General features: G+C 39.6%; 2 protein-coding genes across 2 annotated transcripts; one reads left to right on the forward strand and one right to left on the reverse strand.

Annotated features, from left to right (window-relative positions):
• Window positions 1-2,107: 2,107 nt before the first annotated feature.
• On the reverse strand, window positions 2,108-20,337 carry LOC139732679 (FIGNL1-interacting regulator of recombination and mitosis-like). Its single transcript, XM_071643538.1, has 18 exons — window positions 20,223-20,337; window positions 17,851-17,978; window positions 16,878-16,979; window positions 16,270-16,413; window positions 14,465-14,615; window positions 13,619-13,746; window positions 12,203-12,465; window positions 11,129-11,277; window positions 10,466-10,636; window positions 9,342-9,570; window positions 7,967-8,111; window positions 7,171-7,356; window positions 6,577-6,777; window positions 6,061-6,174; window positions 5,413-5,520; window positions 4,219-4,299; window positions 3,454-3,633; window positions 2,108-2,639 (listed from the first exon to the last, which is right to left on the reverse strand). The coding sequence occupies exons 1-18, from the start codon at window positions 20,335-20,337 to the stop codon at window positions 2,436-2,438; spliced, it is 2,799 nt and encodes a 932-aa protein (XP_071499639.1). The 3' UTR covers window positions 2,108-2,435.
• A 755-nt stretch (window positions 20,338-21,092) lies between these two features.
• LOC139733184 (DNA (cytosine-5)-methyltransferase PliMCI-like) lies at window positions 21,093-53,329 on the forward strand. The gene is made up of 32 exons (XM_071644030.1): window positions 21,093-21,224; window positions 26,185-26,233; window positions 27,704-27,765; window positions 28,452-28,497; window positions 28,780-29,309; window positions 29,588-29,788; window positions 30,153-30,210; window positions 30,789-30,872; window positions 31,366-31,475; window positions 31,757-31,968; window positions 32,632-32,783; window positions 34,445-34,626; window positions 36,221-36,389; window positions 37,228-37,325; window positions 37,784-37,922; window positions 38,206-38,289; window positions 40,441-40,565; window positions 41,045-41,375; window positions 41,941-41,999; window positions 43,000-43,123; window positions 43,534-43,765; window positions 44,287-44,405; window positions 45,078-45,149; window positions 45,755-45,878; window positions 46,494-46,645; window positions 47,132-47,263; window positions 47,750-47,896; window positions 48,579-48,896; window positions 50,130-50,296; window positions 50,712-50,952; window positions 51,522-51,638; window positions 53,192-53,329. The coding sequence occupies exons 1-32, from the start codon at window positions 21,178-21,180 to the stop codon at window positions 53,327-53,329; spliced, it is 4,821 nt and encodes a 1,606-aa protein (XP_071500131.1). The 5' UTR covers window positions 21,093-21,177.
• Window positions 53,330-72,089: the final 18,760 nt, after the last annotated feature.

The following is a 72,089-nucleotide window of genomic DNA, read 5'->3' on the forward strand; positions in this document are numbered from 1 at the left end:
ACATTTGGTCTTTCCTCATACTCAGTCATACTGCGCATTCCAGGAATACCCAATCATAGCAAGTGAGATGTCATTTTAAAGATAAGTAATCAGGCTTTATTATGATGTCACATTTGAATGAAATGACATAGTTTTGAGAAAAATATGTTACGTCAAATTGGACTTGCAGAACTTTTTTTGAGGAGTTTAGTTTAGGACTGAATCTGAAAGAGCTGACTTTAAGCTTTAAAGTGATGTATAGCTCAAAACAAATTGACTTTTCTAACCTATCAAAATATTGAACAGAAAACACTTACTCTGGAAATGTGTAAATCAACTGGCAAAAGAGGCTCTAAACTATAGGGTCTATTCATGCGCTTAATCTTACCAAGCCTTGCTAGCTGTGCAATAAATGGGGGGGGGGGGGGGGGGACATGAAACTCTGTGCCATAAATAATGAAGGGATCATCAGATTCAGCTGAAATTGATCATGCTGCATCAACACATTCTATCCATGACTAACACCAACTGTCACAGCACAGTAGCATTTTCCTTTAAAAAGTTATCAGAGTTGAAAGTAAAGAGTGTGTAAAGGGTTTTTCACCCGTTTACGGACGAGTCCCGAGTATACTCGAGGTGTCAATGGGAAATGCGTGTTGTAGCAAAATCAGTCTGTCCTCAACTGGTTAAGAAATAAAAAGGGGACTCAATGAGACACCTAATCACACTATTCTACCAAAAAAAGAGAGAAAAAGATAATTAGGGAGATATAAGATTGGGAGGACCACAGGGAAAGGGAAGATGGCTACGGACAGGGTTCAAAAAGGGTAAATGAGGCAGGTTCGTCAGTTATATAATGTATAAGAGTAGGCTCTGAGGGCATTCTGAGAATTCACTCAATCAATTACTTACCTGTGCAAAGTTCAGATTTTGTTCTCTAGATATGAATACACTTGTAAATATACTACAACTAAGTTCTTCCTGTTACATAGACTCATTACAGACACAGTCCCTATGAATAGAATTTCTCATTTTTGACTTCCAGTAGTACATATTTTCTCATTCTATTTACAATTAAGTCCAATTTCAGTTTTCTTACTATTTGTTTTCATTTGACCTAATTTCAAGTTAGATTATAGTCTGTGCAGTAGCACCAGCTTTTACACTACCATGTCCAGCATTCACATTCAGTAGGTGACCAGTGGTCAAATGGACTCTACACTGTCGCTGGCGACCCAGCCTCAGTAGATTAGAATAGTTCTATAGATCAGTATACTTGTTTGCTCATATGTACTTTAGTTGTGTAGTATAATGTAGTTTTATGAATTTCAATGATTTACATAATTTAGAATATTTATCTGTATATATTGCAAATGTAGAAAACCAGTTTCAAAGATGTCTTTACTCCAGCTCCAGGCTTCCATCACTTGCAGTGAAATGTTTTGTGAGTGGCTGAGAGTATTTTCGTGATAAACCTAATTAACACCAACAAAAGTCGTTGCTATGTGACATGTAATCGATGTAAAGCAAATAGGATGAAAATAGTATAATTTTCAGATATTAACAGTCAAATAAGTTGACTTCTGTGTGCCGCTGGTCATTGGAATATGACGATAATGATGGGGAGATTGCATGTATTGTACCTGAATTCTGACGTCTTTTTATTTCCATCGTTACCTTAAAATCTTGTTATTCAATTATTTTGGTTACACATTCAAATCATAGACCTACAATTCTTGTCAGATTGACTTGACAGTTGGAATGAATCATGTTGAAATGTTGCTGAATGGGGTATCTGAATGTTTTCCTTGTCATTTGATAGAAGATTTAATAATCAAATGAATACATAATTGGCTGATCTTGTGTGTGATTGGCCAACGTAAATAATTATTCAAAATAAAATGAATGTTATGTAACAAAATGATAAATCATAAACAATGGACTGATTTGAAATCCAAGTTTAACTCAAGCTTTCAAATAATATTACATGTATATATTTCTACCTTATTTTCTTTGTATAAAAATCAGGTCGTGTAGTGTCAGATTATGTAATTACACATTCAAAACCTATATGACAATATGCCTTGTTTGTCAACATTTAAAAATGTAACACTCACCTCCTACAACATATTTGTCACAATACTGTAGTGAGCACCTAATTTTAAAAAAATGCATGCAGTATAAGAGACAAAAGTCATGTGATCAAAACTGCCACCTGATTTGCCCGCGAGATAGTCTGCATACCCATAAGTAGTTAGATTTCACATCAGTTATCTGATTTCTTTCACAGATTTCCTCTTTCTTTCCTGCTCAGTTGCTGTGATGTCCTTGCACTTCCAAACATCCATCTGGTCCCTTTCTCCTTAGGTGATGACGTCCTTTCCAATCCGTGTCACACCAGGTTCATTGCACTGATGGGTTTTTGTCACTCCAAGGTGGTTTCACCACAGGAACTATTATCTCGAAGTCACTGTGTCTCCCATCAATTCATCCAGATGCTGTCTTGCGTCAGACAAATCTGCCCTCACCCAATCTGGGCAGTCTGTGGAGGCATCCTTCCTCAGTTCGCTCAGTCTCCTCAAAGCCTCCCTCAAGTTAGCACACGCCTCCGTGTAGGCTTCTGCTGCATCACCGCGACGACGCTTGGATTGCGGGGTGGTCTGGAGAAAGCAAATGACAGCAGGTTGGTCAACTGACAAGGTACAAGAATTTAGTGACATCTGGTTGTTTGCACAAGTACTTTGCCTTAACCAACATCATTGACAGAATGAGGAGATGATTTTCTCATGGCAATTGCATCACAGACGTCTAGTGAAATCACTCATACTACCCAATCAGTGTAACGGCTTGATTTCATTCACATGTAAAAGAGCAATCATCAGTGTTGGGATATCGTGCATTACGTTGACAAACATTGGCTGAGTGTCTTAGGAGTGCTACATTCTGAACAAAACTTTGATGAGCAGTCTTAAATTGAATATCTTTGTAGTACATAGCCTTTAAGATATCTTGAAGTAAAGATTATTTGGGAGCAATCTAATGCAGGGCCGGCGCAGTGTTTTCAAAAGTGTGGGGGCCCACTTCCTGGTTTCCTGAGCTAACAAGCAAAGAAAGAAAGAAAAAAAAAAAAGGTCCTCAGCTCATCTCTCCCCGTCCCCGTCCCACTTCTGGGTTTCTTCAGCTGACAGGCAAAAAAAAAAAAAAAAAAAAAAAAAAAAGGTCCTCAGCCTCTTCCCTCCCATTTCCGAGTGTTATAAAAAAAGGTCTTCAGAGAAAACACTTAACCTTACTGCCGCCATACTTCAGGATCTCTATCTATTTCTATTTTTGTCCCACTTACGTACTTCCAGGTTGAAAAAAGTGTGGGGGCCCAAAGTGATGACACCTTATGTATTCCTTTGTATGGTACACAAAAAGTGTGGGGGCCCCGAGCCCCCACGGCCCCCACGGCTGCGCCGCCCCTGTAATGTGTACCTCATCAACGTCCACAGCATTCTCTCCCGGTGCACATGTCTGCTCTGTTCTGCTTGTAGCTTGGTCCTCAGTTAATGTCTGCCCTGTGAGCCTCTCGCAGACCTCTCCGAGGTGTTTCCCCTGAGCTGACAGCAAGTTGACCTCTGACATCTCCAACAGGAGGTCAGCGTGTGCCGGAATCTTAGTAAACCAAAGGAAAAAGGTTTTACTGATGATAATGATTGGGAAACTTTTTGACAGAGATCTGAAGTTTAATATTTTTTTCCTGAAACATTGCTAGGGTACAGAGCTATGTTTACTTGAAAGAGCATTTGTCCCTTGAACTTAGTTTCTCTTTGCATTACTTGGTAAATACCTGGTATCAGACAATTGTGTCTATACACCCACATATACCCAGCCAAGACAGAAAAAATAAATAAATAAAAGGAAGACAACAAACTTAGGGTCCCTTGTAGTGGATTTAGCACTTGCTGTCAAGAGTCATAAGTCACAAAGAACACATCAATGCATCACTTTTGTACACAGAAAACATGCAAATGCAACTGAAAGATTCAAGCCTGTGCATTACTACAGAATAAAGTCCATCATGAATTTCGACATTGATACACACCTAAAACATCCTCCACAATTACGTTAACTTCTGAAGCTATCAGTACATTTAAGATGACTGAAGTGATTACCAAATCTATGACAATTTCTCCTCTAGAATATTTGACACTGTTCCCACAGCTATCATTTCTAGAGAGAGAAAGACTCTGTCCTCACCTGATTGAGGTAATCCACCACTTTGGTCTGCACCTCTTCCTCTCTGATGCATTCTGGGACAACAGCCTCATGGCAGGTTTCCTTTCAAAGATTAAAAGCAGCAACACAACAAAAGAAAGAACAGCCATCAATTACACATACACATGAGTCACTGATTAATATACACAATTCACATCATGCTAAACCTGCTGTTATCCAAAGAATATCACTATTTCATTGCTCATAAAGTCATCACAGATTGATAAACTGGAAAGAATGATATCATCCAACATATCATCCTTCTTTTATTCATTTATTCTATTATTTTGTGTGTGTGTATGTGTGGCTACAGCCACTTCTTTTATCTTTTGCAGCTACAGCATCATAACCCTCCAGTATCTGTTCTGTTCTGGTTCCACAGTTGTATATTTTATTTCACAAATGTTGGGACTGCACACAAGACAGAAGGTCCTGCCACAGGAGATTTCAGCTGAACCATTTTCTTCTGCTGTCATATAGCACAATTTGGAACAGTGTAATTAAGCATTGCAGACGGATGATGGCAGGAAAGTTAAAAAAGTAATCAATTTAAGCCATTACATAATAGACATGTACAGCTGTACACTGTGGAGATGGGGTAGCCTGTAAGCCTGAATTCTGATTGAAAGTATGATTTTCATTCCCTGCTAATGCCTTTAACATTTTAAGGGATGGTTTTATTTTGGATGAGATGGGAGATTCAGATTTTAACTTTTTTTGAGATAATTAGAAACCACTAATGAAATATTAAAGAGCACACACATCCAAGAGGAAGTCAAAGTTTATTTGATCGAAATCGGTTGTGAAATGGCTGAGATATCAAAAACAAGGTAAAACAAAGAGGTCCTAATAAAAGGTGGGTCCCTTTTGCTACAACACGCATTTCCCATCGACACCTGCCAGAGCATACTTGGGACTCATCCTCAACGGGTTAAGGAAATTCTTGTCAGACAACAATCTAAACAGTGCATTATTATGAATATCAGTACTATTATTGTTAAAATTGCTATGAAGTTGTATTAGTACTAAGTAACAGCAGTAGTATCATTAATACTACTTCTGCTGCTGCTACTTCTACAATGACTACTACTGTGATTGTAGGCATTTGCCAGATCACAAGTGCCCAGGAGTGTCTGGAACCCACACTAGGATGCATTGTCACTCCACTCTTCTCACCTCAGCAAAGAGACTGAAGGCTTCCAGTGCTTGCTGGTGGATAACGAAGCAGGGATCGGAGAGGGCCTTTGCAAACAGGACTGGAATATTAGCCAGGATCGCTGCTTGCTGCAAGGAAGAGGAAGAGAGAAAAGAAATCAAATGTGAAAAGAAACATTTCTGGGAATTGATGGGTGCAGAATGGGTGTCAGAAAGTGGAATCAAATCAAGTGCTACTGGAAATTCTGTTGAGTGAAAAGCCGACTGCCATCACTTGGAGGAAACAAATTGCCATTTCCATGACTTTTACATTACAACCATGATTAAATCACATAGGTGTATGCAAAGATTAGAATGTCAATAAATCAAAAAGCATTAAAAAAAAAGCATATCGATCAGCTTTTACTCTTGACACACCTGAACTATCAGACAGGCACTTGCATTAAATCTGACCATGAGCAACTTGGCTTCTGTCTCATAAACACCACTTAAATTTTACAGTATAACACACATTAAAGCAAGAAATGACACAAAATACATATCTATGATTATACATGAAACAACTACCTATGAGATGTACAAAACATAGACATCTATGCCATATTAGATGAAATAAGAATCTATACAAAATTTTAAACGGAAACTATTCATGAGACAAATTTGCGCAACCTCTGGACATGCTGAAGGTGTTCCTTTCCCAAGTTTACGAAGGAAGTTGATGCATGCCAATCGCAGGGTCAAAGGTGAATCTTTTCCCATGGCAGCACAAGCTGTGTGTAGGAGCTGGCAATCAAAAGTTAAAGCAAAACATGACTTTAAATACACAATCTCCTTTTAAAAAAAAGCTTGCTCTTAGCAAATGCAATGTAAATTTCTAACTGTGAGAATGATTTTGATGCTATCAAGAATCATACTGACGTCAAACATTTGCAAAAAAAGAAGTGAAGGTTGCACCAAAGATTCCAGATACATGTAGCTATTTGGATAACTTTGCTACGATGTAGCTGTATGAGACATGAAATAGGCCTCATTGCATTTGGCAGGGATCATTGAATCTTTCAGTGAAAGTTCAGCCAGCCTCTTAAGACAGGGTAACTTAGGATTAGCATTTATAACGGGGGCATATTTTTTATGTTGAATCAATTGGTCATAATTACACTATTAAAAGAAAAAGCACTGGCCTACCTCTGCAATGTGGCCTGGTTTAAGGTGCTGTAAGAGGTGTGCTGAGACCTCCAGGAGACTACCAAGGACGTCTTGGGACAGCTTGTCCAATGACAGGACAGAATAGAGCCTCGAGAGGGCTTCAGCTAACCGCTGTGAAAGACCCGCTGCAATTGGATGATTTGTAGCAAAGAATGTGCGCAAACACCAAATGCTTTCAATCTACGAGAATGAGGGGGAAAGAAAGATGTCAAAATTACAATCATTACTTGTTGTAGGTGTAAACGGCATTACAGAGAGAGTGAGTCTTATATCAATAAAGTGAGTGCTTTTATTGCCCCTTTGAATAACTTGTTTTGAGCATCAAATTAATACAGAATCGAGAACCAGCAAGTAATCAAAAAGACAATGTCTTCAGTAAATACATGTATATTTAGGAACTCATCACAGGGTGGCAGAAGGATTAGTGCTGCTCATAGTTCTGCAAATAAATCAGTTTTCAAGACAAGCAAATCTGGGCTACAAATAAAGCAGAAAAGGGCAAGAAACACCTGCTCATTGAAATATATTGGTCATACAAGTCCTCTAAAAATATGGGAGGAGATGTGCACATACCAAATGTTCAGCAAAAGCAGCTTCCTTTCTCTTGCTAGAATCTTCCCAGTCACTTAGAGCCTTAACGCAGGTTGTGATGACTTTGTCACACAACAGATCCCTTGATGAGTCTGGTAAAGAGGCTGGTGGAAGGCTCGCCCACAAAGCCAGGTGCTTCTCGATAGCAAAGGCTGAAATCAGCTCCAACTTGAAAGATGGAATGAGAAAAAAGTCAAACTTCAATGATAATTATTGCACTAGGTTTATTTCATTCACAGAAGGAGAATTTGTTTGATCACTTGGCTGAACAAGGACCACAGACAGCAAAGTCAGGTGAGCTTTGAAAATGCAATGGAACCAACTGTTTGCATGCAAGTGGATCACTAGATTTATCAGTAGACTAGATAATTCACAAAGGCCTGTGGATCTGTCAGTTTTGGTGTGAAAGGATGTAGTACAGAAATGATCCACTTATGATGTGCTTTCTGTATGAGCTGGGTTTAACAAATTGAACTTGTCAACGAGGTTTTGGACTTAATGCTCAATATACATGACAAATAATCGTCAGTACACGGCTGCACACTTATCATTATTTTCCACTTTAACTATCATGACACTTCCACTAGAACCAAGTCATCCACAGTGCCACTTATACATGCTTTGTCTCAATACCTGCTGATCAAAATCTCTCGACAGTAACGACAAACAAGTGAGGTATTATCCTGAACACAAGACGTTGACGTCATAAAGCTATATATGAACCGCTTTACAGATTGCTGGCAATTTAAGAGTACCACAACACAGCTCTTGGCAGTACCTGGTGCTCACTGGCCATGAGTGGAATCAATCTACGAAGCAGCAAACTGACATGAAGGTACGCTGGACTTTGATTGCTTGGTATGGAGGTCAGAAGGTCGAAAAGAAATCTCACATGCTGGTAACAGAGCTCTGCTGAACTATACCTGCAGCACAAAGAGAGCAGAGTTTGCAGTAAGAAAAGATGGACAATTGCTGAAAATAGTCGATTTTCATTTTCCCTCTGGCTAAACATGTCTTTAAAACAGCTCCTTTTCTCATCCTAGAGTTTACAGCTGCATGGGACAACATTAAGAAAATATTAATCCCAACAATTGCTATAAGTGCAAAATCCTCTATGTCGTTAGTTTGCTTACCCTGTTCTACATTAGCTCTTTATGTGGTGCCCAGGTACTTAGCTTAAATTGCCAAGATTTTTTTTATCAGCATCCAGTAATCCCTCCAAATTTTACTACATAGATTTAGCATGCCCACTGCAATAGGGACAGCACTGTGCCTTAGTCCAACATGAAGGCCACAATTTTGGGTCTACTATGGGTCATAGGGGGATTAAGTAATTTCCATTCATTAACAATTAGATTCCATACATCTGTGCCAATCAGCAAAGAAAGTACTCTAGTATGAGTGCCAATCAGTGAGCGAAGCACAGTAGGGGTTTTAAAAATCTATACATCCTCATCACAAGAAATCTATTGTATGTTTTGTTCGAAGTTAAAATACAGTCACTACACCCATTCAAACAGTATGCCAAACACTAGCCTTTAATACAGTTTCATAATCCAGTTGCTTTGTTGCCTCTTCCAGGGGAGGAGATTATGCTTTTATTGGCATTTGTTTCATTGTTTGTTTGTTTGTCTGTGCGCGCAAAACAGCTCAAAAAGTTGTAAATGGATTTCGATGAAACTTACAAAAAGGGTTGAAAATAACACACGGAACAGACAATTAAATTTTGGTAGTGATCCAGGAATTTTTATGGATTGTATAAAGGATTTTCAATATTTTGACAGGTAGGGTCAATGAACTTGGGAGTTCAAGCTGCACATTTCTTGAGGTTTGCATACGTGCACTAAAGAACTCTAGTGTCTGCTATGGCAAGGCGCCCCACACAGCTGTAAGTTGAAGACATAAGAAAAGCCTTCTATATTGGAATATCGGGCGATTTTCAACATGCACACATACTTGTTGAAATCGGTGATCTCTATGAAAGAAAAAGATCAGTGGTGGAAATGAGTTGCTTAGCGGAAGTCTGCACTCTCAGAGTGCTTCTCTAGTTAATACTGCTTTCATTCATGTGACTCAAACAAAATTAGATCTGAGACTTATTTAAGAATGATGCATTGGAATCAAATCTTGGGTGTTTGCTGAATCCCACAAACCTTGCTAGGAAGCACCAGACATCTGTAGCAATCATCACACAGGACCAGCAGCTACCCAGGGTGTTCTTCAAGAGGCACTCCTCAAAGGCGTGGAAATATTTGGCTGGTAGGGCAGCCAGGAAGCCACAGAGGTGTGTGACAACGTGCTCGTGGAGACTGACATCGACCAATGGCTTGCCTTGACACATGACCCCTGGCAGGGTCACAGGGAGGTGGAGTTCTACATAGCCTGGGGAGAAACACAATGAGTTTTATACAGTTTGAAATACATGCAGCATGTACTAAACTTAACTGAGCAAAATGTCAGGATCTCTCCAGTGCCATCCAAGAGCTCAGGTTTCAGGGACAAAACATTAATGACAAGAGTCCATTACATCGGGGAATACACACATCATTTGATAGTGAAGAATCTTACAAAAATAACCAGGGTCAGGATGAAATTACATATTACCATGAAGTCTTCTTGACTGCTACTTAATCCATAATATGCAAACTTTCTGTGAAGTTTTGTCAATATCTGGTGAAAACTTTAGGTCATGCTTACTGACAAACCAATCAACAGTACTCTGGCAAATTCCATCTCTGTATAGCAACCAAAAGTCAACAAACAAGTTTCTTTATACTGCAGTGCACATATTCAGCTGCCAATTGAATTCATTAGCTGTCTCTGACCAATAAGGTCTAATACTTCACTTTTTGTCTGAAGAAGTGTGCTGCAAAGGGAATCCCAAGGAAATAAACTTATTTAACTTTTCTAGTTGCAAAAGGTCTACTATCAAATCTTTACAGTGCACTCCTGTTAAAACAAACACGGTTATAGCGAAATTCCAGTTAAAACAAAGTAAAAATTAGGGCCGCAAAATTATCCGCTCTTTGTTCTTTACCTCTTGTTTGTAAGGTTATAAAAAAATTTGATGTAACAAAAGAAAATTGCCGGTCCAGAGGACTTCATTATAACAGGTGTCTACCGTATAGTGTCTGCAAAATCTTTAATAAAAGCTCAATCGGGAGAGAAGTAATACAAAGGAAACACAAGTACAGAGTCATTTCACACTACAAGCAAAACATGCATTAAAAAAAAAACCCCAAAAAACATAAAGTCATCTTGATCTGCATTTACGCACATTTTGTGACAGCAGAGAATACACCCGATATTACATCCTCGTGTGGCTCATCCTCCGGAAACAAAACCGGATCCAGCCATGCTGCCTGGGCATCTTCGGTTGCCAATGGCAACAGCTTCAAGATGAGGAGGACGGTGAGTAGTCTAGGTAGGTTCTGGTGTGATGGGTGTTCTTAATGAAATGAACAAATCAAAATACAAACAGTTCTAGCGACTGGATGAAATACAACAACTTGTTCAATTCAAGAGGAATATACATGTATGCATGCAAAGAATGGTTCTGTGATTCTTGGGGGAAGTATCAAGTCTGCAAAGACATAAATACATAGCCAGGCAATAGACATAGTTTCAAAACAATACTAAGGACAACTCTATACTTTAACTCAATTTATTTTTTTCCTAATAGTAACGAATTGACAAAAAAGATATATTTAGAATTAATTACATACCACCAGTATCCTCTCTCAGTTTGAGAAAAAATAGAATTCAATTTGCAGCTGTACCAAATGGCATTCATAAGTTCTGTTTTTTTTTTTTTTTCTGATGATGTCACTGCATAATGACCTTCACAGATTCTGTATGCTTCATAACCCAGTTCAGTGGGATGTTGAAGTGAAAATTGTAAAAAATGATCTAAAGGCACTGTGCCTGCCTATACAAATACCTTTATTGGTTGCCAGCAAAGATGCACACAAGTCCCTGCTGGGAAGGAAAAGTTGCAAAAGTGGCTCAATCCCAACCAACACAGATCTCTGGACATCTGAGAGGGCTCCCTCGTTGATGGGTTGTGCCCCAGGGTTTGGCGGAATGAGGCTGAGGAGGGGCAAAAAAAAAACAGGTTTGAAACTCAATGAGATAATGTCACACTCTGCACTTACAATGATAGACAGCAGGGGAATTTCAAAGCATGTAAATACATTATGTCCGATCTAGATTGTATTCAGAGTGAGTTTCCTTTGTTTTCAGTCCGGCATAACTTTTACTGACGAAGAGACCTAAGACTTTCTTGTTTTTTAACCAGCTATGAGGTCTTCTCTTCAGCAACATCTTTACTTCAATTATGATTATGATCGTCTTCACCATCATGATAATCATAGCCACAATCACTCTTATCATCATCATTACAATCTTGTAATTGATATAAAAAATGGAATGTAAACACCAACCCATTATTCATTGAACTATTACAATCATATCATTTCTACCTCCGCCAAAGGAGGAGGTTATGTTTTCATTACTGTTGGTTTATTTTCTGTGTGCAAAATAACTCAAAAAGTCATGAACAGATTTGGATGAAACTTGCAGGAAAGGTTGAAAATGACACAAGGAACAGATGATTAAATTTTGGTAGTGATCCAGGAATTTCTATGGATTCTATGAAGGATTTTCAATATTTTGGCAGGTAGGGTCAACAAACTTCATGAACTTGGGAGTTCAAGCTGCGCATTTTTTAGGTTTTCATATGTGCACTTTAAGTGTTTCTGCAGGGCGAGGTGCGCGTTGCCCAGGTGGAAATTGATGACATAACAAAGGGCTTCTATAGTGGGAAATCGGGTGATTTCCAGCATGCATAATCTGGGTGGAAATCACTGATCTCTATGGAAGAACAAGATCATTGGTGGAAATTAGCTGCTTAGTGGAGGTTTAGGCTCTCAGAGTGCTCCTCTAGTTTACACATTGATTTTATCATAAGAAATACACACAACATGTCCTCAAGCAGTCACATGTTGCCTAGTACCTCTGGAGAAGGAGGAGAAGCTCCAAGACCTTGGGGGCGCTTTGCTCCAAGCACTCGTCAACAAACTCCTTCAGGACATGATTCAGCATCTTGAAGCACAGACTGCACACCTTCAGGGTGCGGGCAAAGGCCTTCTCATCCCCGCCTTGGGATCCACCGCCCTGGGATCCACCACCCTCTGGGGGAGGGCGGGGCGCCAGCTGGAGGGCATGTCTGTAGTGTGATTCCACTTCCGAACACAGCGAGGTAACCAGTGGGGCAGCCTACAAGGGTATAGAATGATTTTATTCCTCCATAGAAACACTTTTCTCTATCATGCACTATTGGTACGTTACAATTTTAGTTTACAAGTGTCGTCATGTGACGTAATAGCGTCACGTCATTATTGGTTTATTTACTTTCCATTTGACTTCTCAATTATTTCCTCTTGAAATGAAATCTTACTAGTCATGGTCAATCAATCTGTCCAGAATAATGCTGCATGTGGAAATTTGGCTCTGGTGCAATTTGAACACACCTTTACAAATGAATTGCCTCATAGTCCTTCTCAGGATTCTCACACGGTCTTCAACAAACCATCTACATCTAGTAAAACTGCTTTCTTGAAGAGGAGTTACATGCTATAAACCTGTCAGATCAAATAAGCACTGTAGGTGAAGGGAAAACAGACCCAAGATTCTTCAAGAGGGTGCTTTTGCATAGACCATGCTTTCGCATCTACCATGTTCCTAATGTCTGAATAAAACCCATTTCTATGGTAAGCAAATGAAAAATGGTTGAAATAATATACATCTCTGTTCGTCTCGTGATTTAGCTGTTGTTCTTGACTGGTTCTGCCTTGACATACAGATCCTTCAAAGGCCAAGTTTGCTTGCTAGCTAGCCACGGAAACTTATGTGTATTAACTATGTGTGGTACATCATAGTCGACAGATTACTATGTATGTGTTATTGACTAGATTTGGATGTACACAAGATTGACATGATCGAACCAGCCCAACTTGCACATTGTTGTACCATTAGGGTATGTACAGCCAATCTGAAAGACAATTGAATCTGTGCAAAAGAGAGCACATACATAATGCACCAAAGATCTACTGTGCTTGACAGTTAACTAGCTTTACATTGTTATTCTTTATAATCAAGATGGTGGCAATCACAACACTATCTAAAAGCAACCTCCTGAATCCTGGCTTGTGTACCAGTTAAGAAAATAAATTTCTGTTAAACACCAAGGTTCCAAAGAAACCTCAATTGCAGCCATGTGCATTCAAACAATAACGTGAATGACAAAAAAAAAAGAGAGGAAAACTTGGTGTTGTAGGACTGCGGATGTGGAGCACTGGTGATTAAGAAAAGGACATTACTGCGTTCAAATTGACAAAAAGGTGATTGTTCCTGGAAAGGCATGACATACCTGGAATGAGGAGTGGATCGTGTCTCTGTGCCTACTGACCAGCTTGACCAGAAACCTCCAAGTACTGACCAGGAGAGTGGTGTCCATTCCACTTATGATGCTGCACAGGTCATGAAAGCCACTGCACACTGTGGAAGGTTTATAAGTAAGAAACAGAAGATGCCTCACAGTTTAAAAGAACATATCAATGAACACGACCAGGTTCCTTAGCTTCCATCATCTTTTCACAAGAGGTTTAAAGTTACAACAACAGAAACTTTTAAGATTACACATCATAAAGTAAAGAGCAGGTTACAAATGAAATGGATTTTACAGATAATGAAATGATATTAACATCATACCTAAGTCTGTCTTGAATATATTGCTACCATATTCTGGGGTCTCTATTCATGCTCAATCTAACTCTCTCATTAGCTAAGATAATTATTTTGTCTCATAGTAGAACATTACACATTTTGGAAATTGTCATCAACAGAAAACCATCAACACAAAAAACATGAGATACATGTATTTGATTGGTATTGCAATCCAGCAATATCATTAAAATGTAATGCTGTATCCATTGTAGGTGAGACATTACTTGAAAATATTCTTGCCAAGTAAGCATTTACATGTATTCTATACAAATAAGATAGGAAAATCGATTGCTGTTTAATACGTAGCTTGCTCCTTAGCATGTGATCATTGCTCAAAAGATCCAGGGAAGATGGCTAGAAGTACATTTTACAAACAATCATCAAAGAAGGACTGGGAAATTCATTCTTATCTCTCAAGCAACTTCTCTGACAGAATTCTTGAGTGTTGCAAATCCTGCCATGATTATTGAGGAGCTCAACACTTACATACCTTGTGAAAGATGGTCACCATGGCAACCAGAGTCTGAGATGGATTCTAGAAGAGCCATTAACGCTTTCTGCAAACTGTAAGCACGCTTGAAGAGAGTTGAAAGCTGCTCTGCAGCGGCTGAAAAGTGCTCGCCATACACACTGTGGCTTTCCTGCAGAGGGGTTTAGGGGAGATAAAATGCAGTGTCCTATAGATACATGTGGAGAATGTTCTGTTAAAAATTCAACACCTCTTAGAGTTCTTGCTTGAATATCAATTTATCCCATCCCATGATGCCCCAAAGAAGCAATATGTGGCTGATGAATGACAACCACTTTTGTGACAAACACTTACTGCAGTTTACACAAAGCTTCACTTCCTGCACATACAAGCTGTACACCATGTATGAAACATAGTCAATCATCAGTACAGAAAACCAATGTGAATCTTTTGGTTCCGTAACATTTGCTCCTGCGTCAACTGCTCCCATCAAATATCTGCATGCCAAACCAAACAAATTCTACCCACAAACATAACCCTAACACTAATCCTAATCAAAATCCTCACATCAAATTAAACCTAAAACCCTATCACAACCCTAACCATAACCTTAAAGGGATGCTACAGTATTGGTGGAGATGAAAATTGAGCATTTAACTTTTTGCGAGATACCAAGAAAACACTGATGAAATAGTACAAAGCATATCATTTGTGACCCTGCACCTCAAAACAAACAAAAAGTCGCCAGACATGAATTTTTAGTTAAGACCATATTCTGAAAGAGCAGACTTTAAGCTTTAAAATGATGTATAACTCAAATCAAATGGACTCTCCTAACCTATCTAAATATTGGAAAGAAAGCACAAACTCAGGAAAAGTGTGAACTGAGAAAAGAGGCTTTGAAGTACAATGTATATTCAAGCGCTTAATCTTTACCAAACCGTGCTGGCTGTGCGATGATGGGACAAAAAACAGGAAGTAAACCACCAGAGTAACAACAATGAAGGGATTATCAGATTAAACTTAAATTACGCATGCCTCATTAACACATTCTGTCCATAGTCAATGCTAACTTTCAAAGCAGTAGCACTATCCTTTCAAAAGTTATTAGAGTTGAAAGTGAAGAGTGTGGACAAGGTTTTTCAGAAATGAAAAAGGGATTCTAAAGACACACCTAATCACACTATTCTACCAAAAATGTTCGAGATAAACTGCTTAAAAAACACTTTTCTGCCCGTTTTATGATACCAAATTTTAGCATAATGTAACAGAAGACCCGCTCTTTCAGAAAATATGGAAAAGTCAAATTCGGCTAGATTGACCCATTTTACTTATTTTCAGTCCTCACGCAAAATCAGTGTGTGCGACTTTATGTTCGTTTTGAGATGCACTGTCACATTTTAAGAGGAATACAAAATTTAATTGATAAAAGAATCGGGTTTGGAATGACTGAAACATCCAAAAACAAAGTAAAACAAAGCGATAGCAATAAAGTGTGGGTCCCACACTTATTAGAATTGCTCTGTTTTGGATATCTCAGCCATTTCAAAACCAATTTTCATCAAATAAACGTTAAACTCCTCATGGAATTACGAGCTCTTTCACATTTCATAAGAGGTTTCTCATTATCTCACCAAAAATTTTTAGAAACCTGAAATTACAATAGGTCTCAACCAAAACAATATGATTCCTTCAAGTCATTGGAGAAATTAACACTGGAGCAATATTCTCACAGGAGCAAATGTCATGTCATGGAATCACAAGATACATGTATGTGTGTGTAAACGTTTAAATCCACGCATGATCACTGAAAAGTTTCATCTCACCTTGCAGTGACTGAATGACTGCTTGATCACTGCCAGTATGTTGCAGGGAAGTGAGTCTATGGTATCCATGTTAACCATTTGACCTCTAGGGGGCATCAGTTGCTGAATGCAGGACTCCAGACTGTTGATGATCTCCACTAGAAGCTGTCAGATTAATAGATAGAAATGAAATATAATGAATATACTGTGCTCATCTGAGCTTTATCCTGGGCTATTTTCCCAGAGCTAAAAAAGAGAAGAAAAATTGAACAATTCTGTTTTTGTAGGGCTCTCCAATGTTCTAGAAATCTTAAGACCAATGAAAATTCAGATTACATTATGGTTGCTCAATTGTCAATATATTGCAGACCTCATATTCTAGTATTTTAAATCAAATATATAATACGCCTCTTATTTCCAGTGTATCTGCTGCAATTTCATACATGCACATATGTTTCATGCAATGCAAGTACACAGTATCAAGAATATTTTGGAAAGCTCAGTGACGAGCAGGGTACGCTTGAACAAATTAATATCTTTTGTTTTTTAAAGGAAATCATATTTGTCATTGTTTCTTTTGTTGCAATTTTAATGAATTTTAGTTTGGAAAGCCGGCTTGGCTGACTTACAGCAAGATTCTGGTTCAGTGAGTGGTGAAGATCTTGAGAAGAGGATGACTGCTGCAGTGCATCCAGGATGGCGCTGCAAACATTTTCAAACAACCCCTTGGTCTGCGGGGAAAACAGGGATGCCGATGATAAGGTTTTTTAGAAAAAAAAAATGGAAATCAGAATTTTCAGATAATTTTAATACACGGAAACAGCAAATGTGTACAGACTTGGGGAGAGAGAGAGAGAGAGAAAAAAAATCAGATGTAAATCTGCAGAATATCATACCTGGGAAAAAAGAAATTGTAAAGACATAAAGGGACAAAAGCTTGGAATTTGTTACAGGGTTAGGAAAAATCAAATTTGAATATTGTCCCTCCCTAAGGTGCTGTATAAAATTGGGTAAAGCGCACAGACTACAATACACTGTAGGTAAACATTGTGCTTGCCTCCCCACAAAAACCAAACCATAAAAAGCAATGTTTACAAATCAAAAACCGCTACCTGGCAGCAATGCATTGCAACACTTTAACACAATACACTCACAGAAAACAATTTCACTTATATTTTCTTTTGAAGATACACTTTGACAGCTCCTCAGACCTTTTTTTTAAGCTACATTTTATCAGTGAGCTTACAAAATGTGCACTTTAAGCCATTACAATTCAGTCGCAATTCTGTAAGGGACATGCAGTTACTGTGGACTGCTTGAATGATCACATAAAGAACGAACTCCCCTGAAACTGTGTGCACCAACTATTGGGTCAGTTAGCATGACCTCCATTACCCCAGAATGAGATGATGTGAGCTTCAAATTAACACTTCACCATTTACTCATCTCTTGTTAGCTTTGTGGACTCACTGGATCATGTACATGTACATGTATCATTTTACCTATTTGGGTCTTCTGTTTTTAAGTTTGTTTTGATTTCTCTGACCATGTACCCTGTTGTTGTGTCGTTTCTACAAGCCTTCTAATCTATCTCTGATTTACCTGCGGCATGACAGGACACAGGAAGTCTACCTCCCTACGGTCAACTTCAATGATGGGAAGTAGTGACTCCACCACTGTCCTCAGAATGTCCACTTTCACTGCCGACGAGGTCCCATTACAATACTGAGCTTAAGAGCATTCAGTCAAGGATATTTAACAAATGTATCATGCACAAAAGAGCTGTCATGAATTGTTTGATATGCACACACACAAACACACACACAAACACATTTCAAATGAATTAGACATACATCATGTCTACTATTCGAATTCATTTACTGTACAATCAGCGAATACTTGTCTAAACACTTTTTTTTAAAGTCTCCCTTTTTTCTTTTATTTCTTTTAAATGCACATCTTCCCCAAGCATATTATGGGTCACAGTAGCCCGACCAGACGCTGTGCAGAGCACTGCGTTTTTACAGCGACTGGGCATGTGTATAGTTAGGGTCACAGTCACTTTTTAGTTACTTGTTGCAAAAGGAAGCTAAACAAAAGGATATCAATAGCTTAGGAAGGGTTTCATCCAGCTTTTGCTTGCGGGTTTCTCGGCTCCATGTGGAGACATCATTGATGAGTGATTCCTGTGACATCTTGATGAGTCTTTAGTGATCAACCTACAATTTCAAAGCTGTAGAATCTTCATCTTTCTGAGGCAGCACCCAATCCGCCATGGCATCAGTTTTATCTTCCACTGTATATGGAAAGTGTTACAATTTGATAATTGTGCAATGCTGTTACGTTGACAATAAAATGTCGTTTAATAGTCATGGATGGTTCCATTCAGTACTGATGAGTGTGTGTACTTGCCAAACTAATCACTAATCATGATCACTTGTGCGAGATACTTTCTACTAGTATAGCCAGGTGCCCGCACCTCGTCAGGGGCCCGAATACCGTCACCCCGCTTAAAATCGTTTTGAGCGCACTGAACAAAAATGTATGCCCGAGACTGTGTTCTGTACGCTTGAAACTTGGCAGGACTACCACAACCAAGCAAATTGGGGTGAAAACCGAACAGTTTTTCGCAAAAATCTGAAATTTTAATAGGGCTATAGGAATACGTGTTTCATGTCACCCGCACGCATCTTTTACGTGTATGTCTATGGGAACATCACGGTCATCGCACACGTCTTTTACGTGCTAAGTCTATGGGAGAGCGGGTGACGAGTTGCGGGCCCCTTCCTTAGCGCGCAACTTTTTCGCATCGTTCGCCTTTGACGACGATAGCTGCATATTTTCAATATCGATCAGTGAACTTGTGATTCCATTTGAATTTTCAGCATTTTTCCTGTATGTGAGTTGGATTTCAAAGAATTTCAGTGGCCAAATGTGATTCAATTATGGGCAAACATTAACTATGACGAGGTGCGGGTCACCCAAGTATACTAGTAGTACGATATAGCCTAGGCTCTATTAAAATACACTGTGATCTGTCAAGTGTCATCTTCACCTCGACATTAAAGGACATGTTCACCTTCATCAAAATACTTTTTTTTTTTCTTCTTTTCATTTTTTTTTCTTTTTTATCCTTTTTTTTTCCTTTTTCTTTTTCTTTTCTTTTCTTTCTTCTTCTTTGTTACTGTTAACGCTGACTTTGTCAATGTTATTGTGTATGAGTAGCAAAGTGCGCTTAGAAACGTCAGTATGAAGCGCCGTATAAATGCAATTATTATTATAATTATTATGTGGATTGATCGAGTGAAGGCAACAATGTTAGTACTATTAGTAAAACATCAGTGAAAGTTTGGGGAAAATCCGACAATCCGTTCAAAAGTTATGAATTTTTTAAATATCTGTGCAATCACTGCTGGAGGAGAAGACGACCACAGTGTATACTATGATGTCACATGCGTACAACGATATTAGGAAAATAAAAAGAGAATTTCACAAAACCTGACTTTTTGAATAAAGTGCACATTTCCTCGACTTGTTACTGACTTATATTAGGGGTAATATTATCCCCTCTAACTTCTGAAAGAGAGAAGTCAATCAAGTGTTCTTTTATTATGTGAGAAAATTAAGTGAGGATACCAGAGAGGCCGTGCGAATACAGAGACTGAGCTGGGCTGTGTATGAACATGATGAATATATCGGTCCAGACTAACTTTCTACAATCAATGCAATGCAAGGTTAGCCAGCAGCGTAGAAATTGGCTGTCATCAGTGGTCATCCATATAGTCCCTCATGACACCATGTACATGATGTAATAGTAAATACTTTGTTGTTTGTAGGCTGACCCTGAATTGATGCCTGACGGTAGATTTTCGGTTTCAGCCGGCCACACAGACTAACTCTTTAACGTTAACGTAAGAGTACTAAGACATGTAAATTTACAGTTGTATTTCAACGTCAACTTAAAAACTGATCACCTTCTATAAATGTTGAATCTGTGCCTGCGCCTGCGGCTGTATTAGTCGTCCATCGTCGCGTCGTGGTCACGCACGACACGTCCAGCCAGTCATGACTACGACTACACCGTACCATTGTCAAATTTCGCGCTGTGTGTGCAATGTGTATGTAGTACAGTGCGCATCAGCAGCTGTAGCTAGCTGTGGCAGGAGCCACACGCACCACCGTGCTTGGGTTTTGGTGGTCTGTATTTTACAGACCTTGATTACAAGTAGAAGAGAAAGTCCAGAACAGGGAAGCTGTCAGACGTTTTACGTTTTCGTTAACAGTTATTGTATGATTCCCATTAAAGCAAATATTTATATGATGTCCATTGGTCTGACTTTTAAATAAAGTGGTTTTATGTATTTTTTGTGTTCTCATTGCTCTGGTGGAATAAAAGAAATAAGCAGGTTTAGAAATAAGAATAAGATTATTTGAACTTTTTTGTTTAGGCCTATTACAAGCAGAGGCAATAAATTATTGGAAACTATCATTAAAAAGTACTTGATATTTTTAATTTTTGAAACAAAATTTTTCATGAAGACCTATACTAACTATGTTTTCCTAGTAACAATCTTGTAGACCAAAGCTTAATTTCATGAATAAAAAGTCCGATGGATTCTCCAAGCCCCTATTTGATAATGCACTCGTCCATTTCGCGCCAAAAATACCGCGCGACTTTCATTATGATTGCTGATCGTAAACACCACACACTGCATTCGCATTTGTGCGTGTACACTATAACTATTCCATTGACAGCTGCACCTCACCTGTACCGAGATCGAGACGTGTATACCAATACTGTACATACAGTACCGTACCGTCGCGTAACAACTACTGAGTACTGTACATCGACACACGTGTGTGATGCGCTGTTATAATTAACATTTCTGTCATAATTCTACCACCTGTGTCCTTGGCTCCATTGAAGAGATGCCGTCGAGGGTCATATCTATCATTCCAGCAGATGTGAAAGCCAGGTAAGACTGAAAAATCTGAAGACTGAACATCTGATTCATTTTGTTGTGGTTGTACTTGTATAGGAATCTAGTGTAGTAACATTTACCAACAGTGCATATGCAGCAGTGCAGTAGTTATCCGATTGCCGATCTCTTCTAGACTAGATGATGAACAATTAACATTACAAGTACAAATTACAAGTTGTACATTGTGCGTCATGTTGATGTTGATGTTTGTGATGTTACGATGAAAATTGAAATCAAAGTTTACTTTCTAGAATGGTCAAGCTAAGCTTGTGCTTTCGAATAACAAGTTCAGTTCGGGAAACCCACTCACAAGGGGGGCCCCTCCTTATAAGTAACCCGTCCCCCTTATAAGTAACCCCGTCCCCCTTATAAGTAACCCCCGGGGCACCCCTTATAAGGAGTCTCCACGCTTTTTTGCAATGCAACGCGAAAATGAAAGGACTGCGGCAATTCGCTTGATTATGTCCATAAAGCTTCACAAGTTTCCTAGTTACTCACGAAATTTGAGCAAAATCGGTTTGAGGCATCATATCTAAAACCATGGATTTAAATGCGATGTCAAACGACCCATGCGAATGCTGAAATGCGAGCGATTACTGGCGTGAGTGTCGCCAGGGGCGGCGGCGCGGCAATGCAGACGTGGCGACTGAGTACGAAACTAATCGAAAGTCTCCGTACTCAGTCGCCACGTCTGCACTCAAGCATTGCCGCGCCGCCGCGCCTGGCGACACTCACGCCAGTAATCGCTCGCATTTCAGCATTCGCATGGGTCGTTTGACATCGCATTTAAATCCATGATTTTAGATATGATGCCTCAAACCGATTTTGCTCAAATTTCGTGAGTAACTAGGAAACTTGTGAAGCTTTATGGACATAATCAAGCGAATTGCCGCAGTCCTTTCATTTTCGCGTTGCATTGCAAAAAAGCGTGGAGACTCCTTATAAGGGGTGCCCCGGGGGTTACTTATAAGGGGGACGGGGTTACTTATAAGGGGGACGGGTTACTTATAAGGAGGGGCCCCCCTTGTGAGTGGGTTTCCCGAACTGAGTTGTAGCCAGTGCAGTGCATGAGTGGCAAATGGCAGTAACCGTATGTTAATCAAACCTGTTTGCATGCAGCAGAATGCCTACAGAATGTATTATATAACGCCTGAAGAGATCCTTGTCATTTGATTCGTTGTTTGACATTGATCATTTGGCCCATTTCACTATGACGTCATCATGGTGCAATTGTAGATCCATTTACCGTGCAATTTTGGATCCATACGATTTGGTCCATTGCACGCTCGCTGAGAGCCTGACACACACGGGTGTAAAACGCTCGCTTTTGTAGTGTGTGTATGCGACAGCGCGCTAGCGTAAAGTGCTCAGGGAGCACTCTCGCGATCTCAGATTCTCTCTTTGTTTCTAAATTAATAAAACATCAAATGACAAGGATCTGTGATAGGCGTTGGCATACTGTACAACAAATAATAAATGTTTTCATTCGTGCGATGGACAGAATATTTCATTCGGTAAAAGTAAAAGATGAAATATGATCCATTCAACTCGGCTGCGCCTTGTTGAATGGATCATTTCATCTTTCACCTCATGAAATATTCTGTCCATGGCATTGCACTCATAAACATTCATTATGCACTTGTCAATGTAATGACTCACCCCACTACCCCCGGACATGGGTGCGTCATTTCCTCGTTTGGTCCGTCAAATTTGTGACCCAGGTGTGCATCATTTTACCAGCTATGTCCGTCAAATTTTTGACCGAGAGGTGCGTCAAAATCCCATCATTGTCGTCAAATTTTTGACCGAGGGGTGCGTCATGGTACGTCACTTGGCTATGGAAAATAACACGCATTTATTCTGAACCGAGGGGTGCGTCATGGTGTGCACTTGGCTATGGAAAACTGCACGCATTTTTGCACGCTACCAGTACCGGATACACGTACGTACCGCGAGTGAATTTACAGTGAGCGCTTTCCCGCGGCAAGTGAAAATCAAAGTCGGGAAGTGTTTTGGAGTAGGCCTAAGAGGGAAAAATGCTTGCCCGAATCTGGCAAGCAAATGATTTAAAAGCCACCCTTTCTCCTCACATTTTCTTTCCAACAAATTCATGAAATCACGCATACTCAATCTCAAGCCAGACGGACTGTTTAGCGATATAACGATTTCAACCTCACAGTACTATAGTAAAATCAAAGATCGTATACGGAATTCCGTATACGATCTTTGGTATACCGTTGCGTGGTGGTGCGTACTGCGCGTACCTGCAGTATAGTAGCAGGCAAGTCGAGTGTTAGTGGTGCGCGACTCGCTCGCTAACGCTGAGCAGCGTGCTCGTTATTCCTCATCGAACGTACATCGTCCATGTGTTGCATTCAACCGGACTAGAAATGGCCGCGCACATACAGCGCATCTGCAGACAAGTCATGGCCAGGTGACTATGGATTGCATGCACATACATTCGGAATATATCTCGTAGCAGCAGAGTGATGTACGGTGAATGACGGTACGGTGCTTACAGGGCTAGGGTAAGGGAAACTTGCCGAAACTTTGACAAATTGTGTTTACGAACCGAAAGAAAATGAAATTGCGTGAATAAAGCGTATGCAAAAATCCTTTCAGTATTTACAGGGTGCGTCAAATGTACCGAGGATGTCCGTCAAGAAAGTGACCTAGGTGTTCGTCAAAAACCCCGTGTTGTCCGTCAAAAAAGTGACTGTGGTGTTCGTCAAAAACCCCGTGTGGTCCGTCAAAAAGTGACTGTGGGGGTGCGTCAAAAACCCCGTGTGGTCAGTCAAAAAATGACCATGACGCACCCATGTCCGGGGGTAGTGGGGTGCGTCATTACATTGACAAGTGCATTATTTGTAGTCTATAATGTATTTCGGTGTGGCAGGTGTAGTTTCAGATTTATTGACAGTGGTAAAAGTGAAACAGCCACTGTAGTAAAATTGTCAGGTCTTGGCTGTAAATCTAAAAAAAGAGCATGAACCTCAAGTGTGCTTAATCCAAATTTAAAGTTACAGTACTCATTAACCCTGGGACGCTGTGACCAGTAACTAAACAGTGCCCTTGCTACTCAAAGTAGTGTACTGTGATGCATGCATATTCCATCAGTCACTCATCGTTCAAAACAAGACTTGGACTTGCAACAAAAAGCAGCATGTTGTGATACCATATTGTTGAAGATTTTACATGTAAATGGATGTGTGTCCCTCACCATTACTGCTCCGAAAACAAGATTAATTGCCATCATCTTTGAGACCATCTCTCGACAACCACCACTCGAGCTGCGGTTTGTCATTTTGGCCATCTCATGAGAAGTGCAGTAAACTGTGCATGCACAAATGAATTACGTCATCAGCCACAAACATGTACAATGTTGCTCATAGTCCTCATGGACAAGATGAGTTAGTGTTTTGCATTGTACTGTATACGGCATATATTTCGCGAGTCTAATTTGCATACGTCACATCCACATCGGGATCAGAGTCAATATTTTTGTGTGTCTTTAATTTCGTGAATAGCATGTACCTGACTCGCGAAATTCGCGGAAATAAAAACCTTGCAAAATATTTGGCGTATACAGTATCATGAAGTTACAAGGGAGATAGAGGAGGAGGCATGAATTTCTTTTAAAGTAGAAATTGGATAAGAATTAAGGAAGTTATGACATTTTGAAATTTCGTTCAAAAAAAATTGCAAATATGGCGAGGAGTCACAACTTGCTATTTAAGTAAAATGCAAGCTAAAGTTTTTAGCTCACCTGAGCCGAAGGCTCAAGTGAGCTAATGCGATCGCCCTTTGTGCGTCATCCGTCGTGCGTCGTCCGTCGTGCGTAAACTTATTACATTTTCATCTTCTCAATAACCCCAAGACTGATTTTCCCCAAACTTGGCAGGTAGCATCCCTAGGGGGTTAGAAACTCAATTTGCTAAAATGGGCACCATGCCCCACCCAGGGGGCCCCCAGGGGGCCCAAACTTCCCAAAATTAAGGAATCTTTAAAAATCTTCTTCTCTAGAACCAGAAGTGATAGAGCTAAGTTAATACTATGAGCTAGTACATTGATGACTGTAGTTTCAAGTTTGTTCATGGTGGAATCAGGGGTGCCCCCCTTGGGATCCAGGGGAGGGGAGGGGGGTGGGGAGGGGTTCTAATGGGGCCTTAATTGTACATTTTCATCTTCTTGAGAACCCTATGACCGATTTTCACCAAACTTGGCAGGTACACTGTAGTATCCTTTATGGGAATCAAAATGAAGGAATCTTTAAAAATCTTCCCTGGAATCAGGAGTGATAGAGCTAAGTTAATACTATTTATGACTGTAGTATCAAGTTTGTTCATAGCAGATCCAGGGGTGCCCCTCTTGGGGGCGGGGGGGGGGGGGGGGGGGGGAGTGATGGGGAGGTCCAAATGGGGGCCTAAATTGTACATTTTTATCTTCTTCCTGAAAACCTCATGATGGATTTATCAAATTTGGCAGGTAGTATCCGTAGGGGGTTAGGATCTCAATTTATCAACATGGGCATCATGCCCTACCTAGAGGGCTCCAGGGGGCCCCCAATCCCCTCAAAATTAAGGAATCTTTAAAAATTTGGGCCCTTATTGTACATTTTGATCTTCTATAAGAATGCCTGGTCAAATTTTGGTAGAGCTGTGAATAATTTAGATTAGTGACTGCGTGAAAGGTGAACTTGCGATATTCAGGTGAGCGCTAGACCCGCGGGTCTCTTGTTGTCCTACCCAGTGAATTTTAAAAATTTTCTCACTTTCTCAGATCAGTTATCTCATTAATTTGTTGACTACTAAATTTTCTTCAATGTCCTGTAGAGAACATATTGAAAACCGTGACAAGCAAATTTATCTGCATTGATCACCAGATTTTGTATGTACACATCAGAAGAGTTGTACAGTACCGATACAAGGTGTGTCATGTTTTTAATCCTTTTTAGGGTTGAGGAGCTGGATGTTGATCTTCAAGATGGCCTGCTCACAGAAAAGGTAAACCCTTGTCTAAATCATCTCCTGCATTTAAATTTTTGTGTTTTTTTTTGTTGTTGAAAATCACAAGGATCATTTTTTTTTTTTCAATAACAAGTCATATTGTGTACTAGTACAAAATGTATACTAATATTAACTTCGGTATCAGGGCAAGTACCCCCCCCCCCCCCCAGGATAATTAACCCCAGGTGGCTAAATGCTGGTTAGTGATAGGGTGAGAGTAAAAAGATTAGGGTTAGGATTAGGATTAGATTTAGGATTAGGGTTGGGGTCAGTGTTAATTGTCCAGGGGGTACCTGCCCTATAACCATTAACTTCTGGTTCCAACTTGAATTTTTTTAAATTTTTGAGTAGCTGTTGCTACATTATAATATGTTACATTGGGGTAATATACGTATGATATTCCAACTTCTGATGCAGGTGGCTAGCACAAAAAAAAAAAAAAGAAGAAGAAGAAACCTCTTCATACATACAATGTTTTTAAGTGTGTCTGTGTACACAGTACATGTACTGTAGGTCATTGACTGATTCTTTTATAAAGAGCCAGTCAAATGGAAGCCAGTGGAAAGCATGCTTGAAATAGATCATTTCATGTGAAATTTCATCAAATGATGATAACCTCATCATCTCATCCATTGAGTGAGTAAAGAAGAGTAACAAAAAGTTACACTTTTTTCATGTTTTTGGATTGTCGTCTAGCTGTCAGTGCTAGCTGTTACAATGTACAGTTGTAATGCAAAAATTGTGCAAGATATCATACACATTTGGCCTTGGTTACTGTAAACACCTTATATTTAGTGAGTCTAAATTTTTGTGAATCAGGACTTTCCGATGATTTCGCGAGTGGTTAAATTTGCGCTCGTGAAGTAGGGCCTACTGTACTGACTGGATCCGAGAAATGTGTAGGCCTACGTGTGGGTCACATTCATATCGGGATCAGAGTCAATATTTCCGTGTGTCTTTAATTTTGCGAATACCACCTGACTCGCAAAATTCGCAAAAATAAAAACCTTGCAAAATATATAATTATTTGGCATTTGATATTTGATATCTGGCTTGATATTTTGTGACCAACAGCTTAGGAATGATTTAATATGTTTGATAGTCATTTTCTAGTCGTTCTGAATGCTTGACTGTCAGCCTACATAAAATGTCAGGTAGAAATGAAGAGGGCTCAAGACCTCACTGAATTTTAGATAATGGGTGTGTGGCATTTAAAAGCCTTATAATTCTTTTTACATTGTTTCAGGCCTTGTTCTATTTCCTGCATTTCCTGCAAGCAGTTTGCCTGTACTGACATCATTGTCTGTGTCTTACTTTTTGATGTGATTATATATTCAGGATTTGATGCTTCCTTGATAATATGCATGATATATCATCTTTATTATGAACTTTAGTTTCAGTCATTAGTGTAAACTCTGTTTTACCTGAGATCTCCTTTATTTTTCTGGATTATTTTGATGTTTGCAGGGCTATCTCAAGAAGAAGAGTAAACTCCTGTTTGAACACATGCCAGATGGCATGCAAAAAAGGTAAGTCCAACCTATCAAATCAAAAGCACAACAACATTTTTGTAAGTTGCAATGAGAAACCTTACTTTGCCACTCAAAATTCATAGGGCTTGTACATAGGAGGAAGATGTCTGAATTTTTACTGCTGCAGTTAGCTTTTTGTAATCAAGTGCAGAGAATGATTTTCCTGTTATCACATAGCAATTGGCTGCAGTTGTGAGTTCATTTTGGATATGACTGTTCTACAAGATGTCATTTGTGTAGCAAGTGCTTAAAGTTCCTATTCAGTTGCAAGAAAGGAATTATTCTCTGAAGTGCTGTTCTGCAAAATATGTTGCTAAATATCTATCAAAAGATATGTCAAACAGACATAGTAATAGTAATTTGCCTGTTAAAGTTAACAGCCTCAATTTCTCTGTTATTGGCAGTGTTGCAACGACAATTATGATGTGTTTTCACAAGATGGCAGCGGAGATGTGCTACTCAGTACAGCAGGTCTTTCTCCCGACATCATCAAACCAAGAGGATTCTGATAGTAACATGCTTGCAAAAAAAAAAAATGAATGTGAAAAGCTGCATATTTCAGATGAAAGTATTTCTATACCACGTACATATTAACAATAAGGAGGATAATGATGGAACTTCAATTTGATTCCTTTTTTTTTTTCAAATTTACTCTTCTTTTTTTTTTCAATGTCCATTACCAGGTTGAAGTCCTTTGAGGATGAACTGAAAGATGAAGTACTCACAGAGGTAAGTCTGCATTGCTGATGCATGGTCATGAGTAATTTACAAGAAAAGGTGTTTTCCTTTGAGGCCTTCAGGTGAAATGACATAATTATCTTTACATATCTTAACATATCTTTAATCTTTATCATAACATATCTTTTTACATATCTTTACATTACATAAAGTATCTATAGTTTGTATGCCTCCGCCACAAATACAGAAAATATAACATGGAGTGACAAAAATGTATTACTCCTTGGAAGATTACTTGTATAAAAACATTTTTGTGCTGTGTGTCATTTGCAGAAGGGCTACTTTGCTAGAGTGACAACTCTCCTCGCCAAGTTTCTGGACTCCTCCCCTCAGAGTAATGGAAGTGCCCAAGATCATTCTGGTCCACCAGGCATGGGTAATGGAGTTGCCAAGAATGGTATATCCACTCCATCATCCAATGGGGAAGGGAATCATCATCCTGAGTCTGGTAAGGCCAATGGGCACTCCAATGGTGAGAGCAGTGTATCACCCACCAGAGATGAAACAACCAGCCAATCAGAGGAAGACATGGATGCAGACTCTTCCACTACGGAAAAGGAGGGGTCCAAAATGAGAAAGAAGAAGCAGAAGAGGGACAGTGGCGGTAGCGGTGAGGGGAAGGGGCGGAAGAGGAAAGTTCTAGGAGATGATGATGAAAAAGATGAAGAGAAGAGAGAGAAAGGGGAGGAGAACAAAGAAGAAAAGACCACGCCCGATTCAAACTCTACCAGGTCTGCCAAGAGGAAGCGGTCTCCGAAAGTTGATGCCAAACAGCCCAGCATTCTCTCCATGTTTTCCAAAGTGTATGTACACAGATATCACAACAAAGCACTTGAATTGTAGATTTATGCAAGGATTTCACTTACAAAAAGCTAGTTCTGTGTTCATGCCCGTGTGGTTAATCTTTGAACTTGGTGTGTAGTCCTGACTTACAAATGTATAGGGTGGGACTTTGCATGTGTAAACATGTGGTGTTAGAACACAAATCAAAGCTATGATAAGGCACATTTTACTCAAAAATAAAATTTGGTGCTGCAGAATTATTAAAAAGTCAACTTCCTCTTCATTGCATCCATTCCAGACCTGTCAAAAAAGAAGAAGACAAGGAAGTTTGTGCCGAGACCTTGAAAGAAGAACCTGAAGAAGTTGAGGAGGGCAGTAAAAAGGATGATGATGCTGAGATGAAGGAAGATGAAGAATCAGAACTCAGTGGACCAGGTGGAAAGAGAATCAAGAAGGAAGAAGATGAAGAGAGCAAAGATGCTGAACCTCTCTCGCCCACGTGAGTAAAGTAATTTTCTTTTTTGTAAGTGTTTGTTTGTTTGTTTGTTTTTTGCACACACCACCATTCAATTTTGTTTCCTTTTGTTGTTGTTTTTTGTGAATCATCTACCAGGAATTTGGAATACTACCCATCACTGCAATGTAGAATGTGCCATCAATACCTTTGTGCTGTTTGCAGTATTTGTAGCATGATTTGTTTCTCTGAACTTATTAATCAGGGCAGATAATGTGTATCAGTGTGCATCTGCAGGGCTTCTTTCAAGTGTTAATAGTGGATCACAAGATGGCATTCTTTGATATATAGGCCTATCTTTTTATAGTAGTCTAGTCTTATGTTGTTTTCCAACCTTGATACTATACAGGAGGGATTTGAGGCAGAAACCCAAGACGGCTGCTCCAAGTTCAGAACCTGTGGCAAAGGTAAGGCATGCCATGTATCAGTTTCAGATTACCAAACTTGATTATCCATTTTGTATAGTAAAGAGGAAGAGAAATCAATCAGCATTTTTTTTTTTTTTTTTTTTGCCTGTGAGGCAAACAATACAGTCTAGCCTTGTGGCATGACTTTCATTTAATAGATGAACCATCTTGATGAATATTATGATAGGTGAAGGTGGGTATGCACATGAACACATAACTTACAAAGTATAATTTTGCTCGTGATGGTGGGGGATTCAATTAAAAAGTTTTTTTTTTTCTCTGTTTTTGCAACTGAATTAGTGATACCCTGATTTACTGTTATCCTGAACACTTAGGCTTTGTCTTTGTGACATGCGTAATCAAAGATACATTTTGAAATTTAGGAGGCAGAGTTCCTCTCGGTATTGAATTTGAAGACCACTTAGTTTTTTATTTCTCACAGTGATGTCATGATATCATCCTTGATTTGTTTGTGCAGTTCTATAAAAATGAATAGATATTCAGAATACGTTTTAAACTTAATAGCGCAATTCATTGGACGTCGAAAAAATATGCATGTTGTAACTCTGTTTCCATAGCAACCTCCTCTTCGCTGTAAGGAGTGTAGACAGCTGCTTGATGACCCAGACTTGAAGCTCTTCCCTGGAGATCCAGATGATGCTGTGAGTATCATCATTTTTTTTTCCTTCATATGTTGTCATTTGTGTGCGTGTCTTTGTGTGTGCACACAGGATGTGGCCTTTCAGATCAATGTCCAGAAACAAACCATGCATTGATTTTATTCATTTGATTGTCATGATACCTTGGTTTCATTGACATTTAGAATCTGTGTCAGTTACAGGTGAACTCTATTCATTCATATCTATTTGGGTAGGATAACAACTTGGCCATTTGAAAAGATAATCACATTCCCGAAGAGTGTGTACACTACTTACTACGGTGTACTAGTACACCGTACGTGTATTTCTATGTACAAGTTCATAGTCAAAAGTTGTATAGACCATCACTTTCTGATTTTGCTGAAACTTGCTGGAATTTCAAAGACTGTGTTATGCAAATAGGCATTATCAATGTTTAGAGTGACATCTATTTTTCAATTTGCATTTTCATTATTCCTTACATCACTACCCCACCATCCCCCCCCCCCCACCCCAGCGTGAGGAGTACATCACCCTTACTGACCCTAGACTGTCTCTTCTGACGGGAGATGAGGAGGAGACAATGAGTTACGACGAGAGGCTGCAGTACAAGATCACCAATTTCAGGTACTGTAGGTGTTACCTCATCCTCTAGAGAAATGTCGGTCAGCTTGTACCCAACGATTACAATGGCTGAGGACAAATGGTAGGGATATATGCCCTTATGGCCTAAAGGAAATATTCAGACAGCATGGGTTTGTTCTTTGAGGGTAAATGTATCTTTTTGTGCATTATGCAGATTAAGGGAGAGAAAGGTTTGAATTAAAGCTGTTTAATTATTTTGTGTGATATATGAATCGACCAGTGTGCATTCATAATATTCGTACGATACCAAATTTCTTATACAGTGTCTATGACAAGAGCACCCATTTGTGTGCGTTCGACGGAGGCTTGATTGAGAAGAACAAGGAGCTCTACTTCAGTGGCTACGTGAAGCCAATCTATGATGAGAACCCGAGCAACGAAGGAGGCATTCCCACCAAGAAGATGGGGCCCATCAATGAGTGGTATACAACGGGATTTGACGGAGGAGAGAAGGCCCTCATTGGCTTCAGCACAGGTCAGTTGAGTGGAGATGCTTACAGTAGGTACAGTAGTTACAGGAGAGTAGAACTTAAATGTATCTGAATACTCAATGTTGTGTATCATCTATTTGATAAAATTTGTGGAATTCTTATAATGCAAAGGAACAAAAAAAAGTCTTGCAATGTGTAATCATCAGATGGGGGGGGGAGGGTATTTAACAATTGACTTTTGATATAGAATTAACTGTTGAATGGATTTTTTTTGGATTTTTTTTTAAGGGGGTATTGGGTATTCAGAAACTCCAACCTTAAACATCCCATACACTGGAGATTCTCCTGGCTGAACCCCATAGTAAAAGGGAGACTCTGACCACGCAAGCATGCACACAATATTATGTGCACAGTATGCGCACAATATTATGTGCACAGTATGCACGCAAAGTGTAACTGGTGGGAAAAAAAATGCAGAAAGTACAGTATGAGCTAGAGACACACAGCTAAAGTGGAAGAAATTCGAACTCAAGGGGGAATAGCGAGACATTTTGTTGAAATAGCCTCAATGTTAGAGATCTCCCGCCAAAAAAACAAGAGAATTGAGGTGTCTTACTATTCAACAAATTGAGAATATGCTGAAGATTTTAATAAGGATAGCATGATTACAACTGCCAAATAACACAATGTCATATAATCATCCCCAGCCTTTGCCGAGTACATCGTGATGAGCCCCAGTGAGGAATACAAACCATTCTGGACAGCTGTACAGGAGAAGATCTACATGAGCAAGATAATGATTGAATTTCTCCAGAACAACCCAGAGTCTGTGTACGAGGACCTTCTGAACAAGATTCAGGTAAAAGACTGATCCTAAATGTCTATGATGTTTTGATCTCAACTTGCATTCATGCAGTCTTTGCTGTAGGGTTTCACTTTGCCCTTGTGTAGGCGCTCAGGTGTGCCTATGCTGCTATTGAATGATGCAGAGTTACATATATCTGGTATCCAGTGGATTGAATTATGACTTGTCGCACTAGGGTGCTAAAAAGCCTGTGAATGTTGATGTTCGATATAGCTCAGTTCACCTAAGAGTGATTACTGAAAAGCAATAATCTGGTCATGATTTGTTCATTTAAAGATAATAAAAAGTTTTGGTACCTCAAAAGCTTCCCTGAATTTCCTTGTCTTGGTTTGTGTTTTGGGTTAAAGTACGTTGTCTGTGAGAATTACTCGCCCCAAAGTGCTCTCATGTCTTAGTAATCGTGCAATAATGGTTTCGTACCAGAGCAGACGCTGTACAGCGTCGATAAATATTGTACGAAACCACTGACTGCGACCAGCAGCGTGCAGCCCATTGTACGCATAGCTAACTGCGACCAGCAGCCCCATACGCAGAGCGTAATGGGGCTTCGCATTGTAGCATTCAGGATCATGACAGAATTAGTATCGCGGGTAAATGTCAACTTAAAATCCAAAAATTTCTTCGATTTGAAGACTTACCAATTAAGTTGAAGTATTGAAAACAGGCTTCGAACAACGTTTGGTTCTGCCAATAGTCCCTTTCTGTTCGAATTGATGACTGAATGTGACTCGGTCGAGAGGACCTTGGGAGAGCTACATACACTGGATACTATGGCCAGCACATGCGCACACAAACATCTTATCCGTTCTGGATTTGAAATTTGTGCGCATGTGATGACAGTGTTCGCAGGCACTGGCTGTAGTATTCAGTGTACATTGTACTGTATGTAGCTCTCCTAAGGTCCTGTCGACCGAGTCACATTCAGTCATCAATTCGAACAGAAAGGGACTATAGGCAGAACCAAACGTTGCCCGAAGCCTGTTTTCAATACTTCAAGTTAATTGGTAAGTCTTCAAATTGAAGAATTTATGGGATTTTAAGTTGACATTTACCCTGCGATACTAAATCTGTCATGATCCTGAATGCTACAATGCGAAGCCCGATTACGCTATGCGTATGGGACTGCTGGTCGCTATGCGTATGGGGCTGCTGGTCGCAGTTAATTGCATGATTACTAAGACATGAGAGCACTTTGGGGCGAGTAAGTCTCACAGTGTTAGTTATATGAAAGGTACTTTAACCTGAAACACAAACTAAGACAAGGAAATTCAAGGACACTTTTGAGGTACCAAAACTTTTTATTATCTTTAAAAGCATTGCATGTATCTGAATTTTGTCACACTGTTAAGCTGCTGTAAAGATGATTAGATCATCTTAAAGTAGATCGTACAAGCTACATTGCCTGCTTGCTAAGAGTCCCATTTCATGCAAACTTTGGTCATGGCTTTACACTTGTCAATCAATAGATCCTAGTGATATGTTTGGCCCTGGACAAATGGCTGAGTTACAAGTTAGATTAGATCCACAAAATTTTGGCATTATCTGCATCTTAGGAAGTCTTTTACATAACCTATCTTTCTACAGTTTTGACCAACTACACATGTACACGTCTCTTCACAGGAAGTATATGTTAATGTTTATTGATTAACCACCAGACCACCGTGCCTCCAGATGACTGTGGGCGCTTCACGGAGGACTCCCTCCTCCGCCACGCCCAGTTTGTTGTGGAACAGGTGGAGAGCTACGACGAAGCGGCCGACTCAGACGAGGTATTACTCATCACCACTCCCTGCATGCGTGACCTCATCAAGCTGGCTGGAGTGACCCTAGGCAAGAGGTCAGTCAAATGTCCATTGTGTCAGCAAACACAGTAATTGTTGTTAAGAGTGTGAAATTTACCATGTGCATGTCTTATGGAAGGTTTTGTTGGTTAATCTCCCTTGATGGACTGTGTGTAGAGAGTGCAGGGATTTCAGGGTCCCACAGAGAATGGGTTAGAGGAACTGAACTCTGCACTTGTATGTTTCATGTGTTGGACAGGTTGATTGGCCATCATCACAAGTGAAGATTGACAAGTGGAAAGTGACAGGTGGTTTGCGGTGTTATGGAAGAGAGGTCAAAAGGGCCTTGTTGTTCTGAAAGTCATGTGGGAAGATATGGGATCCTTTGCAGAATGTTGAGCAGATTGCAGTCCTCACTCTTAACCCTAACTAGGCCGGGCTATTTAGGTGGATCATTTTGGCCGTCGACCGCGCGATCGCGATGAAAATTTCGCACACACATTGCCTATGACGTAATCGAAAGTACCACGAAGTTAATTTTAAAAAAAAATTATCATTTAAGCTTAATTATGCTAATTTATGCATAATGACACATGAAATCAGACAATTTGGTATAAATCACCAAATAAAGCTCGAAATGGGCACATTTTTTGTGTAAATATTGTTTTTAGTGTCCTGGGGAAATATATGAGAAAAAAATTGTGCCATCTGAAAAAATTTCTTATGTATTTTATTGTTTTTTGAATTTCTTATGTATTTCCATTGTTTTTTCGACTTTATGTTTTTCATTATTTTTTCGATGAAACTTGTCCGCGACATTGTTCCGAACAAGAAAATATGTTATTGATTGATTTTAATCAATAAAACCCCCAAATAATCATGCTTTTATGAAATTTGCCTGTAAGCACAGTTTGCATTGAAATTGTACACGAATTCACGTTTTTGAGCAATTTTTGGTCTGACATGCACGTAGATATTCATGCGCAACTTCGGAATCGCGCGCCTGGGCATCGCAAATTTGGTGTCAAAAGATGCGGGAGACATGAAAGAAAAAAGTCATGAAACGGCGCGGCGTTAGCTTTTCGCGTTAGCGATACATCGCGCGAAATGTCGAGGGGGGGGGGCCTCGGAGGCCCCCCCGGCCTAGTTAAGGTTAAAAGGAATGTCTTATTTTTTTTTCAGGTTTCAGAGTATTTTAGATTCATGTTAGTCAAATAGCTCTCTTTATTTAATCTTTTGGGCTTTGTTCCACAATATGAAGAAAATGAGAATCACAATAATATGATTTGAGCAAATGTCATTTGATGAAATGTACACTCATGTACATGAATGAAGGTGAGATTAGATTATTTTTACACAACAATGTCAATTATTTTCATATGTATCTGGGATACTAAAGTGAATGATCATGTTAATTGCCACTTGAGGTAGCATTAGATGATATTAGCTTTTGGAATATTGAGAAGTTTTGCTTCTTACCTGTTGATCTGTTGTTTCTGCAGCATTATTTTTGTTAAAGGAACCCTCTTTGATGTGTCCGACTGTACATTTGCTCATTAAACTTCATATGCAGTAACTATCTTACTGACTACATTTGCTCAGGAAATGTAAAATAATTCATTGATGATAACCTTGAAATGTTTGTCACAGACGTGCAGTCCGCAAGGCAGCCACCGTCAAGAAGGAGAAGAAGCCTACCCACACCATGGCAACCGTGACCCCCCTGGTCAGTCACATCTTCGATGCCATTTTCCAGGACCAGATCGCTGATGAGATGAAGGCATCAATGGGGAGAAAACAGCGATGTGGGGTCTGCGAAGTAAGTGCTTATTAACATATAAACCTGCAGGGTAGGCAAATGGACTTTGCCACACTTCTACAAAAATACTCCCATTGTAGGTGTTTATCCATCAAGAAAGAACTCAAATCACATGCCCATACTCATTACCTCTGTCAAGGAAGGAGTAGGTAATTTTATCAGCATAGGTGTGTTTGTTTACAAAATAACTCAAAAAGTTGTGAACTGATTGGAATGAAACTTGAAAGAAAAGTTGATGATAACATACGGAACAGAAGATACAATTTTTGTAGTGATCAAGGGATTTTTATGAGTTTTTGAAGGATTTCTTAATATTTTAGCAGATAGGGTCAATGAACTTGGGAGGGCAAGCTGCGCATATTTAAATGGTTTGCATACTTTAAAGTGCATGCTCTGCTCAGGTGAGGCACCGCGTAGCTGGAAGCTGATGGCGTAAACAAAAGGCTTCTACGTTCTATACTGGGATGTTGGTTGATCTTTCAGCATGCGTGTATAATGGGTGGAAATGAGCTGCTTGGCAGAGTTCTGCGCTCTACGGGTGCTTTCCTCCCTTTTACTATGTTTTGTTTTGTTTTACTCAAACATTTGATTCTGGTTTGTTTGATGTTACCATTTGCCTCTTCTTAGGTAATCATTGTGGCATATTGTAGTAGTAGTTTAAATGGCTGAATGCTAGAATGTTCAAGATGGTTAGAATGATAGTGCATGGGTCATTGATAGATAAACTGAAAACTCATTCTTGAATTTTCAGTTTGATTTAACAATTCTCGACATTTCTCTTTGTTTATTCACTTGGTTTTGTTTTCCTATGTTTATTTTATTTTTTTCAACTCTTCAGATTTGTCAAGCCCCTGATTGTGGGAAGTGTGTGGCATGTAAGGACATGGTGAAGTTTGGTGGGTCAGGGAAAGCCAAGCAAGCCTGCAGCCAGAGAAGGTATGTAAGCAAAATTTGGATGAGCTCCAGTGGGTCATGAGGAAAATATGGGAGTAAAAATATTGATATGCCTATGATTAACATCTTCTTGCCAAGTAATTCAAAATTCTACAAGAACACAATGCATTTGCATTTTAAACAAATGCTTCAAAAAAGATATCCTCAATTTTGTACCATGTTTCATTACGGTTACAGGAGCACAGCTGCAAATGTTACAACATGTACTGTAATCTGCATGCTTTAGTATTAAAAAGGCGAAATCAAAATAAATCTCAGATTTTGTCTGAGGAATATGTGCTGTGTTTAAATAAATGATAGAATTAGATATGAAACCTGTATTAATCCAACAGAGAGCTCCATGAGACGATCCAGACTTAGGGTGTATTCTCAGAAAAATAAAACGTTAACCCAAAGATTCCTATCTTGCTATGCAATCTCCCTTGCTGTCTTTCACACAGGTGTCCCAACATGGCAGTAAAGGAGGCAGATGAGAATGATCTGGATGATTTGGAAGACTCAGACAACAAGGAAAACATTGATGAGAGGAAATCTAAGAAAGGCAGAAAGTTGGGCTCACCTCTCAAAAAGAAGAAAAGGGTAAGGAATATACACATACTTTAAGTAGCTGATAACTAGACTTTCTGACCTCTACCCATGCCTTTGTAAGTTTTGTTATTGTTTTTTTTTTGTCATGTAAATAGAGTAAGTGACCATGCTAATGCTCTTTTTCTTGCAGTACGTAAGAGGCACTTCAGTACATTGTTCTTGTAAGAAGCAATAATACGGATTTGCAGTTCAGAAGGAACATGTTTAGTTCTGAGAAGAGTATGTGATATGGAGTGAGTAATTTTCTAATACATACCACCTTCCCCATCCCCAGGCAAAGGTGACATGGATTGGAGAGCCATCAGAAGTGACAGAGACCAGAGCGTACTACACAGCAGCAATGATTGGAGATGAAAGGGTAGGTTGCAGCGTTAATATCTATTGCATTCGGGACGACAGACAAACTATTAACCCTAACCAGTCGGCTTTTTTGGGTGTTCTGTGGCCGGGGAGGGGTTGATTCAACCCTCCCCCCCCCCCGAGATCTCAGCCGTCGATCGCGCAATCGCCATGAAATTTGGCACGTGCATTAACTGTGGCGTAATCTACCAAGCTATACAAAAAGAAATGGAAATTTTCGTCATAATAATCAATTATGCTAATATATGCATAAAATCATACATTTTGCTCTAAAAATCTGAAATTAAAGCTCCTAGAATCCTAATTTTTGGTGAAAACATTCCTTGTAGCATTCCTAACAATGTACTTGAAAAAAAAAAATTGGTATCGAAATCAATTTCTTATGTATTTTATTGTTTTAGGAATTTCTCTGTTTTTTGGACCTTTTGTTTTGTCATTTTTTTCCACAAATTTATGACAGGACCTATTTCGAGCATAATTGTGCTAAAATTGATTAGTTTCAGCCTATGAAAGTGAAAATAATTATATCTTTATGAATAAGAAGAGAAAACTCCATTTGCATAGACTTTATACACAAAATCACGTTTTTAAGCCATTTTCAGTCTGACAGGCATGTATAAAATGTTATGCAGTGTCGTAGCGGTATGCACAATTTTCGCGAAAATGGTATCAAAAGATGCGCGAGACTTGAAAGTAAAAAGTCGGTGAACGGCGCCGTCAAAAAATTTCGCGCGGAGGAGTAGTCGCGCAAAATGTCGGGGGGGGGGGTTGATTCAACCCCCTCCCGGCCTTTTTAGGGTTAAGGTTTATGTTGGGGTGTGTTCGAGCGCTCTCCTAAAGCAAACTGAACTATACTGTACCCGCAGCAGAGGAGTGCTGGAAGGCTCCTAAAGTCTACCATACTGAACTGAACCTAAGCAAAAGTGGACCACTTTCCAATGTGCTCCGAAAATGTTGAGAATACCAAAAGTCTGCATGTGAAAATGTGCGTAACATGCACATACGTACATCATAATGCAAAGAGTTCATTCTCTTCGTTATGGACATCTGTAAGTACTGTAATTTAAGCAAGCCAGGTGAATGACCCTCTTGCTACAAAATGCGTGACCCCCTCTACAAATAACTTATTAGGTACACTTTCTCAACAGAGCTCTCGGATGCTCCAGATCTGGCACAGGTGTTCTTGTGGTCTGGTACACACCACTTTCAGTAGCTTGAGTGAAAACAAACAGCTGTGAATTGCCTGTACATGTGCTGAGCTTGAGCATGAATGCAGTGCACACAAGCAGTGTACGAATCTATATGATGAAACAGACGACACGGTAGTGTGTTCACAAACTTGGACTGTTGGCATGCAGAATTCTTGATCCACTGTTCTTTTTCATAAATCGTAAAATTTCTTGCAGCTATCAGAAATGTTAAGATGGACCATATCTGATAATTTGATGGAATTTTGAAGGCAATTTCGGAAGAAAAGTAGGTAATTGTGTGATGCTGATCATAGGTTTGTTTTCACTCCAGTCACTTGTCTCATAAATGCCTGGATGTCCGACTGTATGAATACTGAAATGATCCGAATCCAATATGTAATATGGCCATATCCCTGAAGACAGAAAACAGCTGTAGGAACACAATGAATCTCTGGAAATTTATGCAGTTCAGAATAATTATCAATTTCAGCAGTGTCTAGTGACTCCTGTTATGAGCATTTTGATTTAGTTTGATTTTATCTCGGTGTTCAAGATGTTCTGGATGAATTCACAGTAGATAGATCCCAACCAGGGTCCAATTTTGATTGACGACTGACATATGCTCTGTGCTATGTAAAGATATTCTCTTTGACTGACAAAGCGGTAAGGCAATTTAGGGATAATCAACTCAAAAGCATTTTCATACTCGTACCTTTACTTTAGAAGAATAATCTCTCTGCAGTAATGATTCATATAATCTCAGCTGCTTTCAGCATTTGGATGAGGTAGATGGAAGACTTCGCTTTGAAGGAGGAGCCAGGGCTTTTGGTCTTTGTCTTATTTATATGTTGTTGTTTTTTTCATTATAGTGAGAGTAGCACTCGCACTTTTGTAAGAACTTTTCAACACTTTTTACACTGCATGGTACATCTTTTCTGGTGTCTGTCCCAATCTGCCAGGTTGAAAATGGTGACTGCGTTCACATCCATCCAGATGATCCGACCAAGCCTCTTTTCATTGCCAAGGTGGTCTACATGTGGGAGGAGAAGGAAGGGGAGATGATGTTCCACGCTCGCTGGTTTGTGTGAGTTAACCACAATCTTTTTGTTACCCCCTCCCCCCCACTCACTCACTCACACAAACACACACCCCATTATTATCACCCCAATCCTTGTGTTTGACATGATCTGTCAATATAATAAGCGTAAAACTCAGCTTTTGTGCAGTTAATGCTGATAACAGATCGAAACACTGCATCTTCTAATTCAATGAAAGCTGTTCTTGATGTGTTGGTAGGGTTCAAGAGTGTATTTTGAATGTCTAATCATTAAATATGGAAGTCAGAAACTGACTTTACTGTAGAAGGAGAAACATATTCTCAGAAGTTGAGAGCAAGAGGCTTCTCTGTAAATTTTCTAGATCTTTTGTTTAATGAGAGTATACCGAAAATTGTTCATTTTTTTTGGTCTTCTATTTATATTTGGGGACAGCCAGGACTGCAAGCCTATAGCCCGTGTCATGAAGGATTTGTGTTTACAAATCATGACTTTGGTTACTCCCCAGATATGGTTCTGAGACTGTGCTTGGGGAGACGTCTGACCACCTGGAGGTCTTCCTTGTTGACGAGTGCCAAGACACGTACCTCGCCTCTGTCAATTCAAAGTGCACTGTCATCTACAAAGCGCCCTCGCCCGACTGGCACATGCTTGGTGGCATCGATGACCCGGAGTCGGACCGCGTGGTCAAGGAGGATGATGGAAAGACGTTCTTCTACCAGAAATGGTATGATCCCGATCTGGCTCGCTTTGAGGACGAGGAGGTGCTGGAACGGCCGGACTCTATTCCACCGCATCGTTTCTGCAAATGTTGCCTGAAGCTAGAAAAGATAGAAAAGGTTTGTGGGTCAACAGTAGCTTGAACTTTTGTGTGTCCCTGCTCATAGCTTTTACCTGCCATTAGCTATTTTCTGTGATTTGATTTTTTTTTCAGGTGATTTTTTTTTTCAGGTGCATTTCGCGCAACCAGAAACTAGCACGAAAATAAAAGCACATGAACATTTTTGCATGCCATATGTTCCAGTACTTACTGCCTTGACTCCGCGGAATTAAAAACACGCGAAACTCTTCTTACTGGGCTCAGCGCGAAAAATTAGTAGCGCGAAAATATCAATTTTTACAGTATAATCAAAACATCTGTGGCAGGCAGGACATGTCAGCTAGTTTTCCAGCTGGTAAATATACTGCAATGAGGGATAATAAAACAAAGTTATTAAACATAAATGATATGGTGACTGAAACACCAGCTTCACTGTATCCATGCCAGAGGACTTGTCACTCTGTGCAGACAGGTCACCTTCCCATTAAGGCCACAGGTATGCTTCTATTTAAGTGGCCGTCTTATACAGATTTGACTGTATTTTCACTGTAAGAGAGTAATTACGTATTCTTTTTTGCAATCAGGATGAAACTCCAAGACCAGGCACGAAGGCAGAAGTGCAAGACTCAAAGACACTGTACAGGTAAAGGATCACACCAAAGTTTTGTGTTTCGTAGAGTCTGCCATCTTTGAAACCTCTGTGTACCATCATCAAATGACAGAACAAGCATGCAAGCAAAGCTGCCAAGTCCCCCTGATTCTCTGGGAACCTCTTGATAAAATGACATATATTTTCTTCATATCTCAATAGGAGAATATGAAAATATTTCTGATTGAATTATTTTTGCCTGTTGATGTTCATTTAAAACCCAAGTATATCCCAGAATTCTCTTTGGAATTCCCCTGATGTTTTGATGTGTGAATATTGATAACCCTTATGCAGGTAGCTAGTGAATTGCCATGTAAATGTGTGGGTACCAGTTGGTCAAATAGCCTCTGTCTCCTAATGTGTATAGGAATGATGTGGGATTGTGTGTTGGTATTTTTCACATTTTATGTTTGTTTAGTTTCATTGTCAAGTGAAGTAATTTGTGTGGAGGTGCAGCCTCATATGGATATGACCACAGACCATCTGCAGGGTCCTGGTTCAAACCCATTGGTAGCAGCATTTGTGCCAAAATGCCAAAGTCCTTTTTAAGGGGCTTGGAGTACTTGGCTCCTTGCTCAATTGAGAATTAAGTGTTGACTGCAGCTTAAGTTGAGATCAACTATTTTGTATTACATCTCATTAAGAGTGTGATTCCAGGACTTCGTTGTTTAATTTGTAGACAGTGGAGAGAGTTTGTTGATAAACTAAAGAGATGTTGAAACCTGCCCTGACAATGTCTAACATGTAGAAGCTATGTTCACACCAATCATGTCATCAAAGCTCTGTCAAACTAGAGGGTAAAAAAAAAGATTATAGCCAAAAAGAGAGACAATCAATGACAGAGGTTAACAAGTGTCCTCAAAGCAGAAAAAAGATGAATACATGGTGGTTTAGAGAATATCGGATAAAGACCAAAAAACAGCGGTTCTTAACAGTTCCCAGCAAACCATTCTCACTGAAACTTGACCTCAGCCTTTTCATGTGCTCTTTGCAGTACCTGTCACTTCAAAGGAGTGGAATACCAAATAGGAGATGGTGTTTACCTCCTACCAGAGGCCTACTCCTTCAACATCAAGCAGAAGGCTCCACCCAAGAAATCTGTCTCCAAAAAAGATCTGGTAAGTCTTTGCAAGAGCCATTTCTGTGTGATCATAGTATTCCTCCCCATCTTGTGTAACTCAGTGTCATTCTATAATGGATTGGCCATCAGTTTATTGTGTGGTTTTATTCCTGTCTTGATTTGTTTAATGTCATGTTGTGTTCTGTTGTGAGGTAGGTGTGTTTGCAGATTCTGTTGTCTTTACACACTGAAAAACTGAATGAGCTTCTGGATGAATTCAGTGGGAGGGATTCTAATGGATGGGTCTGTCATAGAATTTTGCTAATGCTAATAGTCAACCATTTTAGACCATGTTAGACCATTTTAATGCATTGCTTCTTATATTTTCCACTTGAAGTAAGATAGATAGAGGGACAGTTATCCTCCTTGGGGTCAAAGGGTTAATCCTTCCATCTCTGTCTCTTCAAGGATGAGGATCTGTACCCTGAAAACTACCGCAAGAGCTCAGAGTATGTGAAGGGCAGCAACCTGGAGTGCCCGGAGCCCTTCCGGATCGGTCAGATCACATCCATCTACACCACCAAGTCAAACTCGGTGGTCAAGCTCAGGGTCAATAAGATGTACAGACCAGAGGACACTCACAAAGGGCGTGGCGCTGCTCATCAGTCTGATCTCAATGTCCTTTACTGGAGTGAAGAAGGTTAGCTCTTCCAACTTGATATGTCTGTTTGTTTTTGCCATACTTGAAGTCTTCAATCTTTTTTGTTCAAACTTCAAAACTCATCACTTTCTTAACCTGTAAACCATGCTGTGCTTTTTTTGTTTTCATGTCTTTTTTTTTTTAAATAGGTTCTAGTCAGTCTGACTTGCAGTTTACAAATACCTCCCCATTGACATAACTCAGTAATATGACTTAATCATGAAAGATCAAATATTAAAGTTAATTCAACAAAACAACTTGCTGCAATAAAAGTTCAGAATTTAAAGATTAAGTATTTTGTCCTTTTGATAGTTTGCACTATTTCCCACAATCATAAAAGTACATATGTAGGTAATGTGTCAACAACTGACATTTTGACAATCTGAATCATGAATGATTTAGGTTTTGGAAAGTCTAATGCTTATTAAGGTATGTAGAATACTGTATGTCAACTTAAACTGTGCATGGGTAAGAAATTGTCATGTTTGCTACTTCTCTTTAACCTTTTTTGATGTGTCTAGATGCTGTGGTGGAGCTAGCCTGTGTTCAAGGAAAATGTTCTGTTGTCTATGCTGAAGACCTGAATGAGAGTGTGGAGGAATACAGTATGGGTGGTGCCCACAGGTTTTACTTCAGAGAGGTGAGAGATCCTTCCCCTCGTAGAATGACAGTGGTGACAGAAGCCTAGTGGTTGATATTCTTGACACAAAGCTACCAGTTGTGATATAATATGCTCATTTCACATGTGTGTATTTATGATGTTGCCTGTGTTTGCTGTGTACTTGGTATATATCACAGTGCTTTTATTTTTTGCAAGTCAACTAATACGTGTGAAAAGAAGAACTCCTGTAATAAAATATTGCCTTCCAATACAAATAGGTTGTTTATTTTCTCCAAGATGGGAAATTGCTAATTTTAATTTTGAAAATTAATAGTATTTCTGTGTCATTCCTTCAATGAGGGTCAGGCTTGCAAATTCTGCCACTTTTAAAATTGTCTTTACTAACGTGTACTTCATGAAATTCATGGCGTATACAGCAGCTATGTTTATTTATGGCTAACCGTATGCTATGAGTTTTGTAGATCATCGTGTTTGTTTGCACTTTAATCCTATAAAGGGAAGAAAAATATGAAGTAAAGAGCATAGAAATATTATGCACCATAAATCTGCACGCTGTGCTGTAGCCATTTCAGTTACTATTTCATTCGGAATGAAATGATCTATTCATGAAGACATGTTGGGATGCTGAAATAATTATTGTGTAGTTTAAGATGTTTCTTTCAATGTTTCCCCTCCTCTCCTCTCCCATAGGCCTATGACAGTGAGAGGAAGATGTTTGAAGATCCACCTAGTAAGGCACGAAACACAAAGATGAAGGGGAAGGTATGTTTCACACGTCCTTGCATTCAATTTGTAGTTATGTAATCTTTGTCTCTATCTCCTGATTTTATTTTCATGGAAGGAGATCCAGATTTGAAAAAAAAAAAAAGAAAAAGAAAAAAGAGGACCTAAATGCCTGTACGACTCAATCATAATTTTGATTCTGACTGAAGAACCAGTAAATGTTCATCAGCCAGTACAACGATCAATATTTCAGTCAACATTTCAAACACATACAAACACAAGTCTATAGCCTTGGCCAGCTTTGAAGACACCTATTGGCCTTTGTCAGACTCACTTGCTATTAACACGAAAGTTCTTACTGTACCTTTCCAGGCTTTTTATGCTGGGAAAGTATAAATGGAAAGAAAATATATCATGTCCGTTTACTGAAAGAAAATTTTGAAAGTTTTTGCTGCACAGTAAATTACATTGAATCACATTAGATTCCATCAGAATTGTTAAATTGTCTGATCGTTATTCACTTCCTCTACTATGATTCCTTGCCCAACAGTGCCAAGCTTCCAAAGTACAATGTAGCAGCATGGCAATGGATGCCTTCATGTGTTCATATGTTACATGTGTCATTCTTTGTCTGTTTCATCCAGGGCAAGGGGAAAGGAAAAGGCAAAGGAAAAGGGAAGTCTAGCAGCGAGAAGGCAGAGGAGAAACCTTCTGAGGACGTCTCCTTCAACAAGTTGCGCTGTCTTGACGTCTTTGCCGGCTGTGGAGGTATGTGTGATGTCGGGATGCATGCCTAACAACTGTAATATCTAGGGTGTCTAATCATCTCTCGTACCACATTATCAACAGTTATATCCCTTTCTCTCTTTGCCCAGGCTCATTTTTCTATTTTTGTTGGATGACTGTTATGTGCAACATACATCAGTTAGGGATAAAGAAATGAGTGGGGTTCTCTCTGTGGCATATGACCTGTGTGAATCTTTGGCTATCTTCCCTGAGTGGACAATGTAATACTGGTTGTAGTTTTTACCCCTGTAGATAAGTGATTGCTATTACAGTGAGTGTAAGTGAAAGTATTACCAGTAAATGCAGTGTGACCTTGTGCTGGAAAAGTAACCAGAATACTGCACACTTGAAGAAATAGGATATCTTGTCTGTAACATTGCAACAACATGTTTTGTTTATTGCATATTTGGACAATAGCATCTTTGTTTTGATAGAAGAAACACACAAGTACTTCACTTGTTTTTAATGTCAGGTTATTCCAAAGGCTTGGTTCAATCCTGGGTAAATAGATTGTAAACTCATGATTTTAGTAGTCCCCCTTGAAATGATATTCACACCTCTCTTCCTCTGCAAACTCCTTTACCTCTTGTCCTGTAGGTCTGTCAGAAGGTTTTCACCAGGCTGGTATCTGTGAGAGCAGCTGGGCCATCGAGAAGGAGGAGCCCGCGGCGCAGGCCTTCCGACTCAACAATCCAGGCTCCATCGTCTTCAGTGACGACTGCAACGAACTTCTACGTCTAGTCATGCAGGTGTGGGTTAGATCAGAACATTCCTGCCAGCTCGTAACACGCCATCCAGATCATGAGGGAGTAATTCCCAGTTGGAAATAAGAATTATGTGACCTTAAAGTCATAATTTCTGTGAACAGCTATTTATGTTCAGAGTATGGGAGATGTCTGATTTTTTCCCCATGTATTCATATTTATTTCTGTTTGGGTAGGATGCTATATTAGGAGGTATACATTTATCGTTCGGGAGATCAGAACTTTAAGCAGTAGTTGGTACTTAAAGCAGTAGCTCGTACATTGAACCTCACCTAAGTCAACCTCACACAGGTTGAAAAATTGGCTAAGTGGAAGAGAAATTTTACCATTGATGGATATGAATATGTGCTAATTCTTTTGTATAAAGTAACATTTCACAGAAGTCAAAAGTTTTTCTCTGATCCCATTGGATTCAACTTGCATTGGCCCTGATTATGAAAACTTTTTTTTTTTTGTGATCTTGATATCCAGGGTGAGAAGACGAATGCTACTGGCCAGAAGCTACCTCAGAAGGGAGATGTTGAGCTGCTGTGTGGAGGACCGCCATGCCAAGGGTTCAGCGGGATGAACCGCTTCAACTCCAGAGAATATTCCAAGTTCAAGGTGAGCTCAACAACTCATTTTTCGCGAAAAGTCTGACCTAGCAACAGCCTGGAAGACTTCTCTACATGGTGAACTAATCAGTCATTGTGAAAAGTGATCAATTTTCTTCCAACACTCTGCAGAATGGACTAGACATAAATATCGACAGACTCTTTCATGTTGATCACAAGGGTGAATGAAAAAAATTGAACTTGAACTGTGCCCATGATTATTTAATACCAGTCCCTTGTGTGTGCAACTTGTTCACAAGACCTGTTCTACAGGATACAGACTGTTAACCAGACTATCTGGTTGTCCTGCAAACATTAGATAATCATTTGTTGTTGTTGTTGTTGTTTTGTCAAAAACTAATGACAGGATTTACAATCACCTGTCTTTTATTGTTTAATGGAATGTTAGGGTAATTGACTAGATTCCCAGTATGAAAGTTGTCTTTTCCATTTCTACTCTTAAGATGAACATTCGCTGTTTCTTCCACCTTTCCAGAATTCACTGATTTCGTCATACCTGAGCTACTGTGACTACTACCGACCACGATTCTTCCTCCTGGAGAACGTTCGTAATTTTGTGTCGTACAAGAAGAACATGGTGCTGAAGCTTGCACTGAGATGTCTCATCAGAATGGGTTATCAGGTTTGAAATCAGGTTTTGTTTTGTTTTTTTAGTCTGAGTCATAAACTTGTCACTGCTTGTACCATTTACTCACTATACCAGTTGATAGTCTTCTTCTTTATCGGTGGTAGGAAAAGGCTGTCATAATCACACGCATGTGGTGCATTTTGTAAATGCAGCTAGATAAAGACAACTGAAAGTACCATATATACGTATTTATACCCTCACAAGTTTTCATGTATGTTATATATGAAACTCAGAAAATTGTTGTTTTTAGCTAATACAAGAAAATGCATGTTCCCATTCCAAGATATATCAGTGTTAACAACATTTGGTTTTTAAGACAAGTTTCATTTTTATACTGCTGAAATATGAGATGTTTGTCATTTTTGTACATGAAATTATGTGGAATTAAGAAATTATGAGAGCATGATATCATCAACTTGCTGATTTTAATATTCAAAAGAACTGGTCAAGAAATGTCTTCCAAAAATATGTGAAATTTCAAAATGTCATATTTTCCTTATTTCTTATCTGATTTTTGTATCATTCTGTAAGGAATATTTTTCTCTTTGTTTTGAACTTTTTTGGGGGTGGATTTCCTCTTTAAGTCATGGACAAGTGACATGACCTTCTGTTTTTTACCATAGTCACTTTCATCATGTCTCTCTCTTTTATCACTATTTTTGTTTTGGGGGTTTAGTGCACCTTTGGCATTCTTCAAGCTGGCCAGTACGGAGTACCCCAGACTCGTCGTAGAGCTATCATCCTAGCTGCGGCTCCAGGCGAGAAGCTTCCAAAGTACCCAGAGCCCCTGCATGTGTTCGCACCAAGGGCCTGTCAGCTGAGCGTCATGATCGGCGATCGCAAGATCGAGTCCAACAACCTTTGGTCCCAGTCTGCACCCTTCCGTACCATCACCGTCCGGGATGCCATGTCCGACCTCCCGTCCATCAGTAACGGCGCCAACAAACTGGAGATCTCGTACGACGGCGAGCCGCAGTCTGCTTTCCAACGCTCGGTGAGACAGAGGTTCAGTAACTCAGCAATGTAGATCAGTCCTCTTTTATCACCAGTGCCACGTATATGTATTTACAGATTTACCTAATCTGTACACCACCTGTTCATGCGAACTCATTAAATATTTAGTTTATGTTATACACTGGCAGAAAAGTAGTGGCTACTATGACATATATACACTGGACAGCAAAAGAAAGTACCCACTTCTGTCGAAAGGCTGCACACAAAAATTCACCCCCTAGAAATATACAATTTTTGTACAGAGGTGTGATACAATGCCCCTTTACTTATCACATGCACATAAGCAAGTGAATGTCTTCATAACAAAGAAGAACTTGACATGCACAGCATCTTGGTCATTGAATCAAAAGTCCCACACAATAGCACTTTCCACCATGCAAAAATGGCCACTGAATGGATAACATTTTTAAACAGCCAATATGTCAAAGTGAACACCTGTTTTGTCAATATTATGTTAATGAGTGTTTTCTGTATTTAGGGATGCTATCCTTCCTGATTATGCTTATTCTCAGAATAAAATCAGTTAGCTCTTTGGACTGGACATTACTTTACTCTGGTCTAAGCGAGCTTCCATCAGGAAAATTATGCCACATCTTGTAAGGCTTGTAAGGCTCATTCTGTTGCATTTTGTGACTTTTGATTCAGTGACCAAGATGCTGTGCATGCCATTTTTTTCTTTGTAATAAAGATAATCACTTGCTATTGGGTATGTGATTACTAATGGATATTGCAGCATACCTGTGTACAAAAATTGTTTATTTCTAGGTGGTGAATTTTTGTGTGCAGCCTTTGACAGAAGTGGGTACTTTCTTTTGCTGTCCAGTGTAGATGTGAAATGTTTCCTTGCATCATTCTAGCTTGTTTGGTTTGTGATAATCAGTCATTGAGGTAATCTATGTCTAATTACAAATCAAATCATGAAGCTTGGACAAAAGTTGTGATTGAACTTCCAGATATCAGATTTGCTCTTATATGACAAAAATGTTACCATTTGCCTTGCAAATTCCTGAACGCCAAAACTGGTACCTGTACTTATCTGTTTTACTTAAGCTTGGGATGATTTAGTTCTCTCTATGTTTTCCTGAGTCTGTTGTTTGTTAGTAGTATAAAGAGGATGCATGGGTTTCTCGAAATAAGGAAATGAGTACCTCTGAATTATATTTTGGTCGACAAAAGATTTGCTGAAAAACATGTGCCGACCCACCTGTCTTAGATCCGAGGTAACCAGTACCAGCCAATCTTGAGGGACCACATCTGCAAGGACATGAGCGCCCTTGTCGCTGCTCGCATGAAGCACATCCCGCTGGCACCGGGATCAGATTGGCGTGACCTTCCCAACATTCCAGTGACACTTCGCGATGGCACCATCTGCAGAAAACTGTGAGTATTCAATAGTCAGTGATTTTCTGTGTCTTGCTCAAATACCCAGTAAAGGCAACTGCCCTTAGACAACTTCCCTTTATACAGTATCCACAGGGATATCAGAGAAGGGAAAAGATGCATGTCTTGAACAGTATCTTATTGATAGTCTTTGAAATATTAGTGTCATTATGGTGTCAATGATTCTAGATCATAAAATTTCCCTAACTTTTGGATGAAATGAATGGAGATTCCACTGGCATATCCAGCAAAGAATAAAAAACGACCCTTCGTGATATATCTGGCAAAGAAGTTGACTTTTCTTGAAATATATGAATGTTGAAGAGATTACAGTTAGACTGCAGCCCCCCCCCCCCAAAAAAAAAAGATGCAATGAATTCTCATCATGCAAGAATATCTTTGTAATTATTTGAAGGCGATACACCCACCGTGACAAGAAGAGCGGCAAATCTTCGACTGGTGCCCTGAGGGGTGTGTGTTCCTGTGCTGAGGGAGATGCATGCGACCCATCGGATCGCCAGTTCAACACCCTGATTCCATGGTGCCTGCCCCATACAGGGAACCGCCACAACAACTGGGCAGGGCTGTACGGGAGACTGGAGTGGAATGGCTTCTTCAGCACCACGGTAACCAACCCTGAGCCAATGGGGAAACAGGTGAGGAAGGCACTTCAGGTGTTGAAAAGAAGAATATAGTAAGGCGAAGTTAAGAATTTACTCTGAGGCAGAAAAATCTGATGACTTTGAGGAATGTGTCCATTCCTGTTGATGTCATGCATGTGACAGGACAACTTCCACTCTTTTCTTTGTATGTAAAGACCTTAAGAAAATGAATCAGATAGAGTAAGAGCATTCTGTCATACAGTGAAAGACTTACCATGTGTATAATATCTATTTTTAATCATCTACAATGTACGTGTAAAGCACAAATGAACCTCTGGTGAAAAGGATTAATCAATAGATGGTGACTTTCAAACATTGATGCCTGTCATATTTGACGGTTTTAGTGTAATTATGCTTCAGATTGAAATTGATATTTTCAAATGTTTCAAGTGAGAAGAAATGCCTAATTTTGTCTGCATAGAATTGCTTGCAGTGTACAAAGTCAGCAAAGACATGTAACTAGCTGTATGATAACATTTAAATAAAGATAATTGTCTGTATTTCCTTGACCTGACTGAAGAGCAAACTTGTTTACCTATTTTGTTCCTGCTGAATTTTTATAGGGGCGAGTTCTGCACCCGGAGCAGCACCGTGTGGTCAGTGTTCGAGAGTGTGCCAGGTCCCAGGGGTTCCCAGACACCTACCGCTTCTTTGGCACCATCCTGGACAAGCACAGACAGGTGAGCAAGCAGTGCTGGCCTAAATAGAGGGAACTAACATCTTTATCAGTGTATAGGACATAATTTTGTGTATCATCTAACCCTGCATGATTGATTCATAGTGCAGTCACTGCATGAGACACTGCTCTTGTGTGTAGGGATTTGAGGGTTCAGAGTTTAATCTGATTGCAGTCTTTTTTTTTACTCTACGCAGAGCCCACTTTTCAGACTTTTTTTTTCAGTTCAAATGCATTCAAGTGTTTGCAGTTTAATGCCCTTCAGATGTTTTTTCATAAGTTTCTGATTTTTGTCGAGCCCACCGGAGGTGTGGGGAGACTAAGGGATTGCCTGCGGCGTCCGTCGTCCGTCCGTCCGTCGTCTGTCCGTAACGCTACAAAAACTTGAATAACTCTCTACTGAGGATTTCAATTTCAATCAAACTTGGAAGTAAGAGTGGTTATACAAAGTTACACATTTTACCAAACATGAAGGGCACCTCAAGGTCAAAGGTCACAGGCAGAGGTCAATGAACTTTAGGGCCCAATGTTAAGTTTTAGGGCGTGTTTCGTTTATGGCTCGTAACTTTTGATGTATCTGTCTGTTTGTGACCAAATTTAGATGGTAGATGTCCCTTGGGAAGTTGAAGGTCATCACAAGGTCAAAGGTCACAGACGGGTCAACGAACTTTTAGGGCCCAATGTTATGTTTTTATGGCACGTTTTGATTATGGCTCATAACTTTTGATCCCTTTGTCCGTTTGTGACCAAACTTGGATGGTAGATGTCCCTTGGGGAGGTGAAGGTCATCACAAGTTCAAAGGTCACATACAAGGGTCAACGAACTTTTAGGGCCCAATGTTAAGTTTTTATGGTGCGTTTTGATTATGGCTCATAACTTTTGATCCCTTTGTCCGTTTGTGACCAAACTTGGATGGTAGATGTCCCTTGGGGAAGTGAAGGTCATCACAAGGTCAAAGGTCACAGAAAGGGGTCAACAAATTTTTATGGCGCGTTTCGATTATGGCTCATAACTTTTTATCCTTTTGTCCGTTTGTGACCAAACTTGGATGGTAAATGTCCCTTGGGGAGTTGAAGGTCACCACAAGGTCAAAGGTCATTGGCGGGTCAATGAACTTCTGGGAGTTAGAAAAATATTAATTTCTTGTACGCGAATGGGAGAGACACAATTTGGCACTTGCCTTGTTAAAACTTTGTCATAACTGGTTTCTCACTATACATAAGACCATGTTGTGATTAGGCTCCATTGTACTCTTAATTTTGGTAAAATAAATGACTGTGTTTTGTGATGGTCTCCTGTGGATACTGTCGTGCTCCTTGATTTTAATGTGACAACCTGAAATGATTTTCTGGTGAAGCAGTTTCACCATGCATTCAAAGGGTAACATGCTTTTCATGGTGTTATTGTTCATTTTGGAAATATTCTGCAAACTTTCCTCTGTCTCCAACTTTATGTCTTCTTCATGTATTTGTGCTCTTAACGGAATTTTTGATCTATATAGTCCATTTGTGCCTCAGACTGTCTTTAATGCCAATTTTTCCATGGTCTTTCACCAGGTTGGCAATGCTGTGCCACCCCCGATGGCTGCCGCCATTGGACAGGAGATCAAGATTTGTCTGCAGGAGAAGACCAGGAGGGAGCAGAAAGTGAAACTGGAGACTTTGAAGGAGGAAAATGGGGACTGCATGGATTGACTTACCTTCTCACACTGCGGAGTGTAGCCTCCACCTTAATCCTCTCAGTACTTGTGATTTAAAGTGTTGTTAGGATTGTCTGAGGTTGGTCTCGAGTGGAGGAGGAGTAGATGTAATAAATGGATTCTCATGCTCAGACTTTTGTGGCGGGGGGGGGGGGGGGGAGTGGGGGGGAGTGGCTGTAAAAAGTCTGACAACCAATTTTAAAACTTATATTAAAACAAAAGATGACTGTGGTTTCTATACCTACTACTCTCTTGATGGTTTTTCTCACCTCAAAACTTTTGTATGTTTGAAAGTTGTGCTAGGACTTTCCCCTTTCCCTGGAAATTTTACCATTTTGCTTGTGGGTAGTCTTGCAACAAGCTCAGAGAAAGTATTTAGTGTGTCAACTAAAAATGTAAGAGCATTTTGTGTGCTGCTTTGTAAAAAGTCTGATGACCAATTTTAAAACTTATACAAAAACAGAAGATGACTGTGGTTTCTATACCTACTACTCTCTTGATGGTTTTTCTCACCTCAAAACTTTTGTATGTTTGAAAGACGTGCAAGGACTCTCCCTGGAAATTTTACCATTTTGCCTGTGGGTAGTCTTGCAACAAGCTAAGAGAAAGTATTCAGTGTGTCAACTAAAAATGTAAGGGCATTTTGTGTGCTGCTTTGTACTCAATCATAGTCTCTCTTGCTTTACCATGCAGTTGTAGAAATTAAGCTTTACGAATTTTGCGACCAAATGCATGCTACGGAGAGGCAAAGAAATACATAAGATTTTATTCCAATGTTTCTGCAGCTGTCTCCTCAGAAGATTGGCTATATTCGTGACCATTTTGATAAAAAATCTTATATGTGATGGTTAGGCAAGAGTATTTACAATCCATGTAATTTTATTTTGTTATGTTGCTCAGTATGTACAGATGTGACACAATGACATTGCAAATCTTTGATTTCAATGTATAGCATTTAATGTTTCTTGTAACCACCTAAATTGAAAGCACATATTACAAGAAAATACGAAAAGATAGATGTATCATGTAGTGAACACATATTAAAAAGAATAAATGAAAGGGTCAGGATAGGTTTTTATACTGTTGTTTGTTTGTTTTTTCTTGAGATTGATTCTTGTACTACAAATGTTGATTACTTCAGGTGGATATTTTCTGTGGTAAAGGAAAACATTTTCATTTAAATGTGCATTTTAGGACTTACAGAGAAAATGTTAGGAAAAAATCAGGATGTTGGTCTATACTGTGAATATTTGGCATACATACCTGGTACCGGGGGGGATGTCAGAAATTCATAGTTTGGTTTTGATAGCCCTTATCAAAAGGAGGGTATTACACTTAGTCTTTAATGTACCTTAAAAATACACTGCTGCCTTCAAACTGTTAGTAGTGTACTTGACTGATTTGTTGCATCCTCATACACCCCTCCCAACCTGGATAAGTAAATATTACATCAAATCATTTTACCAAAGTGTGTACAGTGCTAACATTAAAGATGACCATGGAAAACTCACTGAATAAAATCTTGAATGTTATATATCCTATGTTTGTTTCTCAAAGAAATTAATTGTACTACAGGGTAGCAATTTGTACTACATTGAGGCAGTGGCATCTTGACTTGTGATTTCAGTGCCAAATTTCAAGCTCATATCTGTGTGTTTTTGTCATTCATGTTGGAAAGAGTTATGTTTTTTGGCTCTCATGTTTGGTGTGTCTATATTGCTGCACTGTCTTTGTCGCACACATGAGGAGAAGTAGAGCGTGGATGGCCTGTGGTTTTTGAATCCTTGTCCACCGTCACAGAAATAGTTTTTTACACCTCCCTCAGTCTCCTTACACCTTTTATTTTTACACTTCCTCATTACATTACTCTTGGCCTAATGATGTATTCGAAGTTTGTAATAAAAAGTTTCATGCATGTGGCATAATTGATATAATGCACCTTCTTTTGCACAAAGCACCATTATATTAAAATGTCCAATTCATTCGCTGATTCTGTGTTTGGATACATGAATGAATTCATGTCATGGTATTTTTGTCTTCCAAATGTTTTCATGTCATTTTAGAGTGTTCTAGGCAGCAGACTGGATTGATATGAATTGTTTGTAATTTCATATTGTGTCAATTAAAAGATGGATTAGTGAATGTATTATTATTAATGTAAACAGGTGTTGGTTCTTGTGATCTTTTTGTTCTACACTCTGTCAAGTCATTTCCTCTGAATGATAACTATAAGTCATGCAACCGAATGAGGTACTGTAATGTGAAGCCGAGAAAAACAAACACTTTATCTGACATACTTACTGCCTAGTAAACAGCTGTGACTTGATGGACTACAGGGGCGGATCCAGGAATTCTGTAAAGGGGGGGCGTGACTAATATTTCTAGTGCCACTTCCGGGTTTCATTTCATTGTTTTTCTTTTTATTATACCCCCGCCAAACGAAGTTTGAAGGGGGTATATAGGAATCAGCGGACGGTCGGTCGGGCGGGCGGTCGGGTGGTCGGGTCGGGCGGTCGGTCCGTTGCAAATCTTGCGTCGCGAACTACTTCCTCAGTTTTCAACCGATTCCCATAAAACTTGGCACAGATGTGTGCCTTGGGTTGTAGATGTGCAAGACGTATTTTTTGACAGTACCCAAAAGTACGTTGCCATGGTAACGGCATATTATGGGCAAAAATGGGTACAAATCTTGCGTCGCGAACTACTTCCTCAGTTTTCAACCGATTCCCATAAAACTTGGCACAGATGTGTGCCTTGGGTTGTAGATGTGCAAGACATATTTTTTGACAGTACCCAAAAGTATGTTGCCATGGTAACGGTATATTATGGGCAAAAATGGGTACAAATCTTGCGTCGCGAACTCCTCCCACAGTTTTTGATCAATTTTTATGAAATTAGGTACAGATGTTCATCTGAATATGTTAATGTGCAAGACACATATTTCCGCAGTGGCAAAAAGTGCGTTGCCATGGTAACGGCATGTTATTGGTAAAATATAGGGCAAAATGCTTCATGGCAAAACTGCTTCATCAGTGTTCTTCCAATTCTCATGGAATTCATATTGAATGTTTGTCTTAGGATATAGGTCAGCATGACACATTTCTTGACAGTGACAAAAAGTATGTTGCCATGGTAACAGCTCACATATTATGAGCCAAAATGATGGAAAATTTTGTGTTGCAAACTACTTCCTCAGTTTTTGCCCAATTTCCATGAAACTTGGTACAGATGTGTGCCTTTGGTTGTAGATGTGCAAGACGCATTTTTCGACAGTACCCGAAAGTACGTTGCCATGGTAACGGCATATTAATGGCAGAAGATCAAGGAAAGATCTTGCGGATTTAACTACTTCCTCAGTTTTTTGACCAAAGCTTATCAAATGTTGTTTTGACCAAAGCTTATGAAATGTTGTTTGGCGGGGGTATGACCAGTCGCTGTAGCGACATTTCTAGTTTCTTTTGTTTTTTACGAAAATTAAAGGGGGGGCGTGCGCCGGTTGTGCCCCCCTCTGGATCCGCCACTGGACTACTCCAGTACACTCCCATTATAACAAATGTAGTGACAAAAAAAAAATTTGTTAGAACAGAGTAAAACTTAATTCAGGTCCCAAAATTATCATCTACATGTATTATATCTTCATATACTTTACAGTATTGCTATAATGAAATTTTGATATAAGAAAAGAAACCTGCGGGTCCCAAGGATTTGGTTACAATGGGAGTGCACTGTACCTAAACCTGCTGGAATACTGCCCTGATTATTTACATGAAAATTAATTTATGGTAGAGAAGAGAAGCAGACACATTGATTTTGGAAACATTCCAAGTTTAGAAAGGATTACACCAAAAGATTTGTCTGAAAATTGTGCGTACAAAATCTCGCAGGTTTCTCTGCGTCTGACTTCCTGTTATGTCACAATGTGGAATGTCAAAGGTTAATACAGTTGTGATCTAAAAGCAAATACATGTAGAGTGTACATGCTGTATGCAAATTTGGTTCTGGTTAGAACTGATCAATTTTTATTCAAGTTGACTTGATACCTACAAAAATTATGTCACACCCCTTCAGTGTTACAAAAATCTTTTTGTTTCTTTATTCTATGGGTGTGAGTTTGTGTGTGCATTTTTTTTTTTTTTTTTGGACGGATAGGGATAATTATTACCTTAGTTACCAACACATGGTGTTACTTGTACAAAACATATGCAAAGTCGTGCTAACAAAACATGATGTGCTGGATAAATCATAATTGTGTGTGGATTTTGAAACATTTGCACCTTATAGCACAACAGATATTGGAAAAATACATCACTGTATTGTTTGTTACACAAATTTGCAAAATCAAAATCGAACCATATTATCCAATGAATACACTATACAGTATTGCCTTGACATACATCCAGTACTTAAGCCAAGGATTATCTTCTCAACTAATTGACTTATGAACATAAAATCATTTAGGATTGTGAACATACGGTGTATTCACACAACAAGTACGCCCACACGTGCACACGCCCACAGGTTGTTACAATAATGCGTTTGTCCCAAATTTGCCACGAGACGTTCATTACATCCGCAGCCATAAGTGAAAACCTAAATGTTCCGGTTGTTTTATTTGTTTGTTTGTTTGTTTGTTTGTTTGTTTGTTTGTTTGCATCTTTTGCTTTCAGAAACAAAGGCATCCGTAATCTCGATCTATAAGCTTTAATACAAAATGTCTGTGCCATTATTTTTTCACCCACGGGAATGAGTAGAGTGAGTTTTCCTCATACACAGATATTCAAATTGAAGGTTTGCGTTCATACCTCTATATTATAACACAATTACTCAAGTTATCTTCGGAACAGTGTTAACACGCCCGAGGCGATAGCCCGGTGCGTTTCGACCCGTTTCGAAGATATCGAGTGTGGGTAATTATGCCAATACCAGAGCAATTTGTGCATTGTTTGTTTTATAAAAATGATGAGACGGATCCTTTTCGTTCGATTAGGGTCTGTTTCATCATTTCATCATTTAATTTCTTCTGCTGTCTTGCGGCAAAGGCTCATTTAAGGCAGTGTCACACCTTTCCGGGCAAGCCTTGCGTGCGACTTGCAAAGAACAATTTTGACCACCGGGAGGCCTGTCCCCGTAGATGATCCGCACATGACAGTACCTAGCATGTATCTCAACCGTAGTCGCCCGGAGGTGCGCACGCATATTTTTTTACCCGCAACCATGTTTAGGCCCTGTCACACCTTTCCGGGCAAGCTACTCGGGCTTGTTACGTGTAGGGATTTTCTTGCATACCGGACATTCCTGAGGGCGGAAAATGATTTGAGCGAGTGTCTTACTTGCTGGACGCGTTCTACGTAAATTATACTTGCGAGTATACTGTGTGACCTTTGTACCAGTCGCGTGGGGGCTGACAACTCAGTGAAGGAATTCCTCTAATCGAATGGCTGAAATCCCACAGAATTTCATTATCTTGGCTGCATACGGGACTGCGAAGCACCTGCGTGGGAGTTGCCTGGGAAGTGCTGCCAAGGGCCTCCTACTGGCGTTCTGCGTGGACCTCTACGGGCATTCCCGCGACTCACCCGGAAAAAGTTTTGGTCATGCTCAAAATTTGGCTGCGGTTAGATCGGACTTGCGTGAGCACCTCCGGGCAACTACGCGCTATAGATACTGTCAGTTGCGGACCAACTGCTGAGAGCTCCGGGGAGTAAATTTGTTTCCCCGCAAGTCAAGTCGCAAAACTTCCCCCGTACGGTATGACAAGGCATGAATGAAAATTGCAAACATTCTTGTTCGCCCGCTGAAAATCTTCTACGGGCTGGAAACTACCTCCTCGCCACAAGCCCGCATAGCTTGCCCGGAAAGGTGTGACACGGCCTTTAGACCTCTTGCGATTGACATTCATCATGCGTCGTTCGTCGTGCGATGTGCTTCGTACGTATATGTAGTATAATCATTGTCACATTTTCAAGCCTCTTGAAAAAAACTTATTGGCAGGTAGGCCAATAACCTGCCCAAATGTGATAGCATCTCGGGTTTGATCATGGTAGATCCAGGGATATACTCCTCGCAGACTGAAGGGGGGGGGGGGGGAGATTTGGGTGAAATTATTTTCCAAATTCCTATCTTTGTCTTTGAAACCCATGGTCAAATTTGTAACAAACTGGTTATAGAAGCTATCATCGCCAGTGTGATAAAATATGCAAATGGACACTGTACCCTGTGCCCCAACAACCCCCCCCCCCCCATCTCTCAGGTAGGTTACGATAGTCTGCAAGAACGTGTGAAAGGTAGCCTAATTGCGATACTCGGGTGAGCGCCACTGGGTCTCTTGTTTAACACAGAGCCTATTTTCATAAACTGGAGAACCAGTCCAGTAGCTCTTCGTATGGATAAGAGAACGTGCGTCAATTAATTAATGTACCGACGAAAAGTTATTACATCATCGAAATACCGTCAATTTAATTACTAGGCCCTATATACCTGCAGATAAAAGTACATGACATAGTATTCCAATGTTTCTACGTTTAATGCAGACAACTCAATCTGACAGCCATTGAGCCGACCCACATATAATGATATAGCCAACATTTGATTGTTTGACATTGTCGGAAAGATAGAACATGGATTCTACACGGGGTACAAGGACACGAGTAATCCCACAAAAAGCGGACAATTTAAACCGAACTCAGCATCGGGTTTTATTCTCTCCCCGTTCCCATTTTTCCTATGTTACCAATTTTTCCCTTAATGTTAAGTATGGATATGGAATGTTTTATAGACTGATTTGTGTATGTTAATTGATCGAAAGTAGATTATCCTTGGCTGCTGTTAATTCAATTTGTCTGAAAACACTTAATTTCGTTATAGGACTATACTCTCCAGTGTCTACTTTAGGCATCATTAAATTAATCTGCTTATCAAATTGTGTCCGTATGTTATCCACTTTTTCCATCCCATGTTTCCCCACTACTCTGGCTGCCTTTGTATATATACGTATATACAACACGAAGAATCAAGAAATAAACTAGTAATGCATCATTTCGCCAATAAAGAATGAGTTTATTGTACTCAAATTTTCGGTGTCCTCCACCTTCTTCAGGAGCTTCGACGGGGATATATACATATAATATAAATCATATATATATATATATATATATATATATATATATATATTAGGTGTTGCAAGAAAACATTTCCCACTTTGGATCCATAATAGCTAGTTCAAATACTAGATATCATTGTAACATTAACATTGATATGAGCGATAGCTATATAGTGTACAATTTTGTCGGAGGTAATTCAAAAATGAAAGAATAATTTCCTTTCATTAAATTCAAGATCTCTTTTTAAGTTACGGTTCAGATATTAACTCAATTTTCAACCCTCTGTACAAACTTTAACATTTCAGAGGGGTCAAATGTGCATAGGAGTGTGTGGTTAACACCCAGAAAATGGTCCTGAACAATGACCAGGGTTTGAATGCTCTGTTACATGTTCATTAGAAATTCCACTATCACCGCTAGTCTTTATTCATCCTGAAATGCAGTGTATGCAAGCACATGAAAACATATCGCGATGTGCTTACTTTGCATGCATGCTTTTTACCCTTTACAATGAATTCAGACTAACAGTGCCCAGGGCAATCCACATGAATTATTGATAAAGCATTCATGTGCCTGGGAGCAAGACATCAGAACCTAGTCAGCAGAGCTCTGAATAGGTGGTAGTCGTGATATTTATGTATATCGTTCATTGTCATTGTAAGCACACACTCACTTGCACATCATTGTATCCTGTGTAAAGTTCATACAGAGGGTTCAAATTTGACCAAAATCTGGAACTTAAATCTAAAATTAATCATGGATTTAATGAAACTGGTTCATGCATGCTTTCATATTCAATTCACCTCCAACCAAATTGTACACTATGGGATTCAGCTGTTACTCATATCAATGACAGTATTGTCTGATACCTAGTTTTCGAACTATCAAGCAGACTGTCAAGGATCAAAAGTGGGATTTTTTTTTTCTTTGTAACCTGATCATCGAAAGATGGGGAGGGGAGGGAGGGAGGTTCAGTATTTGTTGCACTAACTGATTAGTTTCCAGTGGATGCAAACTGATTTTTTGTGTAATATACTGATGGAAATTTCATTAAAACACTTATCAGCGAAACTCATATACACCTTCATAAACATAAGGATTGAGAAAATGCAACAATATTAGTAGAACACATCAGTGAAAGTTTGAGGAAAATTGCACAATCGATGCAAAAGTAATGAATTTTTTAAATTTTTGTGTTGGAACCGCTGGATGAGGAGACTACTACAGCTTGTGAGTCATATGCGTACAACAGTATAAAGAAAATGTAAAAGAAAATTCAACATATTTTCACTTTTTTGGCATGATAAAAGTGCACTTGACTTGCCTCTTTCTAAAGGCAGGGTGAATAATATTACCCATAACATTTGTCGGTAACGAGTCAGGGGAATGTGTACTTTTTTCAAAAGATGGAATTTTGTGAAATTCTCTTTATATTTTCCTTATATTGTTGTACGCATGTGACATCTAAGTTATTCATACACTGCAGTAGTCTTCTCATCCAGCGGATACTGCACAAAAACGTCAAAAATTCATAACTTTTGAACGGATTGTCCAATTTTCCTCAAACTTTCAATGATGTGTTCTACTAATATTGCTACATTCTCTCAATCCTTATGTTTATGAAGGTGAACTTGTCCTTTAAGCATGAAACCCAGGCCCGTAGCCAGGGGGGGGGGGGGGGGGGTGCGTCGGGTGCGTACGCACCCCCCCCCCCCCCCCCAAAAAAAAAAAAAAAAATTCTGAAAGGTCCACTTTTTCATAGTAACGGTTTTTAGCAATTCTCAAGATAACAATCCAAATAAATATAAAGACACATTATATGCTACGTAAATGTGGAAGAGTACGTTTAACAATGTTAAAAAATAATTGTACGAAACCCTTTTATTGTATGAACCATCGGATCGTCCCCATGCACAGAAACACAAATGTTATGTATCAATTTGGGCGAGCTATTATTATATTGGCACTGCATGCCATGGCCCTTGGCGCGTGTGACCGGTGTTTTTTTTTTTTTTTTTTTTTTTTTTTTTCCACTGGCCGCCCGAGTACGTGCGATTCGTGGATGACATTGAGGTTGACACTTGCATTTTTTCACAGGAACAGAGGTAAGTGGATGAAATTCTAATAGCCTCAAGTTTACATATATGATAAAAATTAAAGAAATTTCCTCGAAATTACTATAATCGAAAACCTGAGACATTTTATATCTACGTCTCACAAAGATATAGTACATGTATATATAAGTACATGTTGGCATGATAATGCCTGGGGATAGATTATTATGTCAACTATTTTCCATTATGAATGCATGCTCCAATCAAATTGTGAAAAGGTGGTCACGAATTAGCATTTCTTACTAACGATCAGGAGAGACAAAACAAAATGAAAGGCCTGTCTTACTCCAGTTCTCTATTAGTTATACATTTTCTCATGTTGTGACAGTTCGATTGGTTCTCATTTTGAAGTGAGCCAAAACCTAAGAACATTCTCACTTATAATTTCCAAAGAGTATTATGCAGGCACGCAAACTCAATTTAGTTGTATTTCATTTAAATGTAATGGGTAAGAGGGTATGAGAGAGAATGCTGAGCTATGAAGTAAAATGGTAAAGTAAAAAGTTTGTCAGATAGTATTACAAAAGCCTGAATATTGCAAGAGCTCCGGAGTAAAAGGAAAAACCCTATGTATGATAACACTGTGAGAGCGTTAGACTGCATTGTGACGCGTCGTTATTTAATTTACATTCTTTATTCATATTTTTCATAAAAAACACAGGTAATGAGCCGGATTGGGTTAAAATTCTCACTTACAGCTTTGTAGAAGTCTGAGTCAACAGTATCACACAGTACTTCAAGACGTATTAGTACGAACGATTTCTTGAGCCTGCACCGTTTCAGGCTCTGTTCTGGATACGGCGGTAGAAACTCATTCTTTTTTGTTGTTTATTTTATCATTATTTACTAATCTCTTTTCTAACTTACAGGTAGCGGATTTCTTTGCAGGCCAAATTCGGAAATGTACTGTTGATTATTACTTATACATTTTCTCATGTTGTGACAGTTCTATTGGTTCTCATTTTAAAGTGAGCCAAAACCTAAGAACATTCTCACTTATAATTTCCAAAGAGTATTATGCAGGCACGCAAACTCATTTTAGTTGTATTTCATTTAAATGTAATGGGTAAGAGGGTATGGGAGAGAATGGAAAGTGCTGAGCTATGAAGTAAAATGGTAAAGTAAAAAGTTTGTCAGATAGTATTACAAAAGAAACTCATTCTTTTTTGTTTTTTATTTTATCATTATTTACTTATCTCTCTTCTAACTTAAAGGTAGTGGATCTCTTTGCAGCCCAAATTCGAAAATGCCTAGAGACAGCTAGTAACCAAATATGCTACTATAATTTAATGAATAAGAAATAACCATTCCAGTATGTATCTTAGTGTGCACAGTAAGACAGATCAAATCAAATAGGAAAACATCTGAGCACTAAGCCTGAGGTCTGAATTTGCACTCAACTTCTTCCAATGGCTAACGGATGTTTAATTTTTGAATTTCACTGACCTCCAAATTTCACAAAGAAAACCTTCTTAGCATGATGGTTAATATGACATTTGACTGATATTGGAGATGTTTGCGAATCGGATCTACTACCTTTAATATTATTAAATCTAAAATGATTATTTGAAAGTTCGGAAATGCTGGAAATATCCTACCACAAGGAGGCAAAATATAAATGGTTCACATTTACAATTCCTTTTGTTTTAAAAATTTTCTTATTTATTTTCGTTTTTGACAGACTCGCATATCAACGGCTGATATACTGTATAGTAAAGTGAATGTTTCATCTTCCAAACAGCATCCAATGGGATGGAAAACTCCAACTGAAAGGTGGACACCGTGACCATACTCGCTAAAGAAAACGCGTAATAGGGGTCGTTTTTTCTCACGGATTAGATGGAAAGTGTGATGTACGAGCGTATATAATCAAAGGGTATCAAAAAGGCCGAAATTTGGGAAAATGGTATATTGTTCAATCATAATGAAGTACTTCTTTAGGGTGCAGGAAACATTTAAGGAATACTTGTTTTTAAGGCCCGAAAAAATCATATGATCATTACTCGTTTAGGGGCCATTTTGAAAGTCCATGTATGAGCATGGTGTCCACCTTTTAATTGTCGCTACCCCTCCCGGGACAGTATCAAAGGACCGTTTTGTTAATACGAAACGCAATCCCCCCTTCCTTTAAAAATCCTGGCTTCAGGCCTGCTAACGCGGGTATACAATAGAAAAAATAAAAGTTAAAACAACACCAGGAAAATCACTATTCTCAATTTTGCGGCGCGCTACGCGCGCAGAGTCTCGAACACAATTAAACTTTGCAACTTCCTGGCAAATTGAGTTTTTACTATTTCCTAGATGAAATACCGTAACGCGATTGCATGCAACAGACAAAAATACAAATTTCCTCGAGACTTTAAAACGTCATTAAAACAGTCAAAATTCACAATTTGCGGCGCGCTTCGCGCGCAAATTCTTATACAACTTTTGTAGTTCGGTCGTCCAAAGAATATATATATAATTGTGTGTGTGTGTGTGTGTGTGTGTGTGTGTGTGTGTGTGTGTGTGTCATCATTGGTATTGGTACCGAAGGTCCGTTTTTTTAGTGACCGCACCCCCCCCCCCCCTTGAAAAATCCTTGCTACGGGCCTGAAACCTGTAGCAGCAAGATTAGTATAATAGTTAATTTGTGTTATTGTTTTTGTTGTTTTGTTGTTGTTGTTGTTGTTGTTGTTGCTATTGTTTTTAAAGCGGGATTTGGGCTTTTGTTATTCAAATAATTAACACATCAACCACATGCAGTGATGAGATGGACAAACGCCAAACTTGTGTCTGGCGGTGAGTTGGCTCAGTCGGTAGCGCGTCTGCCTCACGATCACGCGCGCCGCCGGGTTCGAACCCGAGTCTGGACTGAGCGATGAAGAAAGAAAGAAAGAAAGAAAGAAAGAAAGAAAAAGAAGGTTTAATTTGGGGGGGGGGGGTCAAGCAGGTTTTGAAAGAAAGCCGACTATCAAGTCACAAGTTTCGCTTTACATCTTTTAACACATGAGAACAACAGTATGAACTTCAAGAATTATGAGATCATAAGCCATGTAACTGGTGTCAAAAAGACAGCATTAAGCAAAAGATCAGAGAGATCCCTGCCAATCTACATCATATACACCAACTAAAATCTTACGTTCATTGCCATTTACTCAGCACCTGTTTCTGATTTCTTTTTTTAATCATCACACCCTTCACTCAGAGGCTGATTTTGGTGAATGTTGACTTGATTTCATTTTTATCACTCGCGGCTGGATCAAAGGTAAAAATATTCATACTCCAGGCCAATAAGCCAGTTCGTAATTAGCTCATGTACATATTGGTACAAATGACTTTTCTTTTTTCTCAGTTGGTTAGGCACTTCACTCGTTTTCAAAGCGACATAATGCATAAGCTTGCCCGACGTAACAATTTATGGAATACAAACAAAGAATGAACTTGCGTTTAGACCAGGTGACCCGAATGGCCAATTGACATTTCTGGAGGCATCCATTTGTTCATTGTTTTGTATTGAATGCATGGTCATCACTTTCTTTTGATATTGCCAACTACCAAGTGCAGGCTTGTTATTAGGTGAATGTGCTGGCAAGCACCATCCAATATATCAATATAAGGGTATATGAATAATCATCACATCACAGATGCTTATCTCAGTTAATCTACAAACCAAAATGCCTGCTGTCACAAATTACCTTTTTCTGCTCATGCGCAAAGTGGATTACTACGAACTGGTCTATTGACGTCATGCATTTTTTGATGCTCGACGATGCTGTGCTTTGCTTTGCATTATGTTGCAAATAAATAGCAATAGTTTGATACTTTTGATAATTCAGTATATCTCAAATATTCCTCTCCCTCTCTCCTTGCTCCATATCGTTTCATATGAGTCGATCCATAGATTCTGTGTCTCTTAGCTCTCCTACATCATTTTATCCGTGACAGTCATCGTACGGATCTGTCAATCGGAAACCCAGCTATTGATTGATTGTGGAGTGGCCAACTGATGAAAATAACCGTCGTACATTCTGAATTTGTTCACGGCTGTCAGTCTCTCCTTCGTGATTTTTTTTTTCACATTTGAATGCCTTGCTGTGGTTATAACTTCAACATGGGTACTCACGGAAAATCCTTGGCCTGTCTCGAGTTATTGTTCTTCTCGATGCTGATATCCTGTGGAGGTGAGTTTTGATTATCTATTTACCTAAAATTTGATATTACAAGTGTACTCACAAACCAAATACATAAAGAGAACAAAACACATGGCGTGTGTGCAACAGTTTTCATAGACATCAAATAGCATGATGAATGCACAAAAAGAAAATATAGAAAAGGGTTTACCCGATTGGCATTTTTTATTCTTTTAACCGTATTTCTTTATGAAAAAAGTTGTGCACTTGAAGTTTCAGCCACGATGTCAATTTAAATTGCTAATTGCAAATGACTGCATAATGCCATAACTCTCTTTTTTCCATTTCTTAGCGGGTATCTCAGTAGCTTAAAGACTAGATGGCGACCTGGAGACTCGAGTCTCAATGGTCGCAGAGTGGTCGCCGAGTGGTAAACGGAAATGTCTCTGTCACGTCTTCGCGACGTCTGCTGGAGACTAGCCTGGTCTCCGGAGAGTGAATCGAACATGTTCGATTTTTTTTTTCGTAGACTTTTCCCGGTCTCCAGCTGTATGGTCTCGGGGACCTCTGCGCAACGTCTCCGTGATTTCCTCTCAGTCACAGCCAAGTCGTGGAGGCTAATTTTGTCTACGAGGTCTCCCACATGTCTCTGCGACCTTGTGGAGACCCATTGGTCACCTATCCGAGACGTCGCGGAGACGTAATCGCGGTTTCCGAGTGAATAAGTTGTCACCTTGCTTGGAGACGTCTCGGGCGTCGCCTTATAAGAGTCGCCTTCTTGGTGAGAATTTAAGGCAAACCTTCTCACAAATCACCGCGATTGCTGTGACTCTGAATAAAAAAATGGCTTGCCTTCTCACAACTCAGAGTCGTCTCCACACAAGCTAGATGACGACGACTTATCCTTCGTCTTTAAGTCGTAGAGACTTCTCCGAGCTCATGGAGTTGGAGCGACAGTCACGGCGAAGTCTCCTCGAGTGAGACAGGCCCTCGTCTCACTGGGGGAGACGTTGCGGCGACTGCCTTGACTCATGCTACTTGAAAGACCTCCAAAATGACTTGGTATGCCCTCTCACTACCAAGTCAACTCCAGGGATATTTCCGATTTGTCTCCAAACAACTAAGGTGATAACGTCGCATCAGTTGCGGAGACGTCTAACGCGACGTTTCCGTTAGGTTGCCAATGAGTCTCGGCAAGGTTGCGGAGACGTCGTGTCGGAGACTTTGCGGACAAAATTTGACTTCGCGACCACTCCACGACTAGCAAGACTCGAGTCACCACCAGGTTGCCAGCTAGTCCCCAAGCAAATGAGATATACCCACTTAGCTACGTTCCCACTCAATAGCCGAGTGGTAGTCTCGAACTAGCGCAAGCTTTAACTTTTTTGAAGGAAAACATCTTACACACTGTCATATCTAAAACCTTGTTTCATTGAAAGAACTGACAATACATGGAAGGAAAATTAATGTTATTTCAGGAACACGTCCGTTGCTCATGAACAAACACGAGAGCACTGAAGCAGCCCTGAATTCAACCTGTTTTGGCAAGAATTGAAAGTATTTCAATGGAGAGTCTCTGAGCAAAGACTGCACTATAAGTTGCTTAGCATGCAACCACTCGAAGTGTGATAATGACGTTGTTTTGGTGTTTACATACTTTTACCACTTAATCAAATGATAATTATCATATTATTGTTGGTTCCTCGAACAACATTTGCTTATTCAGATATTTAAAGTGATATTCAGCTATTTCGTAATCGGGGTATAGCTGGGGTTATATCAGTGAGTTAAACAACAACAAAAACTGATAAAGGGTCTATTTCGGGATTGAGAATGATCGAGAAAAAAGCAGACAGATACATTATAAGCCTCCAAAGGCAAGTTTACCATTTTTAACATGTGGACTGAGTATTGAGAATGCAGCAATATTTTATAGTAGAACACATCAGTGAAAGTGTGAGGAAACTCGGACAATCTGTTCAAAAGTTATGAATCTTTGACGTTTTGGTGCCGCCACCGCTGAATGAGAAGACTACAAGTACTGTTTGTGATGTCTTGTCATATGCGTACAACGATATAAAGAAAGTTCAACATATTTTCACTTTTCTCGTATTACAAAAAAAAAAAAAATCACTTGCTTGGCTCTTTCAGAAGACAGGGGTACTAATATCACCCCTATCATACAACAGTAACAAGTCGAAGGGTATGTATTTTTTTTTTCAAAAAATGAAATTTTGTGGAACTCTCATTTGATTTCCTTATATTGTTCTTCGCATGTGACATCATAAACTATAATAGTCTTCTGATCCAACAGTCACTGCACAGAAATTATATAACTTTTGAATTAGTAGGCTTAGTGTCCTATTTTCCTCAAACTTTTACTAATGTGTTTTTTCCAATATTGATGCATTCCCTCAATCCATATGTATGCTAAGGTGTCCTTGTCCTTTCAGTATGACCAAAATAACACAACATTGGGGAATATAACTTTTAAAACAAACAAAATACGAGAAATTTAGAGAAAAATCTTGTCAAAAAAGTATTGTATTTCCTCTTGTAACGCCTCTTTCCATCAGGTCCTGTTGCATCTGCAGGCAGCTCCGCCGCCACTTTCCGTCAGAAAGGACCATGCCTCACTGGTTATGTCAAAGAAACAGCAAGAGATGTCGGTTTGGTGCACTGCGCAGCTCTCTGCGCAAGGGCCAATTCCAGCTGCGTGTCCTTCAACTACCTTGATGGCGTTTGTGAACTGAATGATAGCTTCGTCACAGCCAGGGAGAGCGTCATATACAGTAGTCGTCACTGCTCATGCTACAAGCTTAATTAGCCTCATGTTTGATTTACCTAGTTATTACCTAATCTGATCGGATACTCGGGACTTCCATTAAGTCTCTTCTATAACATGAAGCCGGAGCTACATATGGGTCCTCCCAGATCTACGAGTCCACCTTGCACTAGTGTAATGGCTGTTTGGACGAAAGTAACATAATTTATTATACATGCTTAATGTGGCACGAAGCAGAAATGATAGAATAGGTGTATCGCATTATAGAACATAATTATGTTTCTGTCGGGAAGGAAATCTGAGGTCAAATGATAATTATGTTCGGAAAGCTGAGATGAGATTATTGTTATACACTGTATATGAAGAATGGGTGAATGGGCAACTGAAAAATGTAGAATTTTCTGTTTATAATTTTTGTTTTACGTTGAAAATGGTTTATAATAATATAGTTGCAAAGATGGGTTTTGATTATTAATAGGTGGTGGTGGTGGGGGGGGGGGGTATGGGGCACAGAGCCAAATAAAGATTTCAGTTGGTGAAGCTGTCATGAGATGATGATGATGATGATGATGATGATGATGATGATGATAAGGCTTATGTTTGTATTATTTCATTATTATTTTTTAACGAGGATTATTGTATTAATATTGTGGAAGATAATTACACCACTGTCGTTATTGTAACGCAGGAATATTATATGTACATGTATTGATATTTTATTGATTGATTAATATTTGACAGTTTATGTGTGATATGGTATGTATATTTTGTGTTGCGGTAATGTAAACTTAAATAGTGTTTTTTGTACCCATGTACGTGTCTTAACCTGCCATTCGTTTTGAATGAAACGATGGACCTGTTTGTTTGTTTGTTTGTTTGTTTGTTTGTTTGTTTTGGTATACATGTCATTCTAATACTTCCTTGGACTTGAATAAAGTCATGATTGAACAACAATTGTAGCGCCATAGAATCTCAATCTCCCCATCCCCGTTTTCTTACTGTACGATTTGTACAATATTTCCTAAATGTTTTTAAGCACAGCTTACATTAAGGCCGTGTCACACCTTTCCGGGCAAGCTACGCGGGCTTGTTGAGGGAGAGATTTTCCAGCATGCAGGAGAATTTTCCGCGGGTGGACAAGAATGTTTGCGAGTTTCGCACTTGTTTCTTACCAGCTAGACGCTTGCTATTTACCTTTTACTTGCGTATATTCCGTGTGACCTGCATGAGAGCTTTGAAACCGATGCGTTTTCTGTTACGAGCGACTTTCTGTTACGAGCGACTTACTGTTACTGAGAAGTACCTGCGTTGGAGTTGCCAGCGAGCTGCTGCCAGTAAGGGTTTCCTACTGGTGTTCTGCGTGTATCTCTGGGGGCGAACCCCCACAACTCACTCGGAACTACTTTTGAGCATGCTCAAGGCCTTGTCATACCGTATCTGGGGAAGTTTTGCGGTTTGACTTGCGGGGAAACAAATTTGATACCCGGAGCTCTCCGCAGTTGGTCCGCACCTGACAGTACCTAGCGCGTTTCTTGCCTGTATACGTTGCCCGGAGGTGCGCACGCAAGTCCGATTTAATTGCAGCCAAGTTTTGAGCATGGCCAAAACTTTTTCCAGGTGATTCGCGGGGATGCCCGGAGAGGTCCACGCAGAACGCCAGTAGGAGGCCCTTAGCGGCAGCACCTCGCAGGTAACTCCCACGCAGGTACTTCGCAGTCCCCGTATGCAGCCAAAATAATGACGTTCTGTAGGACTTTTGTCATTCCTTCAGAGGAATTCCTTCACTGAGTTGTCAGCCCCCACGCGACTGGTACACAGTTCACAGAGTTTACACGCAAGTGGAATTTAAGTAGAACGCGTCCAGCAAGTAAGACACATGCACTGAAAATGAAATTGTCCGGTATGCTGGAAAATCCCTACACGCAACAAGCCCGCGTAGCTTGCCCGGAAAGGTGTGACAGGGCCTAAACATGGTTGCGGGTAAAAAGATTTGCGTGCGCACTTCCGGGCGACTGCGGGTGAGATACGTGCTAGGTACGATCATGAGCGGGCCATCTGCGGCGATCTCCGGGTAGCAAAAATTGCTCTCCGCAAATCAAACGCAAGGCTTGCCTGGAAGGGTGTGACAGGGCCTTAACGTTGGTCTACACAATGGTGTCATGTGCCACACACATTGTTACTTTGAAGGCCTAATGCCATAATACCGTGATGTCATATTCATTTCACGGTGCACTACACCCAGAGTCTTCTGAAGGCTCTGACTACTGATATGACGTCACACTCACATGGTTTATTCATCGATAGCGCGTGTAAAGTGCTTTCTGTAATTCGGTCTCATAGACAGATAGACCACTTTGTCAACTGTTTCATCGTCTGTCCTGCAGTATGTAAACAAACAAAATCATAGAGGAACCCTTATTGCAAGGAAAAACGTTTTGTATCTTTTGGAGATGCATTTTCAGATGCAAAACAAATTAATTTCATCATCCACTATTTCGAGCCTCTTTAGTGAAATATAGATTCCTCGGAATCCTCGATGTGGGCCCTATAAATGTCTATACATAATGTAATGTGTGTGTGTGTGTGTGTGTGTGTGTGTGATTTATATCATTATACATATACACCACTACTGCCCTGCCCCGCA

Source organism: Diadema antillarum, unplaced genomic scaffold, assembly GCF_040938485.1.
Source record: "Diadema antillarum isolate AM-2024a unplaced genomic scaffold, OU_Dant_1.0 scf00000024, whole genome shotgun sequence".
In the NCBI taxonomy this organism is placed as follows: domain Eukaryota; kingdom Metazoa; phylum Echinodermata; class Echinoidea; order Diadematoida; family Diadematidae; genus Diadema; species Diadema antillarum.

What these genes read in the sequence shown, in the direction of transcription:
- LOC139732679 (XM_071643538.1), bottom strand. Translation starts at nt 20,337, where the DNA reads ATGGTACGGTGTAGTCGTAGTCATGACTGGCTGGACGTGTCGTGCGTG. An exon ending in AGATTCAACATTTATAGAAG is followed by an intron (nt 17,979 to 20,222) that starts GTGATCAGTTTT and finishes AATGCTCTTAAG; the next exon opens with CTCAGTATTGTAATGGGACC. An exon ending in CGATCCACTCCTCATTCCAG is followed by an intron (nt 12,466 to 13,618) that starts GTATGTCATGCC and finishes ATACCCTTGTAG; the next exon opens with GCTGCCCCACTGGTTACCTC.
- LOC139733184 (XM_071644030.1), top strand. Translation starts at nt 21,178, where the DNA reads ATGCCGTCGAGGGTCATATCTATCATTCCAGCAGATGTGAAAGCCAG. An exon ending in CCTCATTGGCTTCAGCACAG is followed by an intron (nt 31,969 to 32,631) that starts GTCAGTTGAGTG and finishes AATCATCCCCAG; the next exon opens with CCTTTGCCGAGTACATCGTG. An exon ending in GGCACCATCTGCAGAAAACT is followed by an intron (nt 50,297 to 50,711) that starts GTGAGTATTCAA and finishes AATTATTTGAAG; the next exon opens with GCGATACACCCACCGTGACA.